The 72089-nt window shown below is 39.5% G+C and overlaps 1 protein-coding gene across 1 annotated transcript; it reads left to right on the top strand.

The window, feature by feature from the left end:
• The first annotated feature begins 28095 nt into the window (after nucleotides 1-28095).
• Nucleotides 28096-28899, top strand: LOC142541974 (uncharacterized). Its single transcript, XM_075648420.1, has one exon. It carries the CDS (start codon nucleotides 28096-28098, stop codon nucleotides 28897-28899), a length of 804 nt encoding a protein of 267 aa, XP_075504535.1.
• The last annotated feature ends 43190 nt before the right edge of the window (nucleotides 28900-72089 follow it).

A 72089-nucleotide genomic window follows, 5' to 3' on the forward strand; every position in this document is an offset into this window, starting at 1 on the left:
TGACATCGAGATGCTATTTGAGTCCCTTGACTACACTGACGAGCGACGAGTTAAACTTATTGGGCATCAACTGCAAGAAGTTGCAAAGAACTGGTGGCTTACCACGAAGAAATCATTGGAGCATCGAGGTACGACTATTACCTGGAATGTCTTTAAAACTGAGTTTTATCAAAGATTCTTCTCAGTATCGTACAAGAAAGACAAGGGGGCAGAATTTGCAAATCTGAGACAGGGTCAGCTGAACATCGAAGAATATGTGGCCAAGTTCTCTACATTGCTACGATTTGCTCCACATGTAGCCGAGAATGACGAAGCCGTTGCTGATCAGTTCATTAATCGACTGAATCCTGAAATCTTTACTTTGGTGAACACTGGGAGACCGAATAATTTTACCGATGCTTTGAACAGAGCTAAGGGAGCCGAAGCAGGTCTGATGAGACAGAGAAGAGCTTCGTTTGTGTCTCTAGCACCGAGACCACAGCAACCACCTCCCCGATTTGAGAGTGGCAGCAGTAGTGGTGGAAAGAAAGAATTCCTGAAAGCTAAAGAGAAACAGTTCAAGAGATCTGGAAGCAATTCATCCAGTTCTAGTGGCTCGAGACAGACCGGTCAGGGCTAGAGTTATATAGGAGCTTATTGCAGCACTTGTGGAGGGAGACATTCCACAGAGCAGTGCCGAGGAAGTGTTTGGCAGTTGCCGTATATGCAGACAGCAGGGACATTTTGCCAGAGTTTGTTCCCAGAGAGGTTCCCAGGGATTCTAGGGAGCAGAGTCATCTGGATCAGTGGCTCAGACATGGAGATGACCATCAGTTGTTCACTCTTTTCAGCTAGCACCATTGACCCAGTCACAGCAGAGGACAGGAGGAAGCCAGACTGTTAGCCACCCTCCTAGACAGCAGGCCAGAGTATTTGCCTTGACAGAGGAGCAGGCTCAGGACGCACCTGACGATGTCGTTGCAGGTAACTGTTTTATTTCTGGTTATCCTGCATATGTATTGATAGATACTGGTGCATCGCATACATTCATATCTGAGCGATTTGCATTGATGCATTCTTTGCCTATTGAGTCATTATCTGCTGTAGTGTCTGTCTCTTCTCCTTTTGGGACATGTTTGATATCAGTGAAGTCTGTGACACATTGTATGCTACAGTATGATGGGCATGAGATTGAGTTAGACTGTATTGTACTTGGATTGTCTGATTTTGACTGTATTGTCGGTATCGATATGTTGGCCAAGTACAGAGCCACTGTAGATTGTTTCCAGAAGATTATCAGACTCAGACCAGAGATGGCTGATGAGTGGAAATTCTATGGTAAGGGTTCTAGAGCCCGGATTCCTTTGATATCTGTATTATCTATGAGTCGATTGTTGCAGAAAGGAGCAGAGGGGTTCCTTGTATATTCAGTAGATCTACTGAAATCAAGCCCAGCATTGGCAGATCTGCCAGTGGTATGCGAGTTTGCGGATGTATTCCCAGATTAGATCCCAGGGTTACCTCCAGTCCGAGAGGTAGATTTCAGTATTGATCTCCTACCAGGTACCGTTCCTATATCTCGAGCTCCGTATAGAATGTCACCTATTGAATTGAAAGAACAGCTCGAAGATTTATTGGCCAAGGGTTACATTAGACCGAGTGTGTCTCCTTGGGGTGCTCCAGTGTTGTTTGTGAAGAAGAAAGACAGTTCAATGAGACTTTGCATTGACTACCGCCAACTGAACAATGCTACGGTAAAGAATAAATATCCATTGCCTCGTATAGATGATTTGTTTGATCAGTTACAGGGATCATCTATTTATTCCAAGATCGATCTGAGATCTGGATATCATCAGCTGAGAGTCAAAGATTCTGATATTTCGAAGACGGCGTTTAGAAATAGGTATGGACATTATGAGTTTATTGTCATGCCTTTCGGTTTAACAAATGCTCCAGCTGTGTTTATGGGATTAATGAACCGTGTGTTTCAGAAATATCTTGATGATTTTGTGATTATATTCATCGATGATATTTTGATTTATTCGAAGAATATGATAGAACATGCTGAACATTTGAGAACTGTATTGAAAATTCTGAGGGCTGAGAAACTGTATGCTAAACTGTCGAAATGCGAGTTTTGGTTGAGACAGGTTGTATTTCTGGGTCACATCATATCCGGAGATGGTATATCAGTTGATCCCAGCAAGGTTGAAGCCCTGATTTCTTGGCCGAGACCGACATCAGTACCCGAGATTCGTAGTTTTATGGGTTTGACAGGATATTATCGTTGATTTATTAAAGATTTCTCGAGTATTGCCAAGCCTATTACTCAGTTGACTCAGAAGATTGCTCCGTTTGTATTGTCTGAAGACTGTGAGTCCAGTTTTCTTGAGCTGAAGAAAAGACTGAACAGTGCACCGATATTGACTATCCCTTCAAGTACTGGTGGTTTTATTGTATATTGTGATGCATCTCACAGAGGGCTAGGATGTATTCTTATGCAGCGAGGACATGTGATTGCATATGCCTCGAGACAATTGAAGCCACACGAGACTCGTTACCCAATTCATGATCTTGAATTGGCGGCCATTGTATTTGCACTGAAGATATGGCGACATTATCTTTATGGCGAGAAGTTTGAAATCTACTCTGATCACAAAAGCCTAAAATATCTGTTTTCTCAGTCAGAGTTGAATATGAGACAGCGTAGATGGCTCGATTTGTTGAAGGATTTCGATTGTGAAATCAAGTACTATCCAGGGAAGTCTAATGCAGCAGCGGTTGCCTTGAGTCAAAAGGTATGTGCTCTATCCTTGTCGACGATAGGTGTTTCGAATTTGATTGAAGATTGCTGTTTGTCTGGATTAGCATTTGATACAGATAGTAGACCATTGCGACTTGCTACGATTCAAGTGGAACCATATTTGATTGTTCGCATTAAAGAAGCATAGAAAAATGATCAGAATGTTCATAGGTCGATGGAGATGGTCAGAACCGGACATCAGTCAAAGTATCAGGTACATGATCATGTTTTGTATGTGAATAACCATCTTGTAGGGCCAGATGTTTCAGATTTGAGACAACAGATTTTATCAGAAGCGCACTGTAGTCGGTTTAGTATTCATCCTGGTGGCAGAAAGATGTATAACGATCTAAAGATACATTTTTGGTGGAAAAAGATGAAATCAGACATTGCAGAGTTTGTATCTAAGTGCCTGAATTGCCAACAGGTGAAAGCTGAGCGGAAGAAACCCGGGGGTTTACTTCAGAGTCTATCTATTCCTGAATGGAAATGGGATCATATTTCCATGGATTTTGTTACGAAGTTACCACGATCATCCCGGGGTTGCGATGCGATTTGGGTCGTAATTGACAGATTGACCAAATCAGCATGCTTTATTCCGTACCGAATGACGTACCGTCATGATCAGATGGATGATATATATGTCAGAGAAGTGGTCAGATTGCATGGTGTGCCGAAATCTATCGTATCAGATCATGATCCCCGATTTACTTCACATTTCTGGCACAGTTTGCAGCAGGCTTTAGGTACGACATTGCACCTGAGTACTGCTTATCATCCTCAGACTGACGGACAGTCAGAGCGGACTATCCAGACATTGGAGGATATGATGAGAGCTGTAGTGCTAGATTTTGGCTCTAGTTGGCAAGATTCACTACCTCTTTGTGAATTCTCGTACAACAACAGCTATCAGACGAGCATTGAAATGGCACCGTTTGAAGCATTATATGGCAAGAAGTGCAGATCTTCTCTGTATTGGGATGATATATCTGAAGTACCAGAACTTGGACATGATATGATCCAAGAAATGACTGAGAAAGTAAAAGTGATCCAGAAAAGAATGAAGACAGCGCAGGATAGACAAGCCAAGTATGCAAATGTACGTCGTCGACCGTTAGTATTTGAATAGGGAGACAGAGTATTTTTGAGGATTTCTCCATTCAGAGGTATTGTCAGATTTGGCAAACGCGGGAAATTGTCTCCTAGATACATCGGTCCATACGAGATTCTTGAGAAGATTGGTGATCGTGCATATCGACTTGCTCTTCCTCCTTCTCTATCTGGGATACATGATGTCTTTCATGTATCGATGCTGCGTAGATATATGCCTGATATTTCTCATGTTATTCAGCCTGATGAAGCCGAGCTTGACGACACTTTGAGTTATATTGAACATCCAATTCAGATTCTTGATTGGAAAGAAAAACAGTTCAGAACGAAGACTATTCCGCTAGTGAAAGTCCAGTGGAGTCGTCATGGCACTGAAGAAGTAACTTGGGAGACAGAGACAGAAATGAGACAGAGATATCCAGAGTTATTTCCATGATGTGAGTATTTATTCAGCTTTTGATTATATTGCTTCTTTTACCTATTTTGATTGATTGCTTGCGAGTTCGAGGACGAACTCATATCTAAGAGGGGGAGAAATGTAATGCCCGAGATCTTAGTTTGATACTTTTGAGTTATCTCATATTATGAATAAGGAAATGGAAGAAGAGACATGGAGAAGCGACGTTGCAAATTTAGTTTAGTGGCAAAGAGACGGTGCACCCGCGCCATAAAAGCTACCGCACCCGCGGTGTTGGTACAGTAGAGTCACCGCACCCGCGGTACAAAATGCACCGCCCCCGCGGTTGTGCCTTCTGAAATTATGGAAGTGATCCAGTACGCTCACCACACCCGCGGTGCAGAGTGACCGCACCCGCGGTGCAACATGGTGAACAAAGAATAAGCCATTTGCCCCTCACCATGCAAGATATATATATGAATAGTCTTCATCTCCTTCTCCAGCAGCAAGAACCGAGAGCAAGTCGGAGAATGCCTTCAAAAATTCATCCCATCTTAGATTTTGAATTGTGAAAGATCTAGCCGTTCGATTATCGATCCGAGTTGAGATTCTTGCGCCTCTTGTTACAAGCTACTAAAGGATATTGGTTTTGACAAGCTTCGACCTCGAGACCTCGACATCGACAAAGACTGAACAACGAAAGGTATAATTCAATGTTTGATTTGGGAGGAATAACTCGAATCAGATCCAGTTTGAGTTTCCCCACAAATCACATACTAGATTTCTATACCTTGTTATGTTGTGCTTTATATTGATTTATATACAAGCATTGAGATAGGAGAGTCAATGGCAGATATGCCAAGTTTCTAGACTTTCGGTGGTATTGAGGCATAGGAGAAGATCGATTTCGATTGTAGATATTCGATACATACATGGCCGAAGTCTAGGAATAAGACGTACCGCCACCCGATTGGGAGAGTAGGTGGGAGACTTGTTACAGTCTTATTCACACCGGGATCCCTAGACTTAGATACGAGTCGAGTCCAAGATATGAGTGTGATTTAATTTGCTTGCCTTATATTGATTATGTTTCATAGACTATGGGACGTCGTGCTATTGATTACATTCATGATAGCATATTCACGATTTATATTGTGTATATGCATGTGTACATGTTTTATACTGGGATTTGTTCTCACCGGAGTTTCCGGCTGTTGTTGTGTCTGTATGTGTGAATGACAACAGGTAGGACATGATCAGGGTCGAGATAAAGATGAGAGATCGAGATAGCGTGGTGATTACGGGCGTAGAAGATGAACTAGTAGTTTTACATGTGATATGTAATGTGTTTCAAATACTAGTTTGTTTAAGTATGTAATGAAACAAGACATGTACCTGCTTTGTTGAAAATAAAATAGAGATATCACTTGTGTATGATGTATATACAATTGTTGTTAATGTTAGAAGCAAAATTTTGACCCACATTTTCTAGCAAAGATCCAATTAATCCCAAAGACATTTGAGTTAGAGCTCGGGTCCCCACATCATGAGATCCATGAAGATCGCTGGCGCATTCGTCAAACCGAAAGGCATCACAAGGAACTTGAAGTGGCCATAACGAGTCCTAAAAGCAGTCTTGAGGACATCGGCATCTTTCACCCTCAACTGGTGATAACCAGAACGCAGATCAATCTTTGAGAATATTTAGGCTCCCTGCAACTGGTCAAATAAATGCTCAATCCTCGGGAATGGGTATTTGGTCTTCACTGTAACCATACTCAATTCCCGGTAATCAATGCATAGCCTCATCGAACCATCATTCTTCTTCACAAATAAGACTGGCGTGCCCCAAGGTGAAAAACTCGGGCGAATGAACTCCTTGTCAAGAAGTTCCTGAATCTGCTTCTTGAGTACTGTCATCTCTGTCGGTGCTAATTGGTATGGTGCTTTTGAGATCGGTCCGGTACCTGGCATAAGCTCAATAGAAAACTCCACTTCCCGCACAGGTGGCATACCAGAGACGTCATCAAGAAACACGTCTAGAAAGTCCCTAACAATTGGGACATCGGAGGCTGACTGACTGGGTTCTTCAGGAACAGATACAAAAGTCGCTAAAAATGCTCGACACCCTCTACGCATGAGCTTCCTAGCCTGGACACAAGGTATAATACGCGGTAAAGGAAAGTACATGTCTGGTTCGAATAAGAACTGCTCTCTCCCAAGAGGTCGGACTAGAACAGATCTCCGCTGGAAGTCAATCAAAACTTTGTTCCTTAGTAGCCAGTCCATACCCAGAATGATGTTAAATTCTGGCATCGGCAGTACGATAAGATCCGCATAAACAAGATTACCATGAAGCTTGAGGTCTATGTCTCGGATCACATTAGTAGCTGCCAGCTCCTCTCAAGAAGGCAACACTACTGAATACGCTACATCTAGCCCAATGGTCTTGATCTGGAGAAAATTCGCAAAGGTCTCTGAATTGAACGAATGAGTAGCCCCTGAATCTATCAAGGCATTCATAGTTGAACCAGCTATAAAAATTCTCCCTGAAAGGTTGCAACATCAAGCTAAACCCAAAAATTACAAGAACTAACTTATAGACATGCGAAGGTCAAAGTTCTTCTAACCTAAATTCCCGAAAGTAACACTGGGTAGAACATGCAATCCTATCATCAATTCTATGTTCAGAATCTCATTCCAAACCCTCGAAACAATAACTTTCAAATATAAACTTAAATCTTTAAGATACCTGTCAAGAGCATAGTCTTCAGGTTCGTCTCCGCTGCATGAAGGGCAAAAACTCTGCCTTGGGTAGGCAGACTCCCCTGAGGGCAATTCTTCAATAAGTGGTAAGGACTACCACACTTGTAGCACTTCCCTGAGCCATACATACAAGCTCCAGCGTGACGACGTGTGCACTTAGCACAGACTAGATAATCCATGGCCCTCGGGACTACACGTCCGTGCTGCTGCTGTCCCCTGTTCCTTGATGGGCCGTGGAAAGGCCTCTTATTCTGATGCTGCTGATGAGGAGGGCGGTGCGGCGCTTGGATCGGTCGCTTGCCCTGGCGGTATCTCTCAATATCTTTCAGATCCTGCTCTGTAGCTAGAGCTCTGGAAACGGCGACATCATAAGTAGTAGGGCCAGCCACCCTAACATCACGGCACAAGATCAGCTGCAGGCCATCCATAAACTGCCTCAACTTGGCTCCAGCATCATTTGCAATCAGTGGTACGAAATGGCAATCCCCCTCAAACTTACGGATGAACTCCGTAACAGTCATGTCTCCCTGCCTCAGGGTCATAAATTCCCTGGTCAACCTGGAACGCACCTCGTCAGTAAAATATTTATAGTAGAATACCTCTGTAAAACGCGTCCAGCTCAGAGTAGCCAAATTCAAGGGTACCGATGCTCCTTCCCACCACAAGCGAGCGTCTCCTCCAAACAGATAGGTCGCAAAACTAACCCTATCCTTATTTCTAAGCTCCATGAACTCGAAGATAACATCGAGGGACTTAATCCAGCCCTCGGCAATCATAGGATCAGTCGTCCATGAGAACTCCTTCGGCCTCATCTTCATCAACCGCTCATAGGTAGCCTCAGGCCCCGTCTGCCTCGCTGCCCCAGCATTGTTCCCCGCAAACTGTGCGAAGAACTGCGTCATTCCGGCTAGCATCTGGGCGTTCATGTCCGGTGGAGAGGGTGGTGGTAAATCTCTCTCCTGCCTATGATCCTCACGGTCCTCATGACGATGCTCATCATCTATCATGCGCTCAGGAATGCGTCTAGGAGGCATACTGTTCCATACATATAACCCATACGTAACCAACATGCATAATTCCATTATTTCTTTAAATTTAAATAAATAATGCATTATCATAATCTTGACATAAATCATTTCATGAAAACATGTTGTTAAAGTATTTCATGCTTTAAATGAAATGCGTAAACGTAAAAATTACAGACCGAAGACGTGACTTCGTGAGCTTCTCGAGATCAGTAGTAGTACGACTCTTTACAAGAATATAGGCTCTGATATCAACTGTAGAGGCCCGTATTTCGTATTTGTAAATGTGCGGAATTATTTAAAAATTTTCTCTTTAAATAAATAACATGCCTCATTCATAAAATGAACTGATAAAAAGATTTAACGTTAAGTAACAGCGGAAGAAATTATCGTTTTCAAAACATCAACTTAAAATAATTCAACATGATGAAAATGAGTTTTGTGCATAAAAAGATAAATAAACTGAAGCATGAGGTCCTCGGGTTCCTACTACTGCTGACCAAAGCTAGCTCACTGGTCCCCGCCCTCGGTCCCGACCTCATCAGTACCTACAACAATCAAGTCTAGTGAGTCTAAAGACTCAGCGTGCATATATCGTGAATAACGAGTAAATTCATAATAAAATTTCGTGTAACATAAAAATACCGTATTGTAAAGCGTAAGGTGAAAATCATGTCATGGATAATTATAAATAGTGCATATCTGAAAATCATACGTAAAATCTTTGCTCGATAGAGCTCTGTCATAACATATCATATCGTAATTTTTTTGTAAAAATAATGTTTCTACGCAAGTGGCCCATAACATAACATAACATGCACGTCTGATCAGACTAAACCACAGTATACTGGGCGGTAGAGATCATCACAGTCCTTGGAATGGATATCCGTACCCATACATAATCGTAAACCGGTCGTAAGTCACTGGGTGAAGCAATCCCATAAGCGTAAGATGGCCACAAGACATATCGCATATATCTAAAAAATAAACATTTTATATTTTATGCACGTAAAAAAATTATAACCCTATTTTATCGAATGAGTTGGATCGTTCCCAGGCTTGCTGCGACCTAATTCTAATATGAGAAATATGCAAATAATCTTAACTTGACCAACACTTCATAATCGAACTAAAAACGAGACAATTACGCCCAACAAACTTAGTATTCAACCATGGCTTCGTACCAACCCGAACCAACATTGAACCATCGTTTAGCCATGATTAAAATACACCAAAAATACTGGAAAACATGACCCTAGGGCTGTAATACATGAAAAATGTGAATGGAGGCCAAAATCGTAAAACGCTGTTTCGAGAGTCACTTTGGCACATTGCACCGTAAATTCTCGTACCACTTCTAAACTTAACCAAATCACAAACGGCAAAAAACATGACCTTCCTAACTTATTGAAGTACTGTCCAGTCCAAGTCCATAGGCTAAAAGCCGACCAAGATCTCAAACACCACCTCTGAAGCGAAGCCATGTTGCTGTCAAATGCGCGATGGCAGCAGCTGCGCTTGCTCTGTTCGTTTACGAGACTAATGATCATTGGGGCTTGAACCACCAACCAGAGCCTCTTCCCAACATCCTAAGGTGTGGCTTGAACAATGTCTAAGGGCCCTAGGCCAACCACAATCCAAGCAAACACCTAGGACAACCGAAACTTGAAACCGAGAACATCAAACAAAAATTATGTATGATGCGATAGTGTGGATCGCTTACTGTCTTGTGTCGTTCCAGTGGCCATATGATTGACCATGGCTCGATCTATACATCATGAGGTATTGTATGAACCATGGCTAAGGGCTAAAAGCCAACCAAGATCCATCCAACACCCCCAAGACCGAAATTCACACACCCAAAACAAAAAAATGAAACCGAGGGGCACTTGTGTGTTTTGTTTTAAAATCGATGGGACAATAAACCAAGCCTTCAAGGGCCACCTTGGTCACGTCCTAGACATGCTAAGAAAGGGTTATAACCATGGCTATAGTCCCTTAGGACAGCATGGTTCGAACACACACCTTAGACCACCCAAACACCAAAAATCGAGCCTCAACTTGCAATTATGGGAAAGTTGCTGTCAAGTCTTGATTCCTGAGTGCATGGCCTTAAACCAATGGACCATCATGACTTCAACACATCTTAGTACATGCCTAGATGCAGCCTTGAGCGCCTAGAACCGAGCCAATCCCTGAAATCACAAACACAACACGACCCGTGAAGCATGAAGGAAGTGGCCGAAAAATCTGTGCAGGATTTTGTGTAAGGTTGCTGTCAACATTTCGGTTTTGCCATTGAAATCATGATCATGTAATGTTTTAAAAAATTTATATGACTTGATTGAAGAGTAAAGAACTATATAAACATGCCTGGAAATTTGTTTTGAATAAAACAAACAATATGACGAACACGGCGCGGCGGAGACAGAGTTTCTTTCTTAATTTCTTTCTTGTTTTTCTTGTTGATGACTCACGTTTTTCTGCAGGTTTCTTTGAAATTTTCGAGAGTGAGGATGGAGAGAATGCTAAGGAAATGGAAGGGAAGTTCACAAAATAAGTGGGGAGGTAGAATGGCAAATAAATCTTTCTATCCTAGTTTTTTGTTAGATAAGGAATGAGGTGTGATATCAAGGGATTGAGAAGTGATTTAGGGGGATTGATGGCCGATTTTTTTTATCAAAAATGAAGGCAAGAATATTGCTTGATTAATAATTATGGGTGATTAAAAATGAAGGGATTATCATACCAAGAAATGATAAGGAAAAGGACTAAAAATGGAGAGTTGCCAAGCATGTGAGGATTTGATTGAAGGGCCGAAAATTGCTATTAAAAACAGGGAGAAATATTGCTTAATTATTGAATTGTTAACTTCTTAAAGTTTTAAACACTTATTATGAATTTTAGTGAATTAATAAATTAAGTTAAGATAGCAATTTTCTTGCATGCATGGCTAGGTCTTAAAATAATTACTAACATCTTAAGTTACAATTTTTTAAATAAAATAGGTCTAGATTGATTATCCCCATTGGTTACACAGTTTAATTTTTAGATTTTAAATTAATTATTGGACATAAAAGAACTTATTTACTACTTAACTCCAATTAATTAAATAAATCCATAAACATTCTTTCACATTAAAATAAATTATTCTTTGGCTTAAATTAAATTTAGGAATATTTTCTTATTATTAAATTTTATCTCAATACTCTAACTCCAGTCCGGTCTCGCGTATTTAACCGAAAAGATAAAACTAAACTTCTGCGAATTAAAAAAATAAATGATCATGACTTAACAATTTTAAAAATGAAATAAACCCTCATGCATGAATGAAAAAAATCATTTTAATTTAAATAATAGTAATTATGCATGACTTATACGTAGTCTGCTTTATCGGGTTCTACACTCTCTTTGCCCTGATGGCATAGCTAGAACTGGTGTTGCAATCGAGGTGTGCTTCAGTCTGTCAAAACTCTCCTGACACTCAGATCCCAAGATAAACTTGGTGTTCTTTTTTGTCAAGGTGGTCATAGGCACCGGAATAGAAGAGAAGCCCTGTATGAACTTCCGGTAATAGCCTGCCAATCCCAAGAAACTGCGGATCTCTGTCACACTCTTCGGAACTGGCCAATCTTTGACGGCCTCTACTTTTCCGGGGTCTACCTCTATACCATCCTGAGATACAATGTGGCCCAAGAATACTACCCTGTCAAAGCCAGAACTCACATTTTCTGAACTTGGCATACAGTCGTCTATCCTATAGAGCCAGCACTACTGTCCTCAGATGCTGGTTGTGCTCCTCTCTACTCTTCGAATAGATCAGTATATCGTCAATGAAAACTATGACGAACTGATCTAAGTATGGATGAAACACAAGATTCATGAGATCCATGAAGATCACTGGCACGTTCTTCAAACCGAAGGGCATCACCAAGAACTCATAGTGCCCGTAACGCGTCCGGAAGGCTGTTTTATGCACATCTGACTCTCTCACCTTCAGCTTATGCTAACCAGATCGAAGGTCTATCTTGGAGAACACTAATGCTCCCTGCAGCTGATCAAACAAATCCTCGATCGATGGTAACAGATACTTATTCTTAACTGTGACTCTGTTCAGTTCACTGTAATCAATGCACAGTCGCATGCTGCCATCTTTATTCTTAACAAAAAGAACTGGTGCACCCCAAGGAGAAAAAATAGAGGTGAATGAAACCCTTATCAAGCAAATCCTGAATGTGATCCATGAGCTCCTTCATCTCAGCAGGCGCTAATCGGTAGGGTGCCTTAGATATCGGCACTGTCCCTGGCATGAGCTCAATCAAAAAGTCCACCTCTCTGTCTGGTGGGATGCCTGCAACATCGTCAGGGAAAACACCGGAGAACTCCCTGACTGAGTCAATGTCCTCCAGCCTCTAACTAACTGGCTCTGTCACTGATACGATGCCGGCTAAGAACGCCTGACCGCCTCTCTTGATAAGCTTCTTCGCACACAAGCAGAAAATGACGTGCGGGAACTGCTGGTGTCTGGATGTCTAAAAAACAAATGGCTTTCTACTGGGTGGTCTGACAGACACTGACCTCAGATGAAAATTGATAACTGCACCATGAGAAGATAGCATGTCCATGCCCATGATGATATCAAACTCTGGCATCGATAGTACTATCAGATCTGCCTGTACTGCATTTTGTTGCAATCTAAGCTCCAATCCTCTCACTATCCGGGAAGTGAACATCTGATCCCCAGATGGGATTGATACTCTGAACCCTGAATCGATCGCTACTGGTATGATTCTTAGTCGCTTCACGAAAGATTCAGATATAAACAAATGCGTAGCCCCTGAATCCAGCAACGCATGCGTGGCTACACTTGCAATAAATATCTTCCATGTGACAAAACATAACATCAAATCTAATAATGTTGAACTTAAGGAATTTTCTATCGGCAATTAACTCGAAATCCTCGAAAAATCACTGAATTATCCCCAAAAATAATTCCCCAAAATTCGAAATTCAACCTCAGAAAAAATCGAAAATTACAAATTATCCCTTAAAGTTCGAAAATTGCATATTGGTCCTTAAGATTCTCAATCCAACAATCAAATTCCTAATCCCAACTAGGTAGAGCATACATCCTAAATCTTTCTAAGTTACAATTCTCCAAGTAAATCCTCATATAAGCATAAAACCCAAGCAATTGTACAATAAATTAAAATCTTAAACCAAAGGGTTATCAGTAATCAGTGACGAGTCCAGCGCTGCCTCATCCTCCTCGGCATGCATCACATAAGCCCGGCCAGTAGTGGGGCCCTTGATCTTTGGGCAGTCCGCTGCTTTGTGGCCCTCATGTCCGCAAATGAAGCACCTGTAGGTCCTCCATAAGCACTTGCCGATATGGAACTTGTTGCACTACGGGCAAGGCTACCTGTCATCTAGCTTAGGTGCTCCTGGTACCTGAAGAGGTCTCTGCTGCTGCTAGTGTGGCCTCCTAACTGACCTTGGGGCTTCTGCTGCCCCTGCTGTCTCGGCGGCCCAATAAATAGTTTCGTCTGTGGCTGGGAACTGGACTGAGGCTGGTGCCGCTTCCGCTGCAGCTCAAAATCTATGTCTCGAAGCGCTTGCTCCGCCTGGAAGGCATAGGAAGTGGCCTCATCGTAACTCGCCGGCCTCATCAACATCACATCCCTGCGAAGGGTAGGTCTCAGTCCATCCATGAAGTACCACAGCTTCTGTCCGGCATCTCTGGCAATAAGAGGCACGAAGTGACAGCCCCGATCAAACTTGCAGATAAACTCCGCCACAGATGAGTTCCCATGGCGGAGACTCATAAACTCTCTCGTCAGGCGTCCCCTGGCGTCGGCTGGAAAGTACTTCTCGTGAAATAGCTCCTTGAATCTGTCCCAGGTAAGGGTAGCCACGTCCACAGCATGAGCGGCTCCTTCCTACCATAGAGACGTATCGTCTCTCAACATATACATAGCGCACCTGGCCCGGTCGCCATTCCCCATCTGCAGATACTCAAAGTGTAGCTTCAGAGATCGAATCCATGCCTCTGCTATGAATGGATCAGTAGTGCCCCCGAACTTCTTCGGGTTGAGCCGATGGAACTGCTCAAAAACATCCACCTGAGGCCTAGGAGCCTGCTGAACCTGCTTCAGTATCCTAGCCATACCCTCCAGAACTCGGGTAGCAGGGTCCCCTGGCGGTGGTGGTTGAGGTCCCCTGCTCCCTCCAGGAATCTCATCCTGCCTATCATTACTGGGATAACGTCTGGGAGGCATATTTGAATACAATGCAATTTATAAACGTAACCTATCATGCAGTTAATCTAGTTTTTTTTTTTTTGAAATAATAGACCTTAAACCGTAAAAGCAGTTAATCATGTACAGTAAATCATCGTAAAGCATGAATCATGCAAACATACAGGTGATAACAGTAAATCATTTTAAACATTTAAAACAAAAAAAAATGACAGACTTGAGGCTTTGAAGATTGAGCTGCAGAGGCTAGCGGCGGCACAACCCTATATAGGAACCTTGCTCTGATACCAATTGTAATGTCTACCGTTTTTAAAAGTGCGAAAATATTTTTTTTTATAGAGCTCTAATTTTGGAAATAAACCTTTAAATAAATCCCATGCATGCAGTCCTACTTAAAAACATCATTTAAAAATTTTCATAAGTAATTACAATTAAAAATATAGCGGAGTAAAAACGAGAAAATCATAACATTAAACAATAAAATAAAACAGTGTATAAAATACTCATATCCTCTCAAAAACATGAAATCATAAATGTGTGGAAAAATCATGAGGTCCTCGGTTCTTGTCTCCCACCGTGTCTGCTGACTCAGAGTTCAGCCCTCCTGTCCCTTCGACGTCGAACTCACCTGCATCACACACGCCTACTGAGTCTAAAGACTCAACACACATGTATCATAGATAACAAATACCTATACGTAGCGCACAACAGTGAAAAATATCATACTCAACATATCCTTTATGAAATTTAAAAACGTAATGTAAACGTGTCATAATAGCTCATCATTAATCATCATTCATCATTATCATTTGTCATTCATCATTGGTGAATTCAGTTCATTAGAGGTGACTATCATATATAATCATTTACGATGGATCTATCATACATAGAACCGCAGTAAATTTGTGATCAGGGCGCTGACAGGACCAAAATCTCACCCCGAGTACAAAATGACCTGTTTGCCCCTGGAAACACTAAATTTATCGTTTTACCCCTGGACCTTTAAAATTGACCCGAAGATTACCAATCTCCTTAAAATGTCCCAAAACATGATTATAAGCATTCCTTGATGTAAACTCGAGCCCATTTTACGACCTAACTGATTCGTTTTAAAACTTGACCTGGGTCTCGGTTTTAACCCGAATCGACTTGCAACCTAACCAAATTCTTCCCAACTTTTTACCACACCTAGTAAACACTTAAAAGGCCCTAAAACCATCAAGACTCAGCCCATAAACCTTTCTGAATGGGCCAAAAAAAGCTGCTGGACAGAATCAGATATTCCCATCTCTAACCCTTCCAAGCACCACTCGACTTCTAGCACTCCTATGCTCGCACCAGTCACGATCCCAGCCATCTAGGACCTAGACCAGACCCTAAGGACCTACTTAACCCTATGCATGAAGCAAAGCTCGACCGATCGTTACTCTCACCCAAACAGACAATTCGAACCCAACTCGCCCAACTCTCTCTTGCGGTTTCTAGGACAGGACCAACAGCATTCGTGCCTTTCCAGACCATGGTTCAGACCCACAAGAGTCTTTCCAAGGTCTAGATTCACCCTTGCACCACCGGCCCTCTCCTACACACCGATCGAACCAAACGAAACGAGGAACCCCTAGCCCGCTACCTCTCGGCCTTCACTCTAACCCCACCAAACTTTACACCAGCTTTATAACCTCGCTCTCCTATCTTGAACGTTCCCTTAACATCAACAAAACAGCAGTCCCTTGCACAAATCCAGAAAACGTGAGTGGATGCAAAGCAAATGTACATTTAATGCTCAATCGAAGCATACCCGTAAAAACGATTCATTCACTGAAAACAACATGAATGGCACACATGTAAGCATGTATTATGGCGTAAAAGATGCAGGAATAATGTAAATGTCATGCCTTTGAATTTTTTGAATGAAAACTTTGAAGAGCCGCGCGAAGGGAAGGCACCGGAGGAATTTCTTGCAAGAGATTTGATATAACCGATGCTTTAGATGAAGAGAAACTACTGAAATTGAGATAATGAGAGTGGGGATAATCTTAAATGAAGAGGTGTCGGTTGGTGGGGTATGCAATAATCGGTGTAGGGTTAATTAGGTATTAATATATATAGATTAGGTTTAAGCAAATGGGCCATAGTTTTCATTTAAAGGTTTAAAAAAATATTTAAGCCCAATAAGCTTAAAAGTATGCCCACTAAATCCAAACATACTCTCGAAAAATATTTCGTGTTGGAAAGTTTTTGAAAATATATTAGCCGAATCCTCAAAAATTCCCCGATACGATCAAATTTGTGTACCAGATAAAAATAAAATCATTTGGGTAAAAATAACCAATAAAGGCCATTTTGCAAAACACACTTAAAAACACCTTAAATTAATTAATAAAAATTAATATTGTAATAATTTTCCTGAAAATTCTCCGGTTTCCGTTCCTCGTTCGAGCGCGAAATGAAACTTAAAAATCTTTAAAATTTCATGAACTAAATTCTACCATGCAATAATTATGCATAAAATGCACAAAAATAATTAAACACGTAATTTAAATAAAAATCCTAGATCGCATGCATTCAGGTTACATGAAAATTCTTGGACCTTACATTTCAACTGCCAACCTACAAGTTGAAGCTGAACAACAGACGAAGCCCAGCTATGTTGAGATGTTGGATGATTAAAGTGGAGTTTAATCATCGGCAGTATACCGCCGCTTACCTGCCATATCAGATCAAGTAGATGATCAATGTGGTTCAACATCAGCTGAGTCTAGTTTGAGTCAGCCCGACCAGTTTGACAACATAGAGATCATGTCCAATACAGCTAGCTGTTTGTCTGGCAAGAAGACTCAAGATCATTGCAACACTTCAAGAGTTCAAGGCAACCAGTTGTTGGTATATTCAGTTCTGTCATACATAAACTGATTGATATTTGATGTTGTTTAAAATATGCTATTATAGTAGCTACTTTCCCTTATAACTGATGATGTACTTAAATATATAATAAAAGGGAGATCTATTTGATTAAATACACATCATGGTTATCGAATTATGTTTCTTTGTGATTGAACTGATACCTCCAGATTTCTTGTCTAAACTACTTGAATGATTAAAGGTACTAAATTTTTGGCGTAGATAATTATTTTTAAAGATGAGTTTTCAATTCAGTTAGTGAGGGGGAGCTTTATTTCTCTCGAACTGAAAAATGTTTTAAACTCGTTTTTAACCCGATTTTAAATTCAGTTATTGAGGGGGAGCTTTCTTTACTCGAACTGAAAATTTTCTTTGAGTTTTTTTAAATGTTTTTGATTCTCATAAAGGGGGATAATCAGCTAAATTTTAAATTTTAAAATCTTAAATTTTAAAATTTTTAATTAATTGCTCAAGTTTTGTGATCATAAAAAAGAGGAGATTGTTGGAACATTTCAGTTCTCAATCTTGATTTTGATGTTAACAAAATTTGTTATTTTGTTTCTAATGATTTTACCTAAGTGTGCAGAAACTGAAACTGATCAGACTTCGAACTGATTATTTACCAAGCTAAAACTGAAGCTATTGAGATACAAACTGAAAGTGCCAACTGATTGATCGAACTGAACCAGTACAACTGAAGTATCAATAGCAGTTCAACTGATTGTCTAGTTGATAGGAGATTCAGCAGAAGACCTTCAGAAGCCCGACCAGCTGATGAAGTGTTCAACTGATGAAGAGCCAACTGACCAGTTCAACTGATCAGTGAAATCAGTTCAGCTGACGAGTCAACTGATTTCACCTCACCGGTTCAACTGACTAGTTCAGAACATCAGTTGCAGCACCGACAAGCTTATTCAATGGGATCCAGCTGTGCATAAATGTACAAAAGCATTTGTACTATCAATAGTACAATAATGGACGTTGCAGTAGAGCTTAAAGACAAAATGTTCCAGAATGGCTGTCGAAAAAGTCGACACAAATTTCAAACAATGCATTCAAGTTTCAACGATCATATGTGATGAGTCTTGATGTACGGTCGCATTACTGATATAAATACAGACCAAGACTATCAACAAATAGACGAACAAGAGATGGAAAAACAAGAGAAAAAAGAAAGGGCCCGCTTATTGTATATCATCTTACAAAGAAGCAATCAGCACAGTCAAGGGAACACTTTAAAGTTATATCAGCTTAGTGTATAAGCTTATTTCCCTCATTGCGTGAGAACACCTTTCGGGTTGTTTTCAGTGATCAGTTCTTACACACACACACACACCACACAAATACCGTCTTGAACAAAGACGTAAAACTTGTGTATGGAGTATTTGGCACACAGACGTTAAACAAGTATTGGCTGGAAGGTGATACCTTCAGCCTAGACTAGGAGTTCTATTAGGCAATGGGTAAGTCTTAAGCTGGGTGAGCTTGTACAAGGTGTTGTATAAATTAAAGTTTTCTGGTGGATCCTACCCGAGGTGGTAGAAGGAGTGACGTAGGAGCAGTTGAAGTCTCCGACATCCATAAACATATCTTGTGTATTAACTATTCAACTGTGTTTCTTAAACTGATTTGATCAGTTCAGCTGATATTAGTTCAGTTATGTCCGTAACTGAACTAATAGAAGCCATAACTGATTCCCCGTATTTCAGTCGATCAGTTTACACAAGTCTTTAGATTTTAAAATCTTTCAGTTTTTCTTAACGAAAGATTACTTAGAGTGTTTTTCCACTTGGTTTGTAACCAAAATCGATCTAATTCATCGGTGTATGCATTCTTAGAATAAGAGTTATTGCAGCTCATTGAGAATATTGTGTTTGAAGCACCCTCGTAGGTGCCCGCCCACGATCCATCATTTCAATGCTTGAATTTTGATTCAAGAAGTGCAGACGAATATGAGTTCTTTCGCACGCTTGTGACTTAATCCATTCATTTGCCTTTGTGGCTTCGCGTTTTTCATTATATCCAAGAAGATATTATGTTCTCCATTTATAACTTGTGTGACGCCCAGATCATCTTCAACTGCTCTTTAGTGTCCAAACACTTTCATGAACTTGTTATGAAATTCGAACTCATTTCTATCGAGATATCATACACCAGCGACGTAAATCTAAAGAGCCTCTTTGGCTGGAGGGACTTCAAAACTTTCTAACTTCCCACATTCAATCAAAAAATATTAATTTTGTTCTGCTACAATCCATTAATCTTTTAGCTTTTTTTAATTGTAACTACGTGCAGAACATAATTTTGATTGTCTTTATGATAGCTTTGAGGTAAAATTTAGAATTTGAACGAGCTTAAGTTGATAGTGGCTATTGACAGTGAGTTCGATTGAATGCTAGCTTGAGTTAATATCATAGTGATGTTTTTTTAACTGACAGAACAAAGTGAATGCATGAACCTCGTATATTTTTTGTTCGTTCATATTTTGAGTCAGGAAGATGAGTTTTTTCACACTAATGATTAAGATGTGTAAACAAATTCCTGAACCATAAGTATGAACTTAGCTCTTAATTTAATTCAACTTCCAACCTAATATATAATATCAATAAAAAAATGCTTTTATAAAAATTAAAATAATCTTTTTTTTCATAGCAATCCGAATTATTTACTTTATTATTTTCATTGCTAGTAACAAATATAACAATTACATGATAGATGCTTTAATTTTTTAAATTTTTTTTGAATGAAAGAACCCTTATTTTTATATGTAGTTGTACGATTACATGATGGAAATTAAGAAATCGAAGTATAACAGTATTTAAAATATTAATTATTTTAATGAGTAATAGAGGCCTGTGTTCATTGGGCTATTCTGAATGAATTAAATAATTTTTTTGGCATAATAAATGTAGAGTAGTATAATTTTGTTGGCAGCAAGTATTGAGTTTCAAGTTTTATCCATCATTATTCAAGCTTCTAAAGAACTTTCTGAAAAATTACATTTAAAAAGTAACTATTGATAATTTACACCAACTGGTGATACCCTCGGGGAGGCGCGGGTCATGGGTACGGGAATACCTCATGGGGAAGCCCGGGTTATGGGTATTGGATGATCGCGGGTCATGGATCAGATTATGAGAATTTTTGAGCCAATCCGATAACAGCCGGGCAAAATCATCCCCCGGGCTACTAAAAGCCAAGGCTTTCAGACAAGTTCTTGGATGATGGCTCTCTACCCGGGCTACCTCAATAATAGTACCTCACTCGAGTGCACGAGTACGTGATGTTAGATCTCGATTTTCTATACGCCCAAACGCAGCGGAAGTTTTAAAATTTTTATTTATTTTGACAATCAAAATATGTTTTGCTTTGGACTCTCGTATGATTTTAACAAAAACATTCATAAGGTGTTGTAATTATACCTTTAGTGAATTAAATCACTTGGCTCCAACTAATCCGGTATAGGCGGATATAGCTCTTGATGAATCTCTACGAACGATCTTCAAAACTCCTTCCTTCAATCTTCAAATTAGGTCCACGACTAGAAGATTTAATCCTCTTCTAAATTGCACTAGAAATTTAGAAGATGTTTTTACGTTGGATATTAAGAACGAGATACGGTTCAACCAAAACCCTTTTGATGGAGGCCGAAATTTTGAGAGGAGAAGGGAAGAGATTTTCGAAAATTGGAGTCTAGTGGAGGCTAGGGTTTTTTTTTCGAAAATTGTGAATCAATTGTTTTAAACTCTAAGCCTAATACACATATATATAAACTTAGGGCCCGTTAATTAAATTAAATACTTAATGGGCTTATTCAATTAATTATTCTAGTCCAACTAGTTAAATTAATTAATTAATCTTTTAAAGTCTAATTAAGAACCTTAATAATATGTATGTTGGTCTTGTACTCCTACAAGCCCATTGTACATATACCCATTACATTTAATTTAATTCCCTTATAAATTCAACATTTGAATTTAATATTTAAATTATAAATTCAACTCCTTGAATTTATCACCTCCAATATTTAATATTTAATAAATTCAACTTTTGAGCTTAATAAATTAAATCCTCAAATTTTATAAATTCAACTACTTGAATTTATTCTATCCAAATTTCATAAATTTAACTTCTTGAATTTACTTTCTTATAAATTCAACTCCTTGAATTTATTTTCTCAAAATTTAATTATCATAAATTCAACTCCTTGAATTTACTATATCATAATATAAATTCAACTCCTTGAATTTACTATATCATAATATAAATTCAACTCCTTGAATTTATTCTCTCAACGGGAACAAACGATCCAGTGCTTGTGTGACCCTCAATGGTTCAGGGGTACAGCTAGCCGTGGTTTCACAACTCTTTGTGATTCAGAATAATATTTATTCTTATTCGGGCTTACCCTAGTTAGCCCCATTCTTTTCATCAACACCTTGATTAAGAATGTCAGAACTCATTTCTAATTGCACCCATCGGATCATGGTAAGAGCGTCTAGTAGCATCGCCCGAGGTATCACTGATAGTGCCTGCAAGAACCAGTCGATTATGATTAACTTACAGTACGGTCCCTTCATCTCATATATCCCGATCGAATCTGCTACCATTGGTTCATCGATGGTTGCATAATAATTCGATAACTAAGTGATAACTATAGTAGTGGCATCGCGTGTACTTTTTGAGAACTCCTTCTCTAACGTACATCTCATACTCTGGCCAGAGATTCCATGCAATATTATTTCATCAGATCACACAGGATATCCACACCCGTAGGTGAGCGGTGAATCCCCGACTACAATGCACTGGCTCCTATATGTGTCGCAAATGTACCCAACCTCGCCACCTGATGACTTTCCTGGAGCCGGTAAACGAGTCAAAGCACAACCCTAGCATATAGAGCCTCAGTGTTATCCCGGGTCGTAAGGACTAATGGTGTACAATCATAACCACGGACTTATCATCTCGATGAATGATAACCACTTGGAAAGTTCGAGGGAGGGTTGTTCGGTATAATCATCATATGACTACCCATCTACATGTTTGGACATCTCTATGCCCTTACCAAGAAACGCAGTACACAACATCACAGATGCTAGTCTCGAGCTCAAGCGGCCTTTATCCCTGTTTTAAGCGGCTGAATCGACTAGGAACTAATTTAGAATATGCAGTGTTTACAAATGAGTTTCAACATCGAATTACGATTCATTTGTATTAAAACATAATCAAGGACTTTATCTATGCTGTTTGCATGGGTATACAGATAAAGTATAACAAGACCATAAAAGTTAAATTATATTAAAATAAAGATTGTTTATTTCACTTGAGTCAATAAATTCCCTAGCCAACCGTTGGCTTGCAGGGCATCTACTCTAACAAGCTCCCACATGCCCTAGAGCCAACTACCCTTAAACTTTAATCCCATTGCTTTGCGATGCTTTACAAACAATGATCCTGGCAAGGGCTGTGTAAGTGGATCAGCAACATTATCTGCAGAGGGGACTCTTTCAACTGATATGTCTCCTCTTCCCACTATCTCCCGTATGATGTGAAACTTTCTCAGTACATATTTGGATCGCTGATGAGACCTTGGTTCCTTTGCTTGCGCAACGGCACCAGTGTTGTCCCAGTACAACGAGACTGGATCAACTCCATTAGGAATAACGCCCAACTCTTGGACAAAATTCCTTATCCAAACTACCTCTTTGGCTGCATCAGATGCAGCAATGTATTCAGCTTCAGTGGTGGAATCCGCAACGGTGTCTTACTTGGAACTTTTCCAAGAGACAGCCGCACCATTAAGCATGAATACAAAGCCAGAGGTCGATTTCGAATCATCTACCTCACATTGGAAGCTAGAATCAGTGTAGACTTCCAATTTCAATTCTCCACCCCATAGACCATGAACAAGTTCTTAGTCCTTCTCAAGTACTTAAGAATATCTTTCACGGCCTTCCAATACATTGGACCAGGGTTTGCCTGATATCTGCTTGTAACACTCAGAGCGTAAGCAATATCAGGACGTGCCTATATCACACCATACATGATACTACCAATGGCTGACGCATATGGAATACGTGTCATCATCTCTATCTCTTCATCAATTTTGGGACACATAGTTTTAGATAGAGTAATACCATGACACATTGGTAAGTATCATCTCTTGGACTCTTTCATAGAGAATTGCTTCAGAATGGTATCGATATAAGTGACTTGGGTGAGCCCCAGCATCCTCTTTGATCTATCTCTATAGATTTGTATTCCTAATATATAGGATGCTTCTCACCCATGTCTTTCATGGAGAATTTACTTGCTAATCATACTTTAGTGGATTGCAGTAATCCTACATCATTCCCAATGAGCAGATGTCATCAACATAAAGTAATAGGAATGTCACTGCACTCCCATTAACTTTCTTGTACACGCACGGTTCCTCGGGATTCTTTGCAAAAACCAAACTCTTTGATCGTGCTATCAAATATGAGGTTCCAACTCCTTGACTCCTGCTTGAGACCATATATTGATCTCTAAAGTTTGCATATCTTATGCTCACTTTCTACTGATGTGTATCCCTCAAGTTGAGACATATAAATTTATTCTTTGATGTCTCCATTGAGGAATGCAGTCTTTACATCCATTTGCCATATCTCATAGTCATACCATGATGCTATGGCTAGTAGTATTCTAATGGACTTAAACATAGCAACTGGGGAAAAAGTTTTCTCATAGTCAACTCCTTGCCTTTGAGTATAATCTTTTGCAACCAGCCTTGCTTTGAAGGTCACTACCTTCCCATTCGCCCCAAGCTTTCTTTTGTAGATCCATTTGTACCCTATGGGAACGATTCTCTCAGGTTGATCCACCAATGTCCAGACTTGGTTTGAATACATAGAGTCCATTTCTGACTGCATGGCTTCAAGCCATTTGGTTGAATCAGTATCAGATATTGCTTCTTTGAAATTCATTGGATCACATTTAACACAATGCTCATCGTGGCTTTGTTCATGAAGAAGCGTATATCTTGCAAGCGGTCTAATAACCCTATCAGACCTTCTAGGAGCTTGTACTTCAACTACTGGTTCTTGGGAAATGGGTTCAACTTTTATAGTTGAGGGAGTATCTTGAATTTCTTCAAGTTCTATCATCTTGCCATTTCTATCTAATAGAAATTCCCTTTCCAAAAAGGTGGCATTTCTTGAAACAAACAATTTTGCTTCATTGGGATGATAGAAATAATATCCAACAGAATTCTTTGGATATCCTACAAAGTAGCACAAAATGGATCTACTATCCAATTTGTCTCCCACTGTCTGCTTCACGTAAGCAGGACATCCTCATATTCTCATGTAAGAATATTTGGGAGTTTTTCCCATCCATATCTCATATGGTGTTTTATCCACTGCTTTAGTATGGACATTATTCAACAACATTGCCGCAGTTTCAAGCGCAAAGCCCCAAAATGATGTAGGCAATTCAGTGAATCCCATCATGGATCGAACTATGTCCGTCAAGGTTCGATTTCGAAGTTCAAAAACACCATTCAATTGTGGTGTTGCTGGTGGAGTCCACTGTGAGAGGAATCTCATTCTCTTTTAGATAACCCAAAAATTCAGCACTTAAGTATTCTCCACCTCGATCAGATCGAAGTGCCTTAATACTTCTTTCTAGTTGTTTTCCTACTTCAGATCTCAATTCTTTGAACCTTTCAAATGCTTCAGATTTGTGTTTTATTAAATAAACATACACATACCTCAAATGGTCATCAGTAAAGGTAATGAAGTAGTATTGCTCATATTTTGTGCTAACACTTAGCGGACCACAAATGTCTGTGTGGATCAAATCCAATAGACCATGCGCACGTTCCACATTTCCATCGAATGGAGTCTTAGTCGTTTTTTTCTTTTAGACATGACTCACAAGTTGGTAGAGAATTTATGTCTAACAAGTCAAACATGCATTCTCCCACTAGCTTGTGCATCCTTCTTTGAGAAATGTGACATAGTCTAGCGTGCCATATTTGTGTGGGATTTGGATCATCTAACTTTCTTTTGTTGTTGAAATCATGTTTACTTGGACATTCACTTTTCATTTCCAGTACATTTCTGGCGCATATAATTTCTTATGTCCGGATTTCTTGCAGTGAAATAAATATATTCTAACTTATTGGGATTTGTAGGCCTTTTAAGTGTCTTTCAGAGTTTGTCTCTTATTGGGATTGTTTTTCTTGTGAGGGGCAGAACATTTCTTTCCCTTACCTTGTGGGTCATTTTTCGTCCGACAAAAGGCCCATTATAAAAACAACAATTTTTCTTATTTTATGGTGATCTCATAAGTCATAAGCATATTGACTAGCTCTTCAAGGCTATCAAATATCTTATTAAACTTGAAGTTCACCATAACCCCGTCAAATGAGGAAGAGAAAGACAACAAATTGATGTTATCAATTAACTCGTTAGGAATCACATATTCCAGGCCCACCACATTCTCAATAAGCACAATCATATGTACAACATGCTCATGGGCTAGAGCCCCATCTTGCATGTGTGTAGTCATGAGCTCCTTGAAAGTAGTGTGCATCATCGTATGAGTTTCATGCACCATGCAACTCTTGCACGTGCATTCGAATGTCAGCAGCATTCAAAATTTTCTCAAACTGTCCCTACAGTTCATTTGACATAGAAGCGAGCACATCACACTTTAGCTTGCATACTATGGTCCTACCATCTTGCATGCTTTGTTAGTTCAGCAGGACTGACATTAGTGTGTATATCATTTTCTCCAAATTTAGAACAATTTTCCCAACCAGTCTTGAAAATTAGATTCAATTAGCTTGTTAATAATAAAAATGGATTACGTGACGAAATCGAAAATATACTGATACGGAAACAGAATAATGGTTGCTGATTATTTTAAAATAATTTTAAGATATAAAATATGGATTTTATTTTATAAATCTCTCTCCCACTATTTTGACATTTCCACCACCCTCTGATGAAAAAGGAAAATCGTATTTCCTTAGTGGGCACGTAGAGTCCAATTAGACAATTATAATCCCGAATAATATCAGCCAATTATAATTTCTAAAACATCCTTATGCAACCTCCGTGTGTTTTGCCTCACGTTTAATAAGGACCCAATAATATGACGCCGTTTATTTTCGCGTATCAAACCGACCCATCAATATTGAATTGTAGTAGACGGTCGCCATGAGTTCCCCCAATAATATCAGCCGAAATCATGGGAGTTCCACTCAATTCACATCATATGTCCGGTGGAAGTCACAGCTTTCCGGCGTCCAGGCCTCCCCAATAATATGAGCCAGACACTGTCCGCGGATAGCGATCAACATGCAACCACGATTGATGGAAGGCAAGGAAAAATTAAACTCTTTTAATTTTACTTTTACTCTTTGATATGAATTTTGAATCATATTCAAAATGAGAGATTTTAATTTTAAAATTTGTCTCATCATTTTAATTTAAAAATCGTGTGCCATGTTTGTATGTTTACCGGATTCATGCAACTATATTATCTAATAATATACATACATGCATACTACCATATATCGCATATATCATAATATGTCATTAAACAATAAATAAGGATGATCGATCGCCAACACTATTAGATCCATGTGAGCCATACATGGATCCAGGTCCAAAACCTAGGTGAATGCAGAGATGCAAATGCAACTATTACAAGAGCTTCCAATATTTTACATGTCTTCATCTCGTTCATCGGGCCCACCATCTTCCAGTCTTGATCTCCCACTATTTCTAATAATTACATTTAAATAGCCATGGCACATAAGGGATACATCTCATGGGGTGGGAACGGACCATAAACCAAACCCTACTTTAATAATATCAAATATTAAAAATGAATAAAACAATAAAAATATCCTAACATACACCTAACACATTGGTCAAGGCTCTCTATCATCCTTCATGCATTTAATATCAAATATTAATATCAATTTAATTAAACAATTTAATTAATTGATAAATCATATATCTAATAATTTTATCACTAACCACCACAATTATTAAAGAATTTAATAAATTAAATAAACTCTTTTATTTAATTTCCAATTAAATCAATAATAATTGATTTCTAATAAAACTCATTTTTACCATAAATAATTAAAATCATATTCTAATTATTTATTTTACAAGAAAATTATTAATTTTTCCAAAATTAATTTTCCAAAATAAAAATTGAACCAATTTTCAAAAATATCAATTTGCTCAAAAATTTGAAAAATCAGAAAATTGCCCATTCACGTGGTTATATTCGTATTTGCAGGACATACCATTTTTTCTCGGGAGTAAAACCTTCGGTTTGGACACATCTCGCTATGCTCTCATCCCTCATCATTTTCATAACCTGACCCGGTGAACTTGCCCACGAATCTCATACCCTTTTTTACCCGGTCACATCATTGACGCCGTATGTGGAAAATTGAGTTGAAGGTGTAGAGATGGCTCCCACCAGAAGAACAAACCAAGAAAACTCTCGGGTTCCTGGAGGTGACCCAACTCTCTCTGGTCAAGGTGGTCCTCCACTCACTGCTCCTCAGCCTAATATTACCTTGTCACCCAAAGAATTGGCCCAGATTGTATCCGACGCCGTCGAGAAGGCCATGGCAAGGATGGCCCCTTCCCATCATTCTACCGAGCCAGAACATGAGCAGGAGGAGGAGCAGGAAAAAGGGGCAGAGAAGAGGATGGAAGAGCGGAGGAAAGGGAGTCGAGTGCTGGTTCCAAATCCCCCTGCTGTAGCGGAAGAATTGGAAAAGTTATGGAGGAAAATGAAGATCTTGGGGGGCAAGTTGTGGCTCGGGACAGCACTCGGATGATGGTCAAGGGATGCCCTTTTTCTGATGTTATCGTCCGGAAGCCTCTGTCAGGGCACTTCAAATCCTTTAAGATAAAAGACTATGACGGGAGTTCTGACCCGGAAGAACACCCCGCCCTGTTCAAGAATATCGCTATGTTGCGCTGTTACGGGGACAAGATCAAATGCAAGGTGTTCTTGACTACTCTGGTTGACTCAGCCCATAGTTGGTTTGAAGGATTGTCCCCTCATAGTATTCAGTCTTTCGAGCATTTAAAGAAATTATTCTTACACCATTTTAGTAATAGCAATATGTACAAGAAAACCACCTTCAGCTCGTTCGAAGTGAAGCAGTGCCCTGAAGAAACTTTAAGGTCATACATCAGAAGATTCAATCGAGTCGTTTTGGATGTCCCATCCTGCGCTCCTGAAACAAAAACCACCGTATTTACCCAAGGACTAATAGAAGGGGAGTTTTTTCGGTCGTTAACCAAGAAATTTCCCAGGGACTTTGAGGATCTTCTTGCCCGGACTGAAAAGTATATTACTACGGAAGAAGCTCAGAAGCAGAAGCGAGATGCTTTAAAAAGAGAGAGAGGTGGCCTGATGGTCAGAACTGAGGAGAGAGTGCAGAAGAGGGTCAATTCGGGGCATTTTTCCCATTATGTGCCTTTGAAAATTGCCAGAACAGGGATGTCCAATAATGTAGCTCAGATTGATCATGGGACCCAAACCCCGATTCATAATCTCCTAGGTCCGAGAAGAAGGGATTTTGCACCCTCCACAAAGCATGTTCTCATGACACAAGTGAGTGTCGAATGTTGAAAAAGGAGTACATTCATCCTTCTGAACCAGAGTACAACCCATCAAACAGAAGAACAAGGTTTCCACCTGGAAAACTCAGCGTCGAGGGCCTAGTCACACTTTGGTTCGCGAGGTGCCCTAAGCGGAAGAAGAAACCAGGAGCCAGAGCGGAAAAAGGCCTCATCCCTTGCCTTAGAGGTAATAAAAATGATTTCCGGTGGTTCCACAGATGGCGATTCTAATCGGGCCCGGAAGGCACGGGACATTAGAGATTGTTTGGAAGTAAAGAGACAAAGAAGGAGTGATCTGGTCATCAGTTTTGTCCCGGATGATCTCCGAGGAGTCAACCTTCCTCATATTGCTGCTCTGGTGATCCAGGCCTGGGATGCTAACTACGATGTAATGAGAATCTTTGTAGATTTAAGCAACTTTGATAACATCATATTCAAGGAAGCCCTAATGCAGATGAATTTGCAAGGGCATCAGTTGGAGTAAGTAGAAACTGTCCTTTTTGGTTTTGTTGGTCACGTCGTGTACTCAGAAGGAGAAATAATTTTACCGTTGACCTTGGGTACTGTAAACTACGAAAAACTGTTGTGACTACTTGTTGAAACTTTTCAAGTTCGCAATCTTAATTTTGATGATAACAAAACTTGTTAATAGTGTTACTAATAATCTACCTTAGTGTGCAGCATATAGGATCACTCACGAGCTGTTTACATCGCAAACTGAAGACCCAACTGATCGCACAAACTGAATCAGTCTAACTGTTAAATCAATTGAGCAGCCCAGCTGATTGTCCAGTTGATAGGTGGTTCAGCAGGAGAACTTTAGAAGCTTGGCCAGCCGAAGGAGTGTTCAACTGATGAAGAAACCCAGCTGATCAGTCCAACTGAACAAGAGTGAAATCAGTTCCACTAACGAGTCAACTGATTTCACCAGCTCACCTGAAGATCGGTTCAACTGACCAGTTCGAAGCATCAGTCAGAATATTTCAGTTATGGATGAAGACAAACTCTTTCAGTGGAGTCCAACTGTACGTGAACGTACATAAACATTGTCCAGCCCAAGGACAATAATGGACGTTGCATCAGAGCATTAAAGACAAAAACGTTTCAGAAGGGCAATCGAAAATTCGAAACACAAAGTCCAAGAAACGAATTCAAGATGCAACAGATACAATAAATGAGTCTCACTGTACGTTCAGTCTTCCCGCCTATATAAAGAGAAGATTAGTGAAGACTCAAATATACAAACAAAATATACACCACAAGAAGAAACTGAAGAAAAAGATCGAGATTCAATACACAAAGCTTCTTCAAGAGAGAAAAGAAAGGGCGCGCACATTGCACATCTGCTTTCAGAAGCATTCAGCCCAGAGTGGCACTTTAACGTGTTATCTGCTTAGTTAAGAAGTCATTTTCCCTCAGTGTGTGAGAACATCCTTGTTCTGTTCTTACACACAAATTCTCTCAACAACTCAAATACAGTCTTGCACAAAGACGTTAAACTTGTGTATGTAGAGACATTAAAGAAGTGTTGGTTGGAGGGTGCTGCTTTCAATCATAGCTAGGAGTTCAATTTAGGTAGTAGTGTAAGTCCTTGGTGAGTGGGTTTGTATAAAGAGTTGTATAAATCAAAGTCTTCTAGTGGATCCTACCCGAGGCGGTAGAAGGTGTGACATAGGAGCAGTTGAAGTCTACGAGCATCCATAAATATATCTTGTGTATTTAACTGATTAAGTATTGTTTTTCAAACTGTTTGGATCAGATAGAGTATCCGTCAGTTTAGTTGTCACCATAACTGAACTAATGAATGCAAAAACTAATATACCATTTTTCAGATATTAAGTTTACATAAGTTAAAACGTTTATTAATATAATAGTTTTTTCACGAAGGATTACTTCGAGTTTCTTCCGCTTGATTTTTAACCAAACTCGATATAATTCATTGGCGTTAATATTCTTAGAACACAAGCTATTGCAGCTCATTGGAGAATATTTTGTTTGAAGCATCCGAAAGAATGCTCAGAAAACGATCCTTCATTACTTTAACAGTTGTGGATGCCCCGTCATCATACAATATTATCTTGGGTCGACCAGCTGTGAATGAGTTAAAAGCTGTAGCCTACACCTACCATCAAAATATTAATTTCCCAGTTGGAAATCAGGTTGGGGAAGTAAGGGGAGATCAACCGTTTTCTCGGAAATGCTATGTGGAGACGGTCAGGGTAGACCAAAAGAAGGCAAGAAGGGAAATAATAGGATTTTGTAGGAGGAGAAGGTGGTAGAAAAGGGGAAAGTGCATTTTGTGGAGGAAAGAAGAGTAGGAAATTGTGGAGATCATGCTAGGAAAGGAGATTTTGGTGGCTCGAGATCTTTGCTCATCCACCCGGGTCAATCTATTGAACTGTTTGAAACTAACATTAATGTTTTTGCTTGGTCACAAGAGGAACTAGTCGGGATTTCATCCCTGGTGGCCGAACATAGATTGAATATCATCTCGGGTTCTCGATCTGTGAAACACAAAAAGAGGCATTTTGGTCCGAAAAAAGACAAGGTGATCGACGCACAATTCCAGGAACTGTTGCAAGCCGGGCACATTCAAGAGGTATAATTCCCTACATGGCTCTCGAATGTGGTATTGGTTCCCAAAAACACTAGGAAATGGAGAATGTATGGATTTCAGGGATCTCAATAAAGCCTGTCCCAAGGATCATTATCCTCTTTCTCGGATCGATCAGATGGTGGACTCCACTTCCGGTTTTAAGTTGCTCAGTTTCATGGACGCATACCAGGGGTACCACCAAATCCCCCTGGCCCGGGCAGATCAAGATAAAGCCAGTTTTATTACTTCGGGAGGCACATTTTGCTATGTGATTATGCCTTTTGGATAAAAAATTCCGGAGCAACGTATCAGCACCTAATGAACCGGGTCTTCATGAAGCAGTTGGGTAGGAACGTTGAAGTAAAAATAGATGACATCCTGGCCAAATCCTGGATATTTCCTGTTTTATCCCCGACTTGGAGGAGACATTTGCTACACTTCTGCACTATGGGATTAAGCTCAACCCGGCTAAATGCATCTTCGGGGTAAAATGTGGCTAGTTTTTGGGTTTTCTGGTAATAGATCGTGGAATTGAAGTGAATCCTGAGAAAATCAAGTTTGTACTCGACATGTCATCCCCTCGATCTATCCGAGGGGTACATAAGTTAACTGAGAGAATCGCTGCTCTTTCTTGATTCATCTCCCTGTCTTCGCACAGAAGTTATCATTTCTTTCAGCTTTTACGGAAGGCCCAAAAATTTGACTGGAACGAGAAGTGCGAACACACATTCATTGATCTCAGGAATCATCTAGCAGAACTTCCGATCTTGGTAAAGCCAGAACCCAGGGAAAAATTATTCGTTTACTTATCTACCACGGAATATTCTGTCAGTTCTGTTCTTATCCAGGAGGAGGGCTCCGACCAAAAGCCTGAATATTATGTCAGTCACGCCCTCAGAGGAGCTGAGCTCAGATACAGTGAAGTGGAGAATATAGATCTAGCCTTGGTAATGACTTCCTCGGAAGTTAAGGCCCTATTTTATCTCTTATTCAATCGTTGTTCTCACCAACAGCCCCCTGGGGAGAATCATGACTCGCCCTGAGGTCTTGGGAAAAATAGTTAAATGGACAGTGGAGCTAGGGGACTATGATATTGAATACCAACCCCGGATTGATATTAAAGCGCAAGCCCTTTCTGATTTTCTTTCAGAAATGATTCAGTCAGGCGAAGAAGAGATATGGAGAGTTTTCATGGATGGAGCAGCAAGTGTGGCTAGATGCGGAGTCGGGGTGGTATTGATAGCACCATCAGGAGAAAAAATTAAGTTGGACCTAAGAATCGATTCACGGTCACCAACAATGAAGCTGAATACGAGGCTGTCCTCGGTGGCATATGAACCACCCGAGAGATCCGTGCCTCTCGAGCCATTTTTATTCTTACTCACAGTTGGTCACTCAACAAATAAAATTAGTCTATGAAACCAAGTATGAAAAGATGATCAGATACTTGAAACTCATCATAGCTCAGGCCACATCCTATTTGATTGGAGCATTGAACAAATACCTCGAGACGAGAATGGAGAAGCAGATTCCTTGGCAAAGATGGTTGTCTCCTTGTTAGAGGTCAGTACCCGGGATATAATACATTTCACCTGGCTAGGTTCTCTCTACCTAGGAAGATGTACCACCAACCCGGGAAAATTCATGGATGACACCCTTGATCGAATTCATCACCCATGACAAATTACCCGAAGACCGAGCCCAAGCCTAGAAGATCAAGAAACAAGCTCTCAGTTTCGTTCTTCTAAATAATATCTTGTACAGAAGATCATACCAATGACCTCTACTGAAGTGTTTAGCTAAGGAAGAAGTAGAGTATGTCCTCAGAGAAATACATGAGGGATGTTGTGGAAAGCATCTCGGGGGAATGGTCGTTGACCCGAAAAGCAATGTTAGCTGGATTCTGGTGGCCCAGCATAAGCCAAGACTCTTACAGAGTGGTTCGATCATGTGAAGGATGTCAGCATCATTCAAACTTTAAGCATAGCCCGACCATTCAGATGAAACCTATTCAGGAGTCCTGTCCCTTCGGTCAATGGGGCATGGACATTGTTGGTCCTTTCACCGTAGCTCGGGCTCAAAAGAAATTTTTCCTGGTAGAAGTAGATTACTTCTCCAAATGGGTTGAGCCCGAGCCTCAGGCTAAAATTACCGAGGAGGATGTGTTGAGATTTCTATGAAAAAATATTGTGTGTCGTTTTGGGATTCTAAGAAGATTAATCTCAGAAAATGGAATACAACTTCAAGGAAAAAAGATAACATCCTGATGCCGAGAAATGAAGATCACTCAGTCTTTCACCTCGACTGCCTACCCCCAAACAAATGGACAGACTGAGGTAACAAACCCAATTATTGTGTAGGCTTTTAAAACTCGACTGCAACGAAAAGGCAAATTACTACGTAGAAGAGATACCTAGTGTTCTCTGGGCGTACTGGACTATGCCACGAATGACAACTAAAGAAACTCCTTTCAATCTTGTTTATATTTCTGATGCGGTATTACCTGTGGAGATTGGGCAATCTTCTGCCAGGGTAGAATCTTACCCGGACAATAATGATCAAGCCAGGGAAATGGAATTAGATTTTGTGGAAGAGAAGAGAGAAAAGGTAATGATCCGAATGGATGCTTATCGAGGCCAGGTCATGAAGTCATAAAATAGACGCGTCCAGATGTAAGATTTTCAGATTGGGGATTTGGTTATGAAGAAAGTAAATCCAAGTGGGAAGGACCATACATGGTGATTCGGAAACTTAGTAAAAGAGCACGGTATTTAAAAGATAACTAGGGTCAGCCTTTGAAGAGGTCCTGGAACATTTTTCATTTCAAAAACTAATATTCTTAATTGTATCTCTGGAACGATCAATGAAGTTTGTTTTTATCTCTTCAAATATTATGGAAAGTCTATTAAATCGGGGAGGCATGAGGCCCCGATAATTTTAAAACCCGGAAGACATGAGGCCTCGGTAACTTTTTAAATCTTGGTTATTCTCCATTACTTAGAGAATTTCTAAGATTTTGACAATCTACGAAGAGTAGCATATGAATGGAAGGGGCCCGATTATTACTCAGGACTTAAAGTATTCTTCAAATTTTCATTTAAGAATCATGGTATTTTCAATTTGGAATATATACAAAGGAAAATATGGGTAAAAGAATTTTTTTTTAATAAAAATCCCGGAGGCAAGGAGTATAAGAAATAAGCCAAAACGAAAAATTACAATCCTACTCTAAATATATAGGGTCTGGCTATCTTTCAGCCTCCTGAGTTTCTTTTTTCAGCCTCCTTGGGAAGGTACGCTCTAGCTTGACCAAAGTTGGAAAAGTCATCCATATCCTCCGAGAGAAGCTCGGCCTCTTCAAATATTTCTTGGCATTTGTCAAAACCGTTTCGGAAAAAAGAGTAAGCATGATCCTCACTTGCAGTCTTTAACTCAGGAGATTGGAGGAAGGAGGTTCGCCATTTGTCCTGAGAATAAGTGGAGGCCGCCAGGGCAGTCTCGGCAGCAATTGCCCGAGAGTGTTGGTTATCTGCTACCTCAGCCAAAGAATGATTCTTTGACTCCAGGAAGGATATTTTCCTTTGCAGTGTTTCTTCTCGAGCAAGGCCTTCATCCACATCTTCTCAGGCCATTGCCAAATCTGCCTGATCTGCTGATAGTTGCTGCTTAGCAGTGTCCAAAGCATCTCTTCGTGAACTGATCGAACCCGGGACAATTCTTCTTGAAGTTGATCCTGAAGCTCTTGGGTGGCCCGAGCTTGACCAGCTTCCTACGTAGCCACCACGGCTACCTCTTCAAAAGCAGAGATCAGCATTTGAACACCCTGTCAAGTAGGAGTTAAAATAAAAAATTAGAGAGGAGAAGAGAGAAAGAGTAGAACCTACGGAAATGACCCGGTTAGATCCTTCAAAAAGCTTCGGGTTTGGAAGAGAACCCTTCAGATAATCCGCCCCAGAAAAAAGAATCATCTTCTTGAGGAGCCTGACCCCAGTGGGGGAAGCTCCCTCCAGGAAAAGGTTTCCTCGGACTCCTTGCGGGCTGGAGTGGAGGGGCTCGGTGAGAGGTTGGGTTGAAGGAGGAGAAGTGGATTGGGCTTCTCGAGAAGTGCCTTGGTCTCCTCCTTTATTTTCCTCAAGAATGATTAGCTCCGGTCTTGACACAACTTTTCTTTTCCTCTGGATAAGAGGAACGTGATCCGTTGAATCCCACGGGGAATCAACCCGAGAAATTTCCCCTCCTTTGGATTTTCTGCCCGGGCTGAGGTTTCTAGCCTGGCCACCTCTGCCTCTGCCACAACAGACGATTGAGTTTCGATAACCGCCGGGTGAACCAACTTTTTCTCAGCAGCAGCTTTCTGGGCCGCCAGTTTTTTCTCCTTGGCCGATTTCTCTGCTACCCACCTTCTTGCATTTTCGAATTGTCTGCACAAAGGGGGAAAGATGGTAAAAACAACAATAAATCAAACAAGAAAAGTAAATGAGGAGATTGGAGGTAAAAATTACCGGGTTGAGCACCTGAGCCAGCTACTTCGTCAATCACTCGGTCAATAGGGTCCTCGACCCGAGCACTCAACTCGTAAGCCACCAAGTTTTCTTCAGTTAGAAGGGAAGAGGAAGATAACTTTTGTCCCTCCACCAAATCCTAACTCCGAATGTAAGGTTCGTCAAATTTGAAGCCTCGGGAACCTTGGGCTGAGTAGGAAGGTTGGGCAAGAAGCCGGTTAGAAATTTGGGGGTGAGGGAAGGGTAATGAAGAAGATCTTACCCTTCCACCCCTTCAGAGAGGAAGGGATATCATCAATGAACTGGCTCTTCAACTGTGCAGACATGGAGAAAGCGTTATTGCCAAAGCGACAGATGAAGAAGTAATGAAGAACCAGGGGGTTAATGAGAAGATTGTTTATTTTGAAAAAAATATAGGTCGAGGCCATAATCTAGAAAGAGTTCGGGTGAAATTATTTATAGGAGACCCTGAGCAAGCGAGCAACATTAATGAAAAAATGGGGAAGGGGAAACCTAAGACCACTGCGCACCTGATCATTGAAGAAGTTGAAGAAACCCTCCGGTACTGATCTGCCTGATCAGAGGGGTCAGGGATTCAGATCTGAAAGGAAGAAGGAATAGATCCTAATGATCTAAGATCTTCTTCAGCCCTAGGGTGAAGAGTGCTTCCCATGGTGGAAAAACAAGGAGCACTCGGGGCGTTGGAAGGAAGAAAGCTAGGAGCCCGAGCTACACCTTTCTCTTCTTGGACGCCCGGGAGAGACCAGATGGGGTGAGGTTGGTTCTTTGTGCTTTTGTTTTTTTGGATAAGCGGGTGAAAGTAGGTTTTTCTACATAAGAAGAAAGAGAATCGGAACGTGCCGCTGCACAATCGCACTATCATTCACGTAGTTATCATCGTATTTGCAAGACCACACCAGTTTTTGTTGGGAGAAAAACCTTCGGTTTGGACACATCTTGTTGTGCTCTCATCCCTCATCATTTTCATAACTCGACCAGGTGAAATTGCCTACGCATCTTATACCCATTTTTATCCGGTCACATCACCAACGTTTGCTCATCTCCAATCTAAAATTTACCAAATTTAGCAGTCTTAAATAATGAAACTTAGAGATGACTTGGTAAAATATATTTTAAGATACAAAAACATAAGCGAAAATACTCGAGCTAACGTGGATTTATCAGTAACTTGACTCACTTGCACCCATGCTCTCAACTTGACGAATATAGCATGTGATCATCATTCATGTACTTTTATTCATCTGTTATACCTTGAATTAAATAAACAACCCCAGAAAAATTTATGTTGATACAAAGCATCGATTTAATAAGCTCATGAGGTATACGATGAAGATCTTTATGGAAGGTGCAGCGTGCCCAACAGTTATTACACTATTTTTTAAATATTATTATATATACAAACAGATGTTGGGTGAATCCTATGTTGAAAAGGATTTATTAAGTCATAAATTCTTATCCTATTAAGTGGCCCATATAATAATAATTAAACAATCATGCAAAAAATTTATGTTATGTACATGCCATAGATTTGTGAATATTTAAATATACAAAATTATATTTTGATAAATTATCTTGATCATATTTTTATGATCTTGTTAATGTTAGCATATTTTGAAATTCAAAATATCCCGTCATGATAAGCCATAATTAAAATTTAAATTTACTCGATGATGGTACGAGTTCTCTATAATAGTGACGTTCAGAGTTCCTGAGAGCAAAAACCAAAGATACTTAAAACCATCAATTGTGATGTTTTGAGTGCTTAGAAGACTCAAATAACTTGAAGGAATTCAAATGAGGTGTTCAAAGGGTTCTTGTAGAACCCGATAAATCAGATTACGTATAAGCCATGCATAATTACTATTATCTAAATTGAAAATAATTTTTATGGAGTGTTTAATTCATTTTAAAATTTGTTAAGTCATGATCATTTATTTTAAATCGCAGAGGTTTAGTTTTATCTTTTCGGTTAAATACAGGAGGCCGAACTGGAGTTGGAGTATTGAGATAAAATTTAATAATAAGCAAATATTCCTAAATTTAATTTAAGACAAGGAATAATTTATTTTCATGTTAAATAATGTTTTTAAGATTTATTTAGTTAATTGGAGTTAATTTATTAAATAAGTTCTTTTATGTTCAATAGTTAATTAAAAGCCTAAACTAAAATGTGCAACCAATTGGGATAAATTAATCTAGGCATAATAAATTCCAGAAATTATACCCTAACATGTTAGTAAATTTATTTTAAGACTTAGCCATGCATGCAAGAAAATTACTATCCTAATTTAATTTATTAATTCACTAAAATAAATAATGGGTGTTTAAAACTTAAAAGATTTAGAATACATGATTTAAGCAATATTTTACCTCCATCTTGCTAGCAAATCTCGGCCACCTCACCCCTCAATCCCACCATATCACACATCATTCCATATCTCTCAAGCAACTAGGATAGAATGATTTGATTTGCCATTAAACCTCCTCATTTAATTGGTAACCTTCACCCTCATTACCTAGCCTTCCTCCCCCACCCCACCTTCGAAATTTCAGAACAAACCAGCAGCTAATAATCGTGAGAAGCAGCAAGAGAACAAGAGAGAAAAGAAACTCCGTCTCCGCCGCGCCGTGTTCTTCGTAGTGTTTGTTTTCTTCTTAAACAAAATTTCAGGCATGTAGATACCGTTGTTTTCTCTTCAATCAAGTCATATATACATTTTTAAACCATATTATGTTCATGAAGCACGAAATCATCGAATTTGACAGCACATTTTTTTCAAAAACCTGCACAGATTTTCTCGGCTCCTTCTGGTGCTTCACGGGTTTGAGTTGTTTTTGCGATTTCAGGGACTGGCTCGGTTCCAGGCGCTCAAGTCTGCATCTAGACATCTAGTAGAGTGTGTTAGGGTCACGTTGGTTCATTGGTTTCAATCCATGCACGCAAGGAAGATAATTGATAGCATCTTCTCCCATAGTTGCGAGTTTGAGTCTCGATTTTTATTCTTAGTTGTCTAAGTTGAAGGTTCGGATCATGATTGGTCTAAGGCCTGTAACCATTGTTAGAACCCTTCTTTAGCATGTCTAGGACGTGACCAAGATGGCCCTTCAAGGCTTGGTTCATGGTCCCATCGATTTTTTTTAAACAAAACACACACATGTCCCTCGGTTCATTTTTCTGGTTTGGGTGATGAGTTTCAGCTTCTAGGTGTTTGGATGGATCTTGGTTGGCTTTTAGCCCTTATCCTTGGTTCATACAACACTTCATCAACTCTAGATCATGCCATGGTCAATCATATGGCAAATGGAATGATACAAAACAGCAAGGTGATCCAAATAATCGCACATCACAGAATTTTCTTTTGGTGCTCTCGATTTGAGCTTCGAGTTTTCCTAGGTGTTTGCTTGAGTTGTGGTTGGCCAAGTGCCATTAGCCATGGTTCAAGCCACACCTTAGGATGTTGGTAAGAGACTTTGGTCGGTGGTTCAAGCCCCAATGTCCATTGGTTTCACAAACCACGCAAGGAAGCGCAGCTGCTGCCACTGTGTTATGACAGCAACTTTGGCTTCGGTTCAGAGGTCATGTTCGAGTTCTTGGTTGGCTTTTAGCCTATGGCCTTAGACTGGACAGTACCTCAATGAGTTAGGAAGGTCATGTTTATGGCCGTTTGTGATTTGGTTAAGTTTAGAGGTCATACGAGAATTTACGGTGCAATGTGCCAAGGTGACTCTCGAAAGAGCGTTTTACAATTTTGGCATCCATTCACTATTTCTTGTATTACATCCCTAGGGATATATTTTCCATCATTTTAGGTGTATTTTAATCATGGCTAAATGATGGTTCAATGTTGGTTCGGGTTGGTACGAAACCATGGTTGGATAATAAGTTGTTTGGCGTAATTGTCTCGTTTTTGGTTCGGTTATGAAGTGTTGGTCAAAGTAGAAATTATTTGCATGTTTATCATGTTAGAATTAGGTCGCAGCGAGCCTGGGAACGATCCAACTCATTCGATAAAAACAGGGTTATAATAATATTACGTGCATAAAATACAAAATGTTTATTTTTGAGATACATGCGATATGTCTTGTGGCCACCTCACGCTTATGGGATCTCTACCCGGTGACTTACGACCGGTTTATGTTCATGTATGGGTACGGACATCCAGTCCAAGAGCCCAGTATACTGTGGTTTAGTCTGATCAGACGTTCATGTTATGTAACGGGCCACTTGCCTAGAAACACTATCTCTACCAGAAAAATTACGATATGATAATTTATGACAAGGCTCTATCGAGCGAATCTTTTACGTACTATTTTCAGATATGCACGTATTTTTAATTACTTATGACACGATTTTCACCTTATGCTTTACGATACGATATTTTTACATTACACGAAATTTTATGATATATTTACTTGTTATTCACGGTTTATGCATGCTGAGTCTTTAGACTCACTAGACTTGATTGTTGTAGGTACTGATGAGGTCAAGACCGAGGTTGGGGAAGTGCTACAAGTGTGGTAGTCCTGACCACTTACTGAAGTATTGCCCTCAAGGGAGTCTGCCTACCAAAGGCAGAGTTTTTGCCCTCCATGCAGCGGAGACGAACCCGGAGACGATGCTCTTGACAGGTATCTTAAAGCTTTGAGTTTATATTTGAAAGTTATTGTTTCGAGGGTTTGGGTTGAGATTCTGACTTAGAATTGGTAATAGGATTGCATGTTCTAATCAGTGTGGCTTTCAGAGTTTAGATTAGAAGAACTTTGACCTTCGCATGTCTATAAGTTAGTTCTCGTAACTATTGGGTTCAGCATGGTGTTCCAATCTTTCAGGGAGAATTTTTATAGCTGGTTCAGCTACGAATGCCTTGATAGATTCAGGGGCTACTTATTCGTTCATTTCGGAGATCTTTGCGAATTTCCTCCAGATCAAGACCATTGGGCTAGATGTAGCGTATTCAGTAGTGTTGCCTTCTGGAGAGGAGCTGGCAGCTACTAATGTGATCTGAGACATAGACCTCGAGCTTCACAGACTATTAAAGAACAGGGTTTTGATTGATTTACAGCGGAGATCTGTGCTAGTCTGACCGCTTGGGAGAGAGCAGTTCTTATTCCAGCCAGACAGGTACTTTCATTTACCGCGTATGATATCTTGTGTCCAGGCTAGGAAGCTCATGCATAGAGGGTGTTGAGCGTTTTTAGCGACTTTTGTATCTGTTCCCAAAGCACCCAGTCAGTCAACCTCCGATGACCCAATTGTTAGGGACTTTCTAGACGTTTTTCCTGAGGACGTCTCTGGTATGCTTCCTGTGCGAGAGGTGGAGTTTTCTATTGATCTTATGCCAGGTACGGCACGAATATCAAAAGCACCGTACCGATTAGCACCGAAAGAGATTGCAGAACTCAAGAAGCAGATTCAGGAACTTCTTTACAAAGAGTTCATTCGCCCGAGTTTTTCCCCATGGGGCGCGCGCCAGTCTTATTTGTGAAGAAGAAGGATGGTTCGATGAGGCTCTGCATTGATTACCGGGAGTTGAACAGAGTAACAGTGAAGAATAAATACCCACTTTCGAGGATTGAAGATCTATTTGATCAGTTGTAGGGAGTTTCAGTATTCTCAAAGATTGATCTGCGTTCTAGTTATCACCAGTTGAGGGTGAAAAACGCCGATGTTCTCAAGACTGCTTTTAGGACTCGTTATGGCCACTTCGAGTTCCTTGTGATGCCGTTCGGTTTGATGAATGCGCCACCGATCTTTATGGATCTCATGAATCGCGTATTTTAGCCATATCTTGATCAGTTCGTGATAGTGTTCATAGACGACATTCTCGTCTACTCAAAGAATCATGAGGAGCACAGCAGACATCTGACCGCAGTTTTGCAGATCTTACAGAAGCACCAGCTATTCGCGAAGTTCAGTAAGTGTGAGTTCTGGTTAGATAAGGTGGCGTTCTTAGGCCACATCGTTTCTAGCAGCGGTATCGAGGTAGACCCAGCGAAAGTTGCAGCAGTCAGAGATTGGGTTGTGCCGCAAAATGCATCAGAGATATGTAGTTTCCTTGGGCTAGCAGGATATTATCGGAAGTTTATTCAGGGATTCTTCTCTATCGCAGTTCCACTCACGTCGTTGACAAAGAAGAATGCGAAATTTGTGTGGAGCGATGAGTGTCAGAAGAGCTTCGATACTTTGAAGCAAGCTCTTATCTCAGCACCAGTACTGGCCATGCCGTCAGGGCCCGGAGACTTTGTTTTGTATACCAATGCTTCGAAGCTCGGTTTAGGCGCAGTGTTGATGCAGCATGGGAGGGTGATAGCGTATGCTTCTCGCCAGTTGAAAATCCATGAGAAGAATTACCCTACCCACGATCTAGAGTTGGCGGCCGTAGTTTTTGCCTTGAAGATTTGGAGGCATTATTTGTACGGAGAGAAGTGCCAGATCTTTACCGACCATAAGAGCCTCAAGTACTTCTTTACGCAGAAAGAGTTGAATATGCGTCAGAGGCATTGGTTGGAGCTAGTGAAGGACTATGACTGCGACATTAGCTACCACCCTGGCAAAGCTAATGTAGTTGCGGATGCGTTGAGCAGGAAAGTCGCAGTGATGGCTCATTTGGTGATTCCGAGACCCCTTCAGTTTGAGATGCAGAGGTTTGATCTAGAGACACATTCTCGAGGTAGAGTTCCCCGTCTATCTACTTTGACGATTCAGTCTTCTCTTCTAGATAGTATTCGTAGTGGTCAGCCAACAGATGAGCAGTTGGCAAAGTAGAAGCAGAGAGATGAGGCCAAGGGCAGTATCTTGTATATAATTAGCGACGGCATTGTGAGATATCGAGACAGAATGTGGGTTCCTAGCAGTGATTCTATTCGAGCAGATATTTTATCCGAGGCCCACATGTTGCCGTACTCTATTCATCCTGGAAGTACAAAGATGTACAAAGATCTGCAGTTGTTGTACTGGTGGCCCGGGATGAAGAAGGATATCAGACGTTTTGTATCCGAGTGTCTGACGTGTCAGCTAGTGAAAGCGGAACATCAGAGACCAGCAGGTATGCTCAAGCCTCTTCCTATTCCCGAGTGGAAGTGGGAGAATGTTATCATGGACTTCATTGTCGGTCTGCCGAAGTCAGTAAGAGGATCAAATGCTATCTGGGTGATTGTTGATCGTCTTACCAAATCAGCGCACTTCTTGCCTATTAAGACGACTTTCACCATGATTCAGTATGCAGAGTTGTATATCCGAGAGATAGTCAGACTTCATGGTATTCTCGTTTCTATATTGTCTGACCGGGATCCTAGATTTACTTCCTCATTTCGGAAGAGTTTGCATTCGGCTATGGGTACGAAGTTGTTGTTTAGCACAACTTTCCACCCACAGACAGATGGGCAGTCAGAGAGAGTTATCCAGATTTTGGAGGATCTTCTCCCTGCATGTGTCATCGATTTCTCAGGGAGTTGGGAGTCAAAGTTGCCATTGATAGAGTTCACCTATAACAACATTTTTCAGTCGTCTATAGGTATGGCTCCGTATGAAGCACTGTACGGTCGTAAGTGCAGATCGCCTATTCATTGGGATGAAGTAGGGGAGAGATCAGAATTGGGTCCGGAGATTATTCAGCAGACTACCGATGTAGTAGTCAAGATCCGTGATAGGTTGAGGACTGCTCAGAGTCGACAGAAGAGTTATGCGGCTCAGAGGAGGAGAGATCTAGATTTTGCCGTTGGCGACCATTTTTTCGTGAAGATAGCACCTATGAAAGGTGTCATGCGGTTCGGGAAGAAAGGAAAGCTTAGTCCGAGATTCATCGAACCATTTGAGATCCACGACGGGGTTGGGGACGTTAGCTTATCGTGTTGCTCTTCCACCGAATCTGGCCGGAGTACACAATGTGTTCCACGTCTCTATGCTAAGGAATTATATGGCGAATCCTTCGCATGTCTTCAATTTCGAACCGTTGCAGCTCACTCCGAACCTGTCTTATGAAGAAAGACCAGTGCAAATCTTAGATAGACAGGAAAAGAAGCTTCAGAACAAACTGGTGAAGCTAGTAAAAGTCAAATGGCTTAATCATTTAGAGGAGGAAGCTATGTGGGAATCTGAGCCAGAAATGAGGAGTCGGTATCCCGAATTATTCGGTAAGTTTTAATTTCGAGGACAAAATTTCTTTTAAGGGGGGAGAGTTGTAGAACCCGATAAATCAGATTACGTATAAGCCATGCATAATTATTATTATTTAAATTGAAAATAATTTTTATGGAGTGTTTAATTCATTTTAAAATTTGTTAAGTTATGATCATTTATTTTAAATCGCAGAGGTTTAGTTTTATCTTTTCGGTTAAATACAGGAGGCCGGACTGGAGTTAGAGTATTGAAATAAAATTTAATAATAAGAAAATATTCCTAAATTTAATTTAAGACAAGGAATAATTTATTTTCATGTTAAATAATGTTTTTAAGATTTATTTAGTTAATTGGAGTTAATTTATTAAATAAGTTCTTTTATGTTCAATAGTTAATTAAAAGCCTGAATTAAAATGTGCAACCAATTGGGATAAATTAATCTAGGCATAATAAATTCCAAAAATTATACCCAAACATGTTAGTAAATTTATTTTACGACTTAGCCATGCATGCAAGAAAATTACTATCCTAATTTAATTTATTAATTCACTAAAATAAATAATGGGTGTTTAAAACTTAAAAGATTTAGAATACATGATTTAAGCAATATTTTACCTCCATCTTGCTAGCAAATCTCGGCCACCTCACCCCTCAATCCCACCATATCACACATCATTCCATATCTCTCAAGCAACTAGGATAGAATGATTTGATTTGCCATTCAACCTCCTCATTTAATTGGTAACCTTCACCCTCATTACCTAGCCTTCCTCCCCCACCCCACCTTCGAAATTTCAGAACAAACCAGCAGCTAATAATCGTGAGAAGCAGCAAGAGAACAAGAGAGAAAAGAAACTCCGTCTCCGCCGCGCCGTGTTCTTCGTAGTGTTTGTTTTCTTCTTAAACAAAATTTCAGGCATGTAGATACCGTTGTTTTCTCTTCAATCAAGTCATATATACATTTTTAAACCATATTATGTTCATGAAGCACGAAATCATCGAATTTGACAGCACATTTTTTTCAAAAACCTGCACAGATTTTCTCGGCTCCTTCTGGTGCTTCACGGGTTTGAGTTGTTTTTGCGATTTCAGGGACTGGCTCGGTTCCAGGCGCTCAAGTCTGCATCTAGACATCTAGTAGAGTGTGTTAGGGTCACGTTGGTTCATTGGTTTCAATCCATGCACGCAAGGAAGATAATTGATAGCATCTTCTCCCATAGTTGCGAGTTTGAGTCTGGATTTTTATTCTTGGTTGTCTAAGTTGAAGGTTCGGATCATGATTGGTCTAAGGCCTGTAACCATTGTTAGAACCCTTCCTTAGCATGTCTAGGACGTGACCAAGATGGCCCTTCAAGGCTTGGTTCATGGTCCCATCGATTTTTTTTTTAAACAAAACACACACATGTCCCTCGGTTCATTTTTCTGGTTTGGGTGATGAGTTTCAGCTTCTAGGTGTTTGGATGGATCTTGGTTGGCTTTTAGCCCTTATCCTTGGTTCATACAACACTTCATCAACTCTAGATCAAGCCATGGTCAATCATATGGCAAATTAAATGATACAAGACAGCAAGGTGATCCAAATAATCGCACATCACAGAATTTTCTTTTGGTGCTCTCGGTTTGAGCTTCGAGTTGTCCTAGGTGTTTGCTTGAGTTGTGGTTGGCCAAGTGCCCTTAGCCATGGTTCAAGCCACACCTTAGGATGTTGGTAAGATACTTTGGTCGGCGGTTCAAGCCCCAATGGCCATTGGTTTCGCAAACCACGCAAGGAAGCGCAGCTGCTGCCACTGTGTTATGACAGCAACTTTGGCTTCGGTTCATAGGTCATGTTCGAGTTCTTGGTTGGCTTTTAGCCTTTGGCCTTGGACTGGACAGTACCTCAATGAATTAGGAAGGTCATGTTTTTTGCCGTTTGTGATTTGGTTAAGTTTAGAGGTCGTACGAGAATTTACGGTGCAATGTGCCAAGGTGACTCTCGAAAGAGCGTTTTACAATTTTGGCATCCATTCACTATTTTCTTGTATTACATCCCTAGGGATATATTTTCCATCATTTTAGGTGTATTTTAATCATGGCTAAATGATGGTTCAATGTTGGTTCGGGTTGGTACGAAACCATGGTTGGATAATAAGTTGTTTGGCGTAATTGTCTCGTTTTTGGTTCGGTTATGAAGTGTTGGTCAAAGTAGAAATTATTTGCATGTTTATCATGTTAGAATTAGGTCGCAGCGAGCCTGGGAACGATCCAACTCATTCGATAAAAACAGGGTTATAATAATATTACGTGCATAAAATACAAAATGTTTATTTTTGAGATACATGCGATATGTCTTGTGGCCACCTCACGCTTATGGGATCTCTACCCGGTGACTTACGACCGGTTTATGTTCATGTATGGGTACGGACATCCAGTCCAAGGGCTGTGGTGATCTATACAGCCCAGTATAATGTGGTTTAGTCTGATCAGACGTTCATGTTATGTTACGGGCCACTTGCGTAGAAACACTATCTCTACCAGAAAAATTACGATATGATAATTTATGACAGGGCTCTATCGAGCAGATCTTTTACGTACGATTTTCAGATATGCACTTATTTATAATTACTCATGACACGATTTTCACCTTACGCTTTACGATACGATATTTTTACGTTACGCGAAATTTTATGATATATTTACTTGTTATTCAAGGTTTATGCATGCTGAGTCTTTAGACTCACTAGACTTGATTGTTGTAGGTATTGATGAGGTCGAGACCGAGGTCGGGGACCAGTGAGCTATCTTGGGTCAGCAGTAGTAGGAACCCGGGGAGTTCACTTTTTGTCATTTACTTTTCATGTTCAAACTCAGTTTTCTTTTTATTGAATAATTTTTAAGATGTGATTTTGGACACAATATTTACTTCCGCTGTTACTTTAAAATTAAATCTTTTTATCAGTCTATTTTATGAATGATGCAAGTTATTTATTTAAAGAGAAAAATTTTAAATAATTCCGCAAATTTACAAATACGAAATACGGGCCTCTACTGTAAAGGCCCGTATTTCATATTCATATTTTTTCGTAATTATAAAAATTTTTCTAAATAAATAATCATCTTGCCTCATTTATAAAATAAACATGTAAATAATTTTAACTTTAAAATAACAGCGGAAGTAAATAAAATTTTCTAGCAACAATTTAAAAATAATCCAACGTAAACAACAAGTTATAAATAATCCAACGTATTAAAACTGAGTTTGAATAATAAAAGATGCATAAACTAAATCATGAGGTCCTCGGGTTTACTACTGTTGTCCTAAGATCGCTCACTGGTCTCCGCCCGCAGTCTCGGCCTCATCAATACCTACAACAATAAAGTCTACTGAGTCTAAAGACTCAACATGTATATATCGTGAATAACAAGTAATATATACCATAAAACCGCATGCAACGTAAAAATAAAGTATCGTAAAGCGTATGGTGAAAATCGTATCATGAATAATTATATCTACGTGCATATCTGAAAATCATACGTAAAAGCTTTGCTCAATAGAGCTCTGTCATATCATATCATAATTTTCTGGTAGAGATCATGTTTCTAAGCAAGTTGCCTATAACATAACGTGAGCGCCTGATCAGACTAAACCACAGTATACTGGGCGATAGAGATCAATCACAGCCCTTGGACTGGATATCCGTACCCATACATAATCGTAAACCGGTCGTACGTCACCGGGTGGAGAGGTCCTCGGTTGCGCCTACCGACTTCCAAACCCATAACATAAGGTGGCCACAAGACATATCGCATATATCTCAAAAATAAACATTTTATATTTTTATGCACGTAATATAATTATAACCTTATTTTTACCAGATGAGTTGGATCGCTCCCAGGCTTGCTTACGACTTAACTCTAATATGTGACACATGCAAATAATATTATCTTGACTTAAACTTGACAATAGAACCAAAACTCAACAATAGAACCAAAAACGAGACGATTCGGACCAACAACTTGATTTTTAACCATGGCTTCGTACCAACCCGAACCAACATTAAACCGACGTTTAACCATGATTAAAAATACCCCAAACGTACTGAAAATATGCATAATAACTGTAAAATACAAAAATGGGTGAAAGAAATCCAAAAACATAAAACACTCTTTCGAGAGTCATTTTGGCACCTTTCACCGTAAATTCTCGTATGACCTCTAAACTAGACCAAATCACAAACGGCCAAAAACATGACTTTTCTTACTCATTAAGGTAGTGTCCAGTTCAAGGCCATGGGCTAAAAGCCCACCAAGAACTCAAACCACCTCCAAAACCGAATCTCAAGTTGCTGTCAAAAACCAGAAATAGCAGCAGCAACTATTGTGCTTGTTTTGATCAATTTATGAAACTAATGGCCATTGGGGCTTGAACCACCAACCAAAGACTCTTACCAACATCCTAAGGTATGGCTTGGACCATGGCTAAGGGCTAGAAGCCAACCACAACCCAAGCAACCGCTTAGAACACCAACAGCATACCAGCTGAGAGCACTCCTTGTGGTGGAGTGTCTTGTATTGAAATATTTTACTGTCTTGTCTCGTTCCAAGGGCCATTTGATCGACCATGGCACAATCTTGACATGTTGGAGTGTTGTATGAACCATGGCTATGGGCTATAAGCCAATCATAATCCAAACAAGACACCCAAAAACCGAAACCATACTCACACAATTCAGAAACTAAAAGAAATCGAATGATGCTTGTGATGCTGTTTTAAAAATCTGATGGAACCATGAACCAGGCTTTGAAAGGACACCTTGGTCACATCCTAGACATGATAAGTGAGGGTTCTAACGAAGGCTACAGTCCCTAGGACAGCCAAGATTCGAACATACACCTTAACCACCCAAATGACCAAAACCGTGACTCATTTCTGCACCTAAGGGAAAGTTGTTGTCATTCCTTTGTTTGTGAGTGTATGGATGTAAACCAACGAACCAAAAACACCCTAACACACTCTAAAACATTCCTAGAAGCAGCCATGAATACCTGGAATCGAGCAACCCCCTTTAAACAACACAAAAATCCAACCCGTGAAGCACAAAAACAAAAGCCATGAGCGCCTTATGCAGATTTCTTGCAAGTTGCTGATATATTTCGTTTTATCTCATAAGCTTGATCATATACTGATTTAAAATATCTAATATAACTTGATTGAAGAGCAAAGAAACCATATATACATGCCTGGAATTTGTTTTGACAAAAACAAATCAATACGACAAATACGAGCGGCGGAACGGAGTTAGATTTCTTTTCTTGTTTTCTGCTGCTACTCACGCCTCTAAGCTGCTGTGATTCTGATATATTTCGAAGGTAAGGTTATGTAGGAGATGTAGATATTGAAGGTGAAGGTTCAAGGGGTGTTAAAGGTGCCATAATATGCATTAAGATGGGAGTTACAAGTCAAGAAGTTGAAAGTTTTTGAAATGATTCCTTCCCTAGCTGCCGTTGTTTTTGCTTCTTATTCCTACTGCATGTGCACGTTAATTTGCTTAGATAATGGTTTGAGGAAAATGATGTGGATTATAGTATTTGAATTGACTACTACTTAGTGAATTAAAAATGGGGAATGAATACACCATGAAGTGCAATTAGAGATGGTTTGAATTGAGAGTTACCAAACCTTTGAAATATTTTAAATGTTGGACCAAAATTATTACTAATTTGCATAATATATTATTGATTACACCTTGTATTTTAGCTTCTTAATGTTTTAACACCCATTGAACATTTTAGTGAATTAACACATTTATTTAGGATAAACTCTTACATGGCATTGCATGACCTCAAATTTAAATATTCAAATGCTATGATTAATTTCTTGAATATTTTATACCTAGATTAATTCATCCCCATATGTTTACATATTTTAATTTAATCTTTAATTAAATATTAACCTAAAGAACTTATTTACCAACTTAGCTCTAATTAATTTATTAAATCCCATGGACATTTTTTTTCTTTAAATTAAATTATTCTTTGACTTAAATTAAATTTAGGAATATTTTCTTATTATTAATCTTATTTCTAATCTCCAAACTCCGGTCCGACCTCGCGTATTTATCCTGAAAAGATAAAACTAAACACTACCTTTAAAATAAATAATCATGACTTAAAATTATTAAAATAAAGTAAACACTTCATATTTGTATAAAATATTCATTTTTAATTTAAATAGTAGCAATTATGCATGGCTTATACGTAATCTGATTTTCGGGTTCTACAACTCTACCCCCTTAAAAGAAATTTTGTCCCCGAAATTAAAACTTACCGAATAACTCGGGATAACGATTCCTCATCTCTGGCTCAGATTCCCAGGTAGCTTCCTCCTCCGAATGATTGAGCCACTTGACTTTCACTAGCTTGACCATTTTGTTCCGAAGCCTTTTCTCTTGTCTGTCTAAGATTTGCACTGGTCTTTCCTCATAAGACAAGTTCGGAGTGAGCTGCAACGGTTCAAAATTCAAGACATGCGATGGATTCGCCATATACTTCCTCAACATGGAGACGTGAAAGACGTTATGTACCCCGGCCAGATTCGGCGGAAGAGCAACACGATAAGCTAATGTACCAACTCTGTCGAGGATCTCAAATGGTCCAATGAATCTCGGACTGAGCTTTCCTTTCTTCCCGAACCGCATGACACCTTTCATCGGTGCAATCTTCACGAAAACATGGTCATCAACAGCAAACTCTAAATCTCTCCTTCTCTGATCCGCATAACTCTTTTGTCTACTCTGAGCAGTCCTCATTCTATCACGGATCTTGACTACTACATCAGCAGCCTGCTGCACAATCTACGGACCCAATTCTGCTCTTTCCCCTACTTCATCCCAATGAATAGGCGATCTTCACTTACGACCGTACAGTGTTTCATATGAAGCCATACCTATAGACGACTAAAAACTGTTGTTATAGGTAAACTCCACCAATGGTTGCTTTGATTCCCAACTCCCGGAGAAATCAAGAACACATGCACGAAGAAGATCCTCCAAAATCTAGATAACTCTCTCGGACTGACCATCTGTCTGTGGGTGAAAAGCTGTGCTAAACAACAACTTCGTACCCCTGGCTGAATGTAGACTCTTCCAAAATGATGAATTGAATCTAGGATCTCGGTCATACACTATAGAAACGAGAATACCATGAAGTCTGACGATCTCTCGGATATATAACTCTGCATACTGGATCATGGAGAAAGTCGTCTTAATAGGCAAGAAATGAGCTGACTTCGTAAGACGATCAACAATCACCCATATAGCATTCGACCCTCTGACTGAATTCGGCAGACCGACAACGAAGTCCATGATGACATTCTCCCACTTCCATTCGGGAATAGGTAGAGGCTTGAGCATACCTGCTGGTCTCTGATGTTCCGCTTTCACTAGCTGACACGTCAGACACTCGGACACAAATCATCTGATATCCCTCTTCATCCCTGGCCACCAATATAATAACTACAGGTCTTTGTACATCTTCGTACTCCCAGGATGAATAGAGTACAACGACATATGGGCCTCAGATAAGATATCCTCTCAAATAGAATCGCCGCTAGAAACCCACATTCTGTCTCGATATCTGACAATACCGTCTCTAACTGTGTACAAGCTACTGCCCTTGGCTTCATCTCTCTGTCTCCACTTAGCCAATTGCTCAGTCTGCTAACTGCCTACTGCGAATACGGTCTAGAAGAGAAGACTGAATCATCAAAGTAGATAGACGATGAACTCTATCTCGAGGATATGTCTCTAGATCAAACCTCTGCATCTCAAACTGAAGAGGTCTCGAAACCACCAAATGAGCCATCCTTGCGACTTTCCTGTTCAACGCATCCGCAACTACATTAGCTTTGCCAGGATGATAGCTAATGTCACATTCATAGTCCTTCACTAGCTCCAACCAACGCCTCTGCCGCATATTCAACTCTTTCTGTGTGAAGAAGTATTTGAGACTTTTGTGGTCGGTGAAGATCTGACACTTCTCTCCGTACAAATAATGCCTCCAAATCTTCAATGCAAATAGTACGGCTGCCAACTCTAGATCATGGGTAGGATAATTCTTCTCATGAATCTTAAACTGAAGAGAAGCATATGCTATCACCTTCCCATGCTGCATCAATACTGCGCCTAACCCGAGTTTCGAAGCATCGGTATATAGAACGAAATCTCCGGGTCCTGAAGGCATGGCCAACACTGGTGCTGAAATAAGAGCTTGTTTCAATGTATCGAAGCTCTTCTGACATTCCTCGCTCCACACATACTTAACATTCTTCTTCGTCAATGATATGAGTGGAACTGCGATGGAGGAGAATCCCAGAATAAACTTCCGATAGTATCCTGCTAGCCCAAGGAATCTACGAATCTCTGATGCATTTTGCGGCACAACCCAATCTCTGACTGCTGCAACTTTCGCCGGGTCTACCTCGATCCCACTCCTAGAAACGATGTGGCCTAAGAACGCCACTTTCTCTAACCAGAACTTGCATTTGCTGAACTTCGCGAATAGCTTATGCTTTTGCAAGGTCTGCAGTACTTTGGTTAGATGTCTGTTGTGATCCTCTTGATTCTTTGAGTAGATGAGAATATCATCTATGAATACTATCACGAACTGATCAAGATATGGCAGAAATACGGGATTCATGAGATCCATGAAGATCGCTGGCGCATTCGTCAAACCGAACGGCATCACAAGGAACTCGAAGTGGCCATAACAAGTCCTAAAAGCAGTCTTGAGAACATTGGCGTCTTTCATTCTCAGCTGATGATAACCAGAACGCAGATCAATCTTGGAGAATACTGAAGCTCCCTGCAACTAGTCAAATAAATCTTCAATCCTCGGGAGTGGGTATTTGTTCTTCACTGTAACTCTGTTCAACTCCCGGTAATCAATGCAGAGTCTCATCGAACCATCCTTTTTCTTCACAAACAAGACCGGTGCGCCCCATGGCAAAAAGCTCGGGCGAATGAACTCCTTGTCAAGAAGTTCCTGAATCTGTTTATTGAGTTATGCCATCTCTGTCGGTGCTAATCTGTATGGTGCTTTTGATATCGGTGTGGTATCTGGCATAAGCTCAATAGAAAATTCCACCTCTCTCACAGGTGGTAAACCAGAGACGTCATCAGGAAAAACGTCTAGAAAGTCCCGGACAATAGGAACATCGGATGCTGACTGTTTGGGCGTCTTGGGAACAGATACTAGAGTAGCTAAAAATGCTCGGCACCCTCTATGAATGAGCTTCCTAGCCTGGACACAAGATATCATACGCGGTAAATTAAAATACCTGTCTGGCTCGAATAAGAATTGTTCCATCCCAGGCGGTCGGACTAGAACAGATCTCCGCTGGAAGTCAATCAAAACTCTGTTCCTCAATAGCCAGTCCATCCCTAGAATGATATCAAATTCTGGCATCGGCAGAACGATAAGATCCGCATACACAAGATTACCATGAAGTTCAAGGTCTATATCTCGGATCAAATTAGTAGCTGTCATCTCCTCTCCAGAAGGCAATGCTACGGAATACGCTATGTCTATCCCAATTGATTTGATCTTGAGAGAATTTGCAAAAGTTTCTGAAATGAACGAATGAGTAGCCCCTGAATCTATCAAGGCTTTCGTAGCTGAACCGGCTATAAAGATTCTCCCTGAAAGATTGGAATATTATGCTAAACCCAATAGTTTTACAAGAACTATGCTTATAGACATGCAAAGGTCAAAGTTCTTCTAACCTAAATTCCCGTAGCTAACACTGATTAGATCATGCAATCCTATCGTAACTTCTAAGTTCAAAATCTTAACCCAAAACATTAAACTTCAAATACAACTTAAGGATTTAGGATACCTGTCATGAGCATCGTCTCCGGGTTAGTCTCCGCAGCATGGAGAGCAAAAACTCTGCCTTGGGTGGGCAGATTCTTCTGAGGGCAATTCTTCAATATGTGGTCAGTACTACCACATTTGTAACACTTTCCCGAACCATACATACAAGTCCCAGCATGACGACGTGAGCACTTGGCACAGACTGGATACTCCACTGTCCTCGGGACAGCTCGTCCCTGCTATTGCTGTTGTGGTCCTCTGTTCCATGGTGGACCGTGGAAAGGTCTCTTATTCTGATGCTGCTGCTGAGGAGGGCGGTGTGGTGCATGAAATGGTCGTTTACCCTGACGATCATGCTCAATATCATGCTGGTCTTGCTCTGCCGCTAGAGCTCTGGAAACAGCAACATCATAGGTAGTAGGGCCAGCCACCCTAACATCACGGCGTAAGATCAGCCGCAGACCATTCAGAAAATGCCTCAATTTAGCTCCAGCATCATTAGCAATTAGGGGTACAAAATGACATCCCCTCTCGAACTTACGGATGAACTCCGTAACAGTCAAGTCTCTCTGTCTCAGGGTCATGAACTCCGTGGTCAACCTCGAACGCACCTCTTCAGTAAAATATTTAGAGTAGAATACCTCGGTGAAGCGCGCCCAGCTCAAAGTAGTCAAATCCAAAGCCACTGATGCTCTTTCCCACCATAGGCGAGCGTCTCCTCCGAACAGATAGGTCGTACATCGAACCCTATCTCCATCTTCAAGCCCCATAAACTCGAAAATAACCTCAAGGGACTTAATCCAGCCCTCGGCAGCCATAGGATCGGACGTCCCTAAGAACTCCTTTGGTCGCATCTTCATGAACCGCTCATAGATAGCCTCTGGCCCCGTCTGTCTGGCTCCCACTGCATTATTCCCCGCAAACTGTGCGAATAACTGAGTCATCCCAGCTAGCATCTGGGCATTCATGTCTGGTGGAGGGATGACTTCCAAACATCATTGACCAAAGCATGACATCGAGATACTAGCCGGAAAATCCTGCCTATATTCCTCGCGCTTTTTTTGAGTTTCTGACCAATTTCTCGATCGATTTAGGCCATTCGAAAGGCGATGACGATAGATGAAAGTTGAATTGGAGAGCCCAACATATTGAAAATGACAATTGACCCTAACATGCCATTGATTGTTCGGATTTACCTTTTTCTGATCGCGATTCATGATTTAAAAAACAATTGTTTGTGTCAGTCGATTTACAATGGTGAAAGGTGCGAAGAAGGGCTGGTGGTGGTCGGTAGTGCATGGGCTCCAATCGGTCGACGAAAATTTGGTCGGATGATGTTGCAAGGTGATGATTTATTAAACATAGAGTTCAATTTTGAATTTACGGCTTGAATTTGAAATTAGGGTACAAAAATTGGAGCTTTTGCAAATTTATGTTTTTATTAACAAATTTTGGGGACTGTTTGACTGCTATAATATTTTAAATTTTGAAATTTTTAAAAATTTTAATGATCTGAGATATCATATTGTTGGAACTTTTCTGATTCGCAATCTTGATTTTGATGATAACAAAACTCATTATTATTGTTACTAATAATCTACTTTAGTGCGCAGATAGCTTAAACTGATCTAATCAAGTTTACTAATTCATAGCTGAAGTTATCGAAGATACCAACGGATCGAACCAACTGATCGTCGAAACCAAATCAGTCCAACTGATTCTTTAAGCAAGCAGTTCAGTTGATAGTCCAGCTGATAGGTGATTCAGCAGGAAGACCTCAAAAGCTTGGCCAGCCGATGATGTGTCCAACTGACGATGAACCCAGCTAGCCAGTTCAACTGAAGGAGCTAAATCAGTTCCACTGACGAGTCAACTGATTTAGCTAGTCCAACTTAAAATCAGTCAAGCTGATCAAAATGAAGCATCAGTCAGAACGTTTCAGTTGTGGATCAAGACAAACTTACAGCTAATGGATTCCAGCTATGCGTAAAGGTACAAACCTTTGTTTCAGTCAAAGGACAATAATGGCCGTTGCATCAGAGCATTAACGACAAAACGTTTCAGAAGGACAGACAAAAGTCGAGACACAAAGTCCAAGAAGCCAATTCGAAATGCAACGGATACAATAATTGAGTCTCACTGTACGATCAATTCTTTCCTGTCTATATAAAGAAGATATCAGTGAAGACTAAAAAGAAGAGATCAACATACAATACTCGACAACAAGGAAGAGTGAGGGAAAAATATTGCACATCAGCTTATAGAAGCATTATAGCCCAGAGGGATTTTATCGTTGTATCAGCTTAGTTTAGAAGCCATTGTCCCTCAGTGTGTGAGAACATTCGTTGTTCAGTTCTCACACACACTCACTCTCAAAACTACTCGAAAACCGTCTCGCACGAAGACTGTTAAACTTGTGTATGTAGTCTTTGACACATAGACGTTAAAGAAGTGTTGGCTGGAAGGTTCTGCCTTCAGTCGTAGCTAGGAGTTTAGTTTAGGCAGTAGTGTAAGTCCTAGCTGAGTAGGATTGTACAAGTAGTTGTATAAATCAAAATCTTCTAGTAGATCCTATCCGAGGAGGTAGAAGAGGGTGACGTAGGAGCAATTGAAGTCTCCGAACATCCATAAGCATATCTTGTGTAGCTAACTGATTAACTATTGTTTTCAAACTGTTTCGATCAGTTGAAGTGTTCTTGTGTTCAGTTGTCACCGTAACTGAAATACAAGAATGCAAAAACTGATCTGTCTTATCTCAGTTAGTCAGTTTACATAAGTCAAAAATGTTTTCTAAATATATCAGTATTCTTCACGAAGAATTACTTCGAGTTTCTTCCGCTTGGTTCTAAAACCAAACTCGATTTAATTCATCGGTGTTAATATTCTTAGAACACGAGCTATTGCAGCTCATTGGAGAATATTTTGTTTTAAGCATCTCAAAGATGCCGAACAATAGATCCTTCAAGTGGTATCTGAGCAGGTTGTTCTAAGAAGAACATTTGAAGAAAACTATGTTTTAAAAAAATCTAACTTTTTAATAGTGTTAAAAGATATTTAAAAGTATCTCATACGATTTTCAAAACTATTTGAAAATATTTATCTGTCGCTCTTTGGTAAAGAGTTGAGAGGATTGGTTCTGCGACTAATATTGCAGCCACTTCTTTAGACTCGTTACTAAAGATTTTTAATTAGCCTGCAGGGGACTGAGAATCATCTGCAAAGATGCACAGGTAAATTGCTCACTGAACAATAGCTCAGTTGCAAACCTACCGAGTCAGTTGTTTTTCAGATGAAACTCATCTATGTTGGGATGTTAGTTGATTTAATCACTAGTTGAACTTTACATAAGCCTAGTCAGAGTCTGCTCGACCAGTTAGGAGAGCACAGAGGACAAGTTCAAAGCTGTTTTACTCGCTTCTCTAGCAAATTGAACTCACAACTGATGCAGCAGTTCAGGTAGTCAAGACAACCAGCTGATGGTATATCCAGCTCTGTCACAGAAGCCAACTGATATCTGATGTTGTTTAAAATATGTTATTGTTGTAGCAATATTTCCTTTTTCAACTGATGTATGTACTCAAATGTAAATACAGGGAAATTTATTTGAATAAAACATCATGATTATTCAGTTATGTTTCGTTGTGGTTGAAAAGATATTCTCAGTTGTCTTGCCTATGATGCTTGAATGATTAAACTGACTAATTAAATATTTTTCAAATACGGGCTTATATTCAATCCTGAGGTGGAGCGTCTCATTTTAAACTGAAAATTTGTATTAAAATTTAGTTACTCTCTCAGTCAACTAATAAATATTGTTCTAAATTCCTCTTATTTTTCTACTCAGTTTTAAAAGGGCATTTTTCTTTTGCATTCAAAATTTCTTTAATTCAGTTGTTAAGGGGGAGCTTTTTAACATAGTTTGAATGTACTAACCCTTAAACTGAATACATTGTGCTTAACTGTTCGAGTTTTGTAATTATCAAAAAGGGGAAGATTGTTGGAACTTTTCTGATTCGCAATCTTGATTTTGATGATAAAAAAACTCATTATTATTGTTACAAATAATCTACCTTAGTGCGCATATAGCTTAAACTGATCTAATCAAGTTTACGAAGTCATAATTGAAGTTATCGGAGATACCAACTGATCGAACCAACTGATCGCCGAAACCAAATCAGTCCAACTGATTCTTTAAGCAAGCAGGTTCAGTTGATAGTCCAGCTGATAGGTGATTCAACAAGAAGACCTCAAAATCTTGGCAGCCGATGACGTGTCCAACTGACGATGAACCCAGCTAGCCAGTTCAACTGAAGGAGCTAAATAAGTTCAACTGACGAATCAATTGATTTAGCTAGCCCAACTTAAAATCAGTCAAGCTGATCAAAATGAAGCATCAGTCAGAATCTTTCAGTTGTGGATCAATACAAACTTACAGCTAATGGATTCCAGCTATGCGTAAAGGTACAAACCTTTGTTCAGTCAAAGGACAATAATGATCGTTACATCAGAGCATTAACGACAAAACGCTTCAGAAGGACAGACAAAAATCGAGACACAAAGTCCAAGAAGTCAATTCAAAATGCAACTGATACAATAATTGAGTCTCACTGTACGATCAATTCTCTCCTGTCTATATAAAGATGATATCAGTGAAGACTAAAAAGAAAAGATCAACATACAACACTCGACAACAAGGAAGAGTAAGGAAAAAAAGAAATAAGGGCACGCTCAGTTGCACATCAGCTTATAGAAGCATTATAGCCCAGAGGGATTTTATCGTTTTATCAGCTTAGTTTAGAAGCCATTGTCCCTCAGTGTGTGAGAACATTCGTTGTTCAGTTCTCACACACACTCACTCTCAAAACTACTCAAAAACCGTCTCGCACAAAGACGTTATATTTGTGTATGTAGTCTTTGACACATAGACGTTAAAGAAGTGTTGGCTGGAAGGTGCTGCCTTCAGTCGTAGCTAAGAGTTCAGTTTAGGCAATAGTGTAAGTCCTAGCTGAGTAGGTTTGTACAAGTAGTTGTATAAATCAAAATCTTCTAGTAGATCCTACCCGAGGAGGTAGAAGGGGTGACGTAGGAGCAATTGAAGTCTCCGAACATCGATAAACATATCTTGTGTAGCTAACTGATTAACTATTGTTTTCAAACTGTTTCGATCAGTTGAAGTGTTCTTGTGTTCAGTTGTCACCGTAACTGAAATACAAGAATGCAAAAACTGATCTGTCTTATCTCAGTTAGTCAGTTTACATAAGTCAAAAATGTTTTCTAAATATATCATTATTCTTCACGAAGAATTACTTCGAGTTTCTTCCGCTTGGTTCTAAAACCAAACTCGATTTAATTAATCGGTGTTAATATTCTTAGAACACGAGCTATTGCAGCTCATTGGAGAATATTTTGTTTTAAGCATCTCAAAGATGCCGAACAATAGATCCTTCAAGTGGTATCAGAGCAGGTTGTTCTAAGAAGAACATTTGAAGAAAACTATGTTTTAAAAAAATCTAACTTTTTAATAGTGTTAAAAGATATTTAAAAGTATGTCATACGATTTTCAAAACTATTTGAAAATATTTATCTGTCGCTCTTTGGTAAAGAGTTGAGAGGATTGGTTCTGCGACTAATATTGCAGCCACTTCTTTAGACTCGTTACTAAAGATTTTTAATTAGCCTGCAGGGGACTGAGAATCATCTGCAAAGATGCACAGGTAAATTGCTCACTGAACAATAGCTCAGTTGCAAACCTACCGAGTCAGTTGTTTTTCAGATGAAACTCATCTATGTTGGGATGTTAGTTGATTTAATCACTAGTTGAACTTTACATAAGCCTAGTCAAACTCTGCTCGACCAGTTAGGAGAGCACAGAGGACAAGTTCAAAGCTGTTTTACGCGCTTCTCTACCAAATTGAACTCACAACTGATGCAGCAGTTCAGGTAGTCAAGACAACCAGCTGATGGTATATCCAGCTCTGTCACAGAAGCCAACTGATATCTGATGTTGTTTAAAATATGTTATTGTTGTAGCAATATTTCCTTTTTCAACTGATGTATGTACTCAAATGTAAATACAGGGAAATTTATTTGAATAAAACATCATGATTATTCAGTTATGTTTCGTTGTGGTTGAAAAGATATTCTCAGTTGTCTTGCCTATGATGCTTGAATGATTAAACTGACTAATTAAATATTTTTCAAATACGGGCTTATATTCAATCCTGAGGTGGAGCGTCTCATTTTAAACTGAAAATTTGTATTAAAATTTAGTTACTCTCTCAGTCAACTAATAAATATTGTTCTAAATTCCTCTTATTTTTCTACTCAGTTTTAAAAGGGCATTTTTCTTTTGCATTCAAAATTTCTTTAATTCAGTTGTTAAGGGGGAGCTTTTTAACAGAGTTTGAATGTACTAACCCTTAAACTGAATACATTGTGCTTAACTGTTCGAGTTTTGTAATTATCAAAAAGGGGAAGATTGTTGGAACTTTTCTGATTCGCAATCTTGATTTTGATGATAAAAAAAACTCATTATTATTGTTACTAATAATCTACCTTAGTGCGCATATAGCTTAAACTGATCTAATCAAGTTTACGAAGTCATAATTGAAGTTATCGGAGATACCAACTGATCGAACCAACTGATCGCCGAAACCAAATCAGTCCAACTGATTCTTTAAGCAAGCAGTTCAGTTGATAGTCCAGCTGATAGGTGATTCAACAAGAAGACCTCAAAATCTTGACAGCCGATGACGTGTCCAACTGCAATGAACCCAGCTAGCCAGTTCAACTGAAGAAGCTAAATAAGTTCAACTAACGAGTCAACTGATTTAGCTAGCCCAACTTAAAATCAGTCAAGCTGATCAAAATGAAGCATCAGTCAGAATCTTTCAGTTGTGGATCAAGACAAACTTACAGCTAATGGATTCCAGCTATGCGTAAAGGTACAAACCTTTGTTCAGTCAAAGGACAATAATGACCGTTGCATCAGAGCATTAACGACAAAACGCTTCAGAAGGACAGACAAAAATCGAGACACAAAGTCCAAGAAGTCAATTCAAAATGCAACTGATACAATAATTGAGTCTCACTGTACGATCAATTCTCTCCTGTCTATATAAAGATGATATCAGTGAAGACTAAAAAGAAAAGATCAACATACAACACTCGAAAACAAGGAAGAGTGAGGAAAAAAAGAAATAAGGGCACGCTCAGTTGCACATCAGCTTATAGAAGCATTATAGCCCAGAGGGATTTTATCGTTTTATCAGCTTAGTTTAGAAGTCATTGTCCCTCAGTGTGTGAGAACATTCGTTGTTCAGTTCTCACACACACTCACTCTCAAAACTACTCAAAAACCGTCTCGCACAAAGACGTTAAAGTTGTGTATGTAGTCTTTGACACATAGACGTTAAAGAAGTGTTGGCTGGAAGGTGCTGCCTTCAGTCGTAGCTAAAAGTTCAGTTTAGGCAGTAGTGTAAGTCCTAGTTGAGTAGGTTTGTAATAGTAGTTGTATAAATCAAAATCTTTTAGTAGATCCTACCCGAGGAGGTAGAAGGGGTGACGTAGGAACAATTGAAGTCTCCAAACATCGATAAACATATCTTGTGTAGCTAAGTGATTAACTATTGTTTTCAAACTGTTTCGATAAGTTGAAGTGTTCTTGTGTTCAGTTGTCACCGTAACTGAAATACAAGAATGCAAAAACTGATCTGTCTTATCTCAGTTAGTCAGTTTACATAAGTCAAAAATGTTTTCTAAATATATCAGTATTCTTCACGAAGAATTACTTCGAGTTTCTTCCGCTTGGTTCTAAAACCAAATTCGATTTAATTCATCGGTGTTAATATTCTTAGAACACGAGCTATTGCAGCTCATTGGAGAATATTTTGTTTGAAGCATCTCAAAGATGCCGAACAATAGATCCTTCACATATCTCCAAAATTATTGAAATTTTTTATGTTTAAAATCATGAATATTTTGTATGTTTAAATTATTTGGATAAGATATGTCTAATATTGTGATTTATTTCCTTATCTTGCATGCAATTAAAAATTAAGTTAAATTTTTATGCAAATGAAGAACTTGTTCAAATTAAATTATATTTGGGTCCATAATTTTTACGAACAAATTAAGTTAAAGAAGAATGAAGGTTGTTGATGGAGAAGAGTGATAATGTTTTTCTGACTGTACAAGGAAAGTCTAAAACCCAAGCCCAAGTCAAGGAAAAAGAGAAAAGAAAAAATTCCACATCAACCTGACATCAAGGTAGAATCCAAGTGCTTTTTTCTGTAAAAAGACGGGGCACATGAAGAAGGATGGCAGCAAATTCAAAGATTATCTTGAGAAAAAAGGTATTCCTATTTCATTTGTTTGTTATGAATCCAATAAGGTTAATATGATTTATGACATATGGTGGATTGACTCTAATTTTACAATCTATGTCATAAATACCTTACATGTATGAAAAACCTAAGGAATCCAGTGGGAAGTGAGTAGAGCTTCTATTAGAGAAACAAGATACATTCTTATGTGGAGGCTATAGGGACTTGCAATTTAATTTTGGTTAGTTGTTTTATTTTTATTTTGGAAAAACTATTTTATTCCAAGTTTTTCTAGAAATTTAATTTCAATTTCAAGTCTTGTACCGTTTGGATAAACATTTCAATTTTTGAATAATTCTATGAATTTTTTTTATAAATCAAATCTTGTTTGGAATGGTACAATGATTGATGGTCTTTTTTAAATTTCCTTGCAAAATGATATTAAAACCACTATGCATGTTCAAGCAGGTATACATGAAGATTCTTTTATATAATGGGTACCATGAAGTCTACCTCTTTCAATATATAATAAGTTCCATGAGATATGCCTCTCAACGTAAGATCATGAAACTATTTAGAAAGTGTACCATATATTTTAAACAATTAGTCGAATCAACCACCTAAAATTAGGATAAAGGCCTCTTGAGCTTGAAACTAGTATATGTGATGCAACATCATATTTCATTGGTAAGAGCATGGAGATGTCCATTCATACAGATGTGTGATCATTTGATGATTCACTAAACAACCCTCCCTCAGACTGTCCAAGTGGTTATCACTTATCGAGTAGAATAGTCTATGGTTATGGTCGTAAACCATTAGTCATTTGACCCGAGACAACGAAGAGGTTCTACATACTAGCATGCACGTTAATATGTTTAATGTCTCCATTGGGGGTCATCAAGTGGCGAGGTTGGATGTAGTTTTGAAATACGTAGGAGAAAATACATTGTAATTGGGAATTCATTTGCCTACAGGTGAATATATCACATATGATCTGATGAGTTTTTAGTCCGAGAAATCTCTGGCCAGAGAAAGACATGTATATTTTGGAAAGTTGTTTCCTCTAATGCACACACCATGTCACTATTATTACTCAAAGATACATCACATCATTGTTGAATTCATATGCAACTCTCGATATACTAATGTGTTGGGACCCGAACCTAATCCATCTTCTTAATCATTATTAGGATCATTTGATTAATCTGGGTACTAAATTTTTTTTAAAATACAAATGAGGAAACGTAATGTAATCCATCTGATATACATATCAAAGTAAAGTACATGTCTTGTATTAAATACATTCCTGTTGAGCTAGGGTTCAACTACTATATATCAAGTGCTGAATCCTAATCTACTTCTGGGCCGAATCTCCATGCTAACTGTCCTCTCTCATCCTCGTCTTGACCCTGATCCTTTCCACCTATTGTCATGCACATATACAAACAAGACAACAGCCAGATAACTCCGGTGAGAAATACATTCCTAGTATAAATCATGTATACATGCAATCATATAAACAGATATAAAAGCATAAAACAAGTATCAATAACATGTATCCATTCTGAAAGACATGAATTGATATAAGATTGTAAATCAAACTCTGACTCATAATCTCTGACTCGACTCTTTCCTAATCTAGGGATCCCGATCTGAATAAGAACGTAACAATCTCTCACCTACTCTCTCGATCGCGGTGACGGTACGTTCTTATTTACGGACTTTGGTCCTGTCCATATCGAATCTCGATGATAGAAGTCGCTCTACTCCTAGGCCACATCGATATGACCAAACGTCATGTGTCTTGGCACTTCCGCCAAAGACTTGGCCTCTCCGCCAATTTGGCATTTCCGCCAAAGACTAGGCATGTCCGCCCAAAACTAGGTACATCCGCCCATAACTCTACACATAACATATGCTTAATTATAAATCAATAGAATAAGCATACCAGTCTCAAACATTGCAACATATCGAGGCAATGGCAATTAAGTATGTGATTTTGGGAAACTCAAGTTAAATCAAACTCGAATTGTGCAATCCTGGATCAACATTAATTTATACCTTTCTCTTCTCGGTCTAATGAAGTCGAACCCTCAAATTCAAATATGTCCATAATCAATCTGGTAATGACAAAGGTCGAGGAGTATAATATCAATACACCACTCAAATCAATACTGGATACAATCGGAACTCAATCAAATTCTGTTTCAACGGCATAACTGCACAATCTCAATATACCCAGCAATACAGTATCAATCATATATCAATCCCAACATCTCATAATTGATAACAACACAATTATGATACCAAATAGGTCTAATCACAATCAAATCAACTCTGAAAATTCGTAACAATTTCATACGGTATCTGTTCTTCGATCCGATTTCGATTATACGATGTCTAACATGTCAAGAACATCATATATGAATCATATCCGATTTCTCCAATATCATAATTTCAAATCATATCAAAAAAATAAGAAACTTACATCAACTTGAATTCTTTGTAGCTAGGAACACGGTATCGAAGTCGGATTGAAATTCTGACGGACCGATTTCTCGCAATTCACAATTAAACTCTTCGAAGGAATATGAAGCTTTCTCTGGAATTCCCTTTCTCGTTTTCTGGTTGAAGAATGAAAGAATACACATATATATTGCATGTCCAAGGCTAGGTGGATTCATGTTTGAGCAGCACGTCTCGCGCATATGCGGGACCATCCTCGGCGTATATGCGCGAGACATTATGTCTCGGCGCGTCCTCATCACGGCATCTCGCGCATATGCGCGCCCTCGCTCGGCGCATATGCGCGAGGTTCTTCAAAACTCTCTGCCATCCTCGCGCACATGCGGGGTCCATGTCGCGCATATGCGCGAGGTTCTCTACCTGCCTTGCGCATATGCGCCCAGCAGGGTCGCGCTTATGCGCGAGGGCTCATCCTCGCACATAAGTCCAATCTTTTTTCGTCTTTCCCGATCCGATTGGTTCCGTCTATAATCACATCTTAATTATCAACAAATCATATCAGATTACAATAGTCAAAATCTCGGGCATTACATTTCTCCCCCCCTAAAATACGATTTCGTCCCCAAAATCGCAGGGAATCAAATCATATCAGAAAGAAATGTATAATAGAAGCTGAATAGAAAACTCTCATCAATGAAACAACTCTGGAAATCTCTGTCCTATATCTGATTCAATTTCCCTGATAACTTTTTCAATGTCATGTCGACTCCATTGAACTTTTACAAGCGGAATAGTCTTCGTTCGGAGCTGCTTTTTCTTACGATTGAGAATCTAGATCGGCTTCTCAAAATAATTCAGTGTCTTGTCAAGTTCAGCCTCGTCTGGCTAAATGACATGTGAAGCATCGGGAAGATATTTTCTTAATAAAGAAACATGAAAGACATCATGTATTCTAAATAGAGAAGGCGGTAATGCGAGTCGATAGGCACGATCTCCTATCTTCTCCAGAATCTTATACTAATGCCCAATATAACGTGGAGACAGTTTCCCTTTCTTGCCAAATTTGACAACTCCGCTGAAAGGTAAAATCTTCAGGAATACTCAGTCTCCTGCCTCAAATACCAACGGTCTACGCTGAACATTGGCATATTTGGCCTGTCCGTCTTGAGCTGTCTTAATTCTCTTCTGAATCAGCTTCACTTTTTCAGTCATATCTCTGATCATATCAGGTCCAATCTCAGGAACCTCATAGATATCGTCCCAATAACGAGGGGATCTGCATTTCTTACCGTACAACGCTTCAAGCGGTGCCATCTCAATACTCGTCTGATAGTTCTATTGTTGTACGACAACTCACAACGTGGCAATGTATCCTGCCAATTAGTGCTAAAATCAAGCACTATAGCTCTAAGCATATCCTCTAAGATCTGGATAGTCCACTCTGACTGTCCGTCAGTCCGTGGATGATATGCGGTACTTAGATGTAATCTAGTACCTGGAGCCTGTTGTAACTCTGCCAAAAGTGAGAAGTAAACCGAGGATCACGGTCCGATACAATCGACTTCGGCACTTCATGTAATCTGACCACCTCTCTGACATAGATCTCTGCCCTCAGGTACTGTCTGTACGTCATCTTGTACGGAATAAAACATGCTGATTCGGCCAATCTGTCAATCACGACCCAAATCGCATCACAACCTCGGGAGGATCTCGGTATCTTCAGTTACAAAATCCATGGAAATGTGATCCCATTTCCATTCAGGAATAAACAAGCTCTGTAATAATCCTCCTGGTTTCTGTCTTTCTGTTTTTACCTGCTGGAAATTCAGACATTTGGATACAAATTCAGCAATATCAGCTTTCATCTGTTTCCTCTAGAACTTTCTTTTCAAATCATTCTACATCTTTCTGCTACCAGAATGAATACTGAATAGACTGCTATGCGCTTCTGACAATATCCGTCGTTTCAAATCCGAAACATCTGGCACAACAAGACGATTATTCACATACAGTACATGATCACGTACCTGATACTCTGCTCGATGCCCTGCTCTGACCATCGAAATCGAATTTTGAACATTCTGATCAACTTTCTGAACTGCTTTAATTTTCAAAATCAGCTCTGATTCGGCCTGCACAATATACATTCTCCACGGTCTACTATCTGTTTCAAACACGGATTCAAAACAACAACAATATTCAATCAGATTCGAAACATCAATCATCGATACTGATCTGCTAAACTCATAAAACTGCGAATTTCTGACACTAGTGTCGTCTTGGCTAACTGATCACGTCTTCAACATTGTTCAGATTAACCGTTATACCATCTTCGGATATACTGTGCCCCAAACATACAATCTGTCTCAGCTAAAACTCACATTTTAACAGTTTTTCATGCAATTTCTCTGTTTTCGAAGTACTCAACACAAGTCTCAAATGTTCGGTATAATCGATCATACTCTTCGAATATATCGGAATGTCATCGATGAATATAATCACAAAAACATCAAAATACTTCTGAATATACGATTCATTAGCCTCTAAACATAACTGAATTATCCCAAGGAAAACACTTGGTCTAATGTAATCATTGGCCAGTAAATATTCAGGCTGCTCTTTCAACTTTTTCAATTCAATCAGTACCATCCTGTCCAGTATTTTAAAGATAGAAACTTTACCTGGTACGCATTCAATGCTGAAGTCTCTCTCTCTGATTGGAAGCAATTCTGAAATCCCATCTGAGAAAGCATCAGCAAATTCATATACCACTGGCAAATCAGCCAATGATAGGTTCGATTTCAGTACGTTAACTGAATACACAAGGAATCCCTTTGCTCATTTCTGTAATAATCGAATCATAAACATCACAGATATCAAAGGAATTCTAGATCTAGAATCCTTACCGTAAAATTTCAATTCATCAGCCATATCTGGTCTGAATCTCACAATCTTCTGGAAAAAAATCAACGGTAGCTCTGTACTTGGTCAACATATCAATACCGATAACGTAATCAAAATCAGACAACCCAAGTACTATACCATCTAACTCAATCTCACTGTCCGTAATACTGCAGCATACAATGTCTAACAGACGTCACTGATACAAAATCTCTCCCCAACGGAAAAGAGATAAATACTACCGCAGATAATGACTCAATAGACAAAGCATATATCAATGCAACTCATTCAAAGATAATTGTAGGGAATGCATTAGTATCTATCAATACATATGAAAAATAACCACACAGGAAACCATTACCTGCAACTACATCGTCAGGTGCGTCCTGGCCTTGGCTGTGATTGAGTAGGGGATGGCTGAAAAGAGTGAACAACCGATGATTGTCTATCAGGCTGTGCCACTGATCCCAATGATTCTGCTCCTTGGGATCCCTGGGAACCTTGCTGTGGATAAACTCTGGCAAAGTGTCCTGGCTGTCGACAGATACGGCAACTACCAAACACCCCTCGGCATTGCTCTGTGGAATGTCTTCCTCCACAAGTTCTAGAATAAACCCATGTATAACTCTGGCTAGAACTACTGGAGCTAGATAAACTATTCCTTAACTTCTTAAACTGTTTCCTTCGAGCTTTCAGAAAATCTGTCTTTCCCCCACTACTACTGCCACTATCAAATCTTGACGGGAATTGCAAGAATTGAGCTGGAGGTTGTTGTTGTTTCTGTGGTTGAGCAACATACGACATTCCTCGTTGTTGGATCTAACTTGCCTCAGCTCCCTTTCCTCTGTTCAAGGCGTCAGCAAAATTATGGGGTCGCTCCACATTTACCACTGCAAATATCTCAGGATTCAATCAATTGATGAACTGATTAGTTACGGCTTCATCATTCCCAGCCACATAAGGAGCAAAACGTAGTAAGGTAGAAAATTTTGCTACATATTCTTCAATATTCAGCTGGCCCTGTTTCAAGTTAGCAAACTCTGTACTCTTGTCCTTTCGGTATGATACTGGGAAAAACCTTTGATAGAATTCCGCTTTGAAGATTTTCCACGTAATCACTGTACCATGCTGTTCTAAGGCTTCCTTGGTTGCGATCCACCAACTTTTCGCGACCTCGTGTAACTGGTGCCCAATCAGTTTAACTCTACGTTCATCTGGGTAATCAAGTGAATCAAATAGCATTTATATATCATCTAGCCAACTCTCAAAATCATCAGACGTCTCAGTACCCTTCAGAATCGGCGGTTGAAATGACTGAAACCTCTTCAACATTGTTTCCATCGGAGTTTCTGGCACATCCATCTGATTAATCTATGTACTACCTTGTTCTGAAATTCTTCGAGGAGGTATATCTGATTACCAAAAGAACTAGAAACCAAATACAACAAACTTGTTTCAGTCCTCCTCTGATCATCTTACTGCTGATCAAGACTCGGTTCTAATTCATTCTCAATAACACATGTTTACAATCAAATCAAATAAACAGGTAAACATGCATTTCAAAGCAGTAAGGCATGCTAGCAATCAAAAGCAAAGAAAGAAAACTCATTCTACCCCGCTCACTAGCTCCTATCTCAGTCTAAGGAACCTACTGCTCTGATACCATTTGCTGTGGGGACCTGAACCTAATCCATCTTCTTAATCATTATTAGGATCATTTAATTAATCTCGGTCTAATTTATTTTTAAATACAAATGCGGAAACGTAATGTAATCCATCTAGATATACATATCAAAGTAAAGTACATGTCTTGTATTAAATACATTCATGTCGAGCTAGGGTTCAACTACTATATATCAAGTGCTGAATCCTAATCTACTTCTGGGCCGGATCTCCACGCTAACTGTCCTCTCTCATCCTCGTCTTGACCTTGATCATGTCCCACCTATTGTCATGCACACATATAAACAAGACAACAGCCGGATAACTCCGGTGAGAAAGCATGAAACAAATATCAATTCCTAGTATAAATCATGTATACATGCAATCATATAAACAGATATAAAAGCATGAAACAAGTATCAATAACTTGTATCAATTCTGAAAGACATGAGTCGATATAAGACTGTAAATCAAACTCTGACTCATAATCTCTGACTCGACTCTTTCCTAATCTAGGGATCCCGATCGGAATAAGAACGTAACAATCTCTCACCTACTTTCCCAATCGCGGTGACGGTACGTTCTTATTTATGGACTTTGGTCCTGTCCATAACGAATCTCGACGATAGAAGTTGCTCTACTCCTAGGCCACATCGATATGACCAAACGTTCGCTGTCTTGGCACTTCTGCCAAAGACTTGGCCTCTCCGCCAATTTGGCATCTCCACCAAAGACTAGGCATGTCCGCCCAAAACTAGGTACATCCGCCCATAACTCTACACATAACCTATGCTTAACTATAAATCAATAGAATAAGCATATCAGTCTCAAACATTGCAACATATCGAGGCAATGACAATTAAGTATGTGATTTTGGGAAACTCAAGTTAAATCAAACTCGAGTTGTGCAATCCCGGATCAACATTAATTTATACATTTCTATTCTCGGTCAGATGAAGTCGAAGCCTCAAATTCAAATCTGTCCATACTCAATCTGGTAATGACAAAGGTCGAGGAGTATAATATCAATACACCACTCAAATCAATACTGGATACAATCGGAACTCAATCAAATTATGTTTCAACGGCATAACTGCACCATCTCAATATACCCAGCAATACAGTATCAATCATATATCAATCCCAACATCTCACAATCGATAACAACACAATTCTGATATCAAACCCTTCTAATCACAATCAAATCAACTCTAAAAATTCATAACAATTTCATACGGTATCTGTTCTTCGATCCGGTTTCGATTATACGATGTCTAACATGTCAAGAACATCATATATGAATCATATCCAATTCCTCCAATATCATAATTTAAAATCATATCAAAAACATAAGAAACTTACGTCCAGTTGAAGTCGTTGTCGCCAGGAACACGGTATCGAAGTCGGATTGAAATTCTGACGGACCGATTTCTCGCAATTCACAATTAAACTCTTCGAAGGAATATGAAGCTTTCTCTGGAATTCCCTTTCTCGTTTTCTGGTTGAGGAATGAAAGAATACACAAATATATTGCATGTCCAAGGCTAGGTGGCTTCATGTTTGAGCAGCACGTCTCGCGCATATGCGCGACCATCCTCGGCGCGTCCTTATCGCGGCATCTCGCGCATATGCGCACCCTCGCTCGGCGCATATGCGCGTGCGCGCATATGCGCGTGGTTCTTCACAACTCTCTGCCATCCTCGCGCACATGCGCGGGTCCATGTCGCGTATATGCGCGAAGTTCTCTGCCTGCCTCGCGCATATGCGCCGGCGGGGTCGCGCATATGCGCGAGGGCTCATCCTCGCACATAAGTACAATCTTCTTTTGTCTTTCCCGGTCTGATTCATTCCGTCTATAATCACATCTCAATTATCAACAAATCATATCATATTGCAATTGTCAAAATCTCGAGCATTACATAATGTTTGCAGATTCAATCGGGATTTATGAGTTAAAAGAGCCATACTGTATGCTAAAAATAACTTAAGGTTCTTGCAGAAACTATTATAGATACCTAGGGGATCATGGTGCGATACTAGTAGACGGTCTTGCCATGATCAGATGAGTTCAATCAGAAATGAGTTCTGATAATCTTGATCAAGGGGTTGATGAAAAAATGAGGCTAATTAGGGTAACCTCGAATAAGAATAAATGTTATTTTGAATCACTTAGAGATGTGAATTCACAAAGGTAGATGTATACCTAAAGCATTGAGAATCACCCAAGTATCGGATTTTGTGTTCTCGTTGAGATAGTCAAAGTTCAAAGAGTTGAATTTGGCGACCATAGTTTAATGAAGATCAAACATAATGCTTATAAAGGAATTTATAAGTTGATTCCATAGGATGAAAGAAATGGAAGTTGACTTAATTGATAATTAAGTAAGGAGAGTGAAACTGTCTATTTGGTTGAAGAAGTTCACAAAACTGGCAGTTGTCGAAAATGGATAGTAGAAATTTTGATCTTCAAAATTTTTAATTTTTATTATATGAACAAGATTTATATCATTGATAAACCGGCGTTGTCAGATCGTCAACCAGAGTTATAATGATTTCACAATTATTTTATTTAGTGAATTTGAAATTTACTAATTAAATAATAGTATTAGTAGTTGTGCTACTAATATATTCAAAATTCTCATAAAATATTTCAGAGATGTCTAGAATTAATCAACTAATAAATTAATTAAGAAAATTAAATAATGGTTATTTAATTTTAATTAATATGTCTTTGCATATATTAAATGTGCAAAT

The sequence above is a fragment of the Primulina tabacum genome, chromosome 4, assembly GCF_025594145.1.
Source record: "Primulina tabacum isolate GXHZ01 chromosome 4, ASM2559414v2, whole genome shotgun sequence".
Taxonomy (NCBI): domain Eukaryota; kingdom Viridiplantae; phylum Streptophyta; class Magnoliopsida; order Lamiales; family Gesneriaceae; genus Primulina; species Primulina tabacum.

Bases quoted from the DNA above. Each gene is read 5' to 3' on its own strand.
- LOC142541974 (XM_075648420.1), top strand. From the start codon at position 28,096: ATGGTCAAGGGATGCCCTTTTTCTGATGTTATCGTCCGGAAGCCTCTG.